Source organism: Culex pipiens, chromosome 1 (assembly GCF_016801865.2).
Source record: "Culex pipiens pallens isolate TS chromosome 1, TS_CPP_V2, whole genome shotgun sequence".
NCBI lineage: Eukaryota > Metazoa > Arthropoda > Insecta > Diptera > Culicidae > Culex > Culex pipiens.
This window is the reverse complement of record NC_068937.1, coordinates 82,028,432-82,100,520: the sequence shown is the minus strand read 5'-3', so window position 1 is coordinate 82,100,520 and position 72,089 is coordinate 82,028,432. Positions and strand designations below refer to the sequence as shown.

Sequence of the window (72,089 nt, the reverse complement as noted above, 5' to 3'; positions counted from 1 at the left end):
ATAACCGTCATATGAAGTTGGAAAATTTGCTAGAATTTTTAGAAAATGAACGAATTGACAGAGAGTCTTTAAGAACTCTCGAACAAAGGTTACTTGCTAGTACTGAAAATTCAAACCATAACAAATTCAGAAATTTCAGGTACAATAAAAATACAAATTTTTATCAAAGAAATAATTATCAAGCTAACAAAATTTATGAATGTTATAAAACGAATACTGCAAAGAGCACTTTAAAACGAACTTATACAAATAGTCGACACAATAAAAATCAAATTCCAAATAATTTTAAACTGCAATTTAACGAATACATTCCACCACATGAAACATTAAAAATCAATTTCAATAATGATTCAATATTTTATGCAAATATTGCTACCTTGGCAAGGCCAACAAAATTTCACAAATTTATAATTGACTCCGCATCATGTAACAATTTTGTAAGATGGGATGTGGTTAGTAATATGCGTTTAACTAACATTGATTTCAACGATAGAATTTCCATTAGAGGGGTTCATGGAATAGCAGAAGATACAGTAGGATCTGTAAATATGATTTTATTGATAGGAAATTCAAAATACGAGGAAAAATTCTACATTTTGAAGCATTTCGCTGATGATGCAATTCTTGGAGCACATTTTCTAAAGAAATACACCTTATATATTAGTCAAAGTTTCGACAACATAGTTTTACGAACGCCTGACACAAATAATATGCAGGATGTGGAAGTCACCAGACTTGTTGCCAAAGGCAAGGACGTCAACACGATGTCGTTCATCTCGTTCAAAATCGGGATGGACACCTCGCTGAAAGAGAAAGCTCTGGCAACCTCCACTTGGCCGCAAGGTCTGATTTTCCGCGAGTTTGAGGACAGATCAACGGAAATTTTTTGGGCGCCGACAGCAACAGCGTCTGCAAACCCGACTGCTTCAGGAGCAACAGGGACTACGACTACTCCGGAATCTACGCCACCGAATCTCCCTGCTGCGGGGGACGGATCGGAGAATCCGAATCTCGAGGTAGAGAGCATGGAAGAGTAACGCGACCACCTTTAGCTGCATCGCCAGGACGCGCCGTAGAAAGCCATGTGAGAGTCCCTCGCCTGCCCGACACCACCACGTCGTCACCCAGCCACCGCCTGATAAGACCAGCCTGTTGCAGCCTTCAGAGCCGTCCTGGTGCTGGTGTCGGTGCCGGGGGAGGGGTCTCTCAAACGGCAACCCTCGGCAAGTACCCCTCTATCTCGCAATATTCCTTGCCTGATGCTCGTCCAACTTCCAGCTCGTGCGCCACATCATCTACATCGCCTTCGGTCAGGACACCAAACGCTGTACGAGCTTTCCGGTCATCGCCAGGACGCGCCGTAGAAAGCCATGTGAGAGTCCCTCGCCTGCCCGACACCATCACGTCGTCACCCAGCCACCGCCTGATAAGTTCAGCCTGTTGCAGCCTTCAGAGCCGTCCTGGTGTTGGTGTCGGTGCCGGGGGAGGGGTCTCTCAAACGGCAACCCTCGGCAAGTACCCCTCTATCTCGCAATATTCCTTGCCTGATGCTCGTCCAACTTCCAGCTCGTGCGCCACATCATCTACATCGCCTTCGGTCAGGACACCAAACGCTGTACGAGCTTTCCGGTCATCGCCAGGACGCGCCGTAGAAAGCCATGTGAGAGTCCCTCGCCTGCCCGACACCATCACGTCGTCACCCAGCCACCGCCTGATAAGTTCAGCCTGTTGCAGCCTTCAGAGCCGTCCTGGTGTTGGTGTCGGTGCCGGGGGAGGGGTCTCTCAAACGGCAACCCTCGGCAAGTACCATTCTAGTTTGCAAAATCCATTGCCTGATGCTCGCCCAACTTCCAGTTCGTGCGCCACATCGCCTCCAGTCAGGACACCAAACGCTGTACGAGCTTTCCGGTCATCGCCAGGACGCGCCGTAGAAAGCCATGTGAGAGTCCCTCGCCTGCCCGACACCATCACGTCGTCACCCAGCCACCGCCTGATAAGTTCAGCCTGTTGCAGCCTTCAGAACCGTCCTGGTGTTGGTGTCGGTGCCGGGGGAGGGGTCTCTCAAACGGCAACCCTCGGCAAGTACCATTCTAGTTTGCAAAATCCATTGCCTGATGCTCGCCCAACTTCCAGTTCGTGCGCCACATCGCCTCCAGTCAGGACACCAAACGCTGTACGAGCTTTCCGGTCATCGCCAGGACGCGCCGTAGAAAGCCATGTGAGAGTCCCTCGCCTGCCCGACACCACCACGTCGTCACCCAGCCACCGCCTGATAAGTTCAGCCTGTTGCAGCCTTCAGAGCCGTCCTGGTGTTGGTGTCGGTGCCGGGGGAGGGGTCTCTCAAACGGCAACCCTCGGCAAGTACCCTTCTGGTTTGCAAAATCCCCTGTCTGATGCTCGCCCAACTTCCAGCTCGGTGGCCTTCCCTTCTACGATCAACGCTAAAGGCACTTCAACCCCCTGCAAACTCCGCATCTACTATCAGAATGTTCGCGGACTCCGAACAAAAATTGATGCCTTTTTCCTTGCCGTCACTGAGTGCGATTATGACGTCATCGTCCTGACTGAAACTTGGCTGGATATTGAGATCCTTTCCCCTCAACTGTTTGGATCGACGTATCGGGTTTTCAGGAATGACAGAAACGAGCGGAACAGCGACAAAAAGAGCGGAGGAGGTGTCCTGATAGCTATTTCGTCTCGCCTGGACTGTGTGCTTGACCCCACTCCTGTTTGTGACACGCTAGAACAACTATGGGTTAGGTTGACCGTAGGCGCATCACAGCGCGTTTGTATAGGGGCGTTCTACCTTCCACCGGGCTTAAATCGCAGCATAGATCTGATTAAGGATCATCTAGAATCCATCGGTAACGTCCTCTCCCACCTCAACTTAAACGATTCGTTCATTCAATTTGGTGACTACAATCAACCTGGGCTGAAATGGATTCCCTCGGAAGAAGGCGGACTTGAAATCGACCCAGTACAATCTCGTGTCCCGCTTGTTAGCAGTTACCTCATCGACGGCTTCAACCTACATGGACTTAGTCAGCTCAACCCCTGCGTCAATGTCTACAACAATTGCCTCGACCTTGTATTGGTGAATGAAGTTGCGCTGCCCAACTGCGCTGTTCTCGCAGCCGTGGACCCGTTGCTTCCGCAGGATATTGCGCATCCGGCGCTCGAAATGTTCGTCGATGTTCCCGCGCCCTCTGCAACTGCCGAACCACCGCTCAACTCTCAGCAATCGTTCAACTTCAGGAAGGCCAACTACGCAGCGATTCAGGAAGAGCTGAGCAGGATTGACTGGAGTTTCTTAGAGACTGCTCCGAGCATCGATGCTGCAGTGGATGCTTTTCAATCGATTTTGAACAACCTTTTTACCGAACATGTCCCGTTACGAAGGCCTCCCCAGAAACCCCCGTGGTCAAACCCAACCCTACGGAAACTAAACCGACTCAAAACAGCTGCTCTTCAAGAATTCAGCAATCACCGCTCGCCTTTCTTCAAATCCAAATTCAACCTTGCCAGCAAAAGATACCGGGGGTACAACCGCACCCTCTACAGGCGATACGTCATAAGGACGCAGCGTGATCTCCGGAGAAATCCTAAGAACTTTTGGTCATTCGTGAACTCAAAAAGAAAAGCGGACGGTCTGCCACCCACATTATACCTGGACGATGTTGCTGCTGCGACTTCAGAGGAGAAATGTGCCCTGTTTGCTGCCCACTTCAAGGACGCGTTCAATTCCAGGTTCGCTTCGGAGGCGGAAATTATCGAAGCCACAAGGAACACTCCCATCAATGCTATCGAGTGTTCCCTCACGGAAGTTGCGAATTGCCAAGTATCTGCTGCTATTAACAAGCTCAAACTCTCCTATTCGCCCGGTCCCGACGGAATTCCCTCTTCGGTTATCAAACGATGTTCTGGTGCACTCCTTTCCCCCTTGACCTGCCTGTTCAACCTATCTTTGCGGCAAAGCACCTTCCCGGATAAGTGGAAAGCCTCTTTTATGTTCCCGGTGCACAAGAAAGGTGACAAAAGCAGCGTCAAAAATTACCGTGGAATCACCTCTCTCTCGGCTTGTTCGAAGGTTTTCGAAATTCTGGTCAATAATGTACTGTTTGACTCTTGCAGAAACTACATTTCCACGGATCAGCATGGCTTCTACCCTAAACGCTCTGTTGTCACGAATCTTGCTCAATTCGTGTCACATTGTCTTCAAGAAATGGATGCTGGAGCTCAAGTCGACGCAGTGTACACAGACTTGAAGGCGGCGTTCGATCGGGTTGACCACGGAGTTTTGCTAAAACGACTGGAAAGACTCGGAGTCTCCGCCAGTCTCGTTCGTTGGCTGAAGTCTTACCTCACCAACCGAATTCTGCGAGTCAAGATTGGGAACTCTGAGTCAGACATGTTCATAAGTCTCTCTGGCGTTCCTCAAGGCAGTAATTTAGGTCCGTTACTGTTCATACTTTTCGCCAACGAACTGTCGATGCTGCTAAGCGAAGGGTGCCGGTTGTTTTACGCTGATGATGTCAAAATCTTCACCGTTGTTAGAAGCGTTTTGAACTGCTCAGCTCTGCAAAGACAGTTAAACCACTTTAACGAATGGTGCGTGCGTAACTTCCTGACGATCAGCATAGAAAAGTGTAGCACAATCTCTTTCCACCGTAAACTCAAACCCGTGGTCTTCGACTATGCCATCGCCGGAAACACTCTTGCTCGGGTAACCCAAGTACGTGACCTGGGCGTTACCCTTGATAGCAAATTGTGTTTCACTATCCACCTCCATGACATCGTGTCCAGAGCCAATCGACAGCTTGGATTCATCTTTAGGATCGCTGATGACTTCCGAGATGTCGCGTGCTTACGTTCATTATACTGCGCGCTGGTAAGATCCATCCTTGAGTTCTGCTCCGTAGTGTGGTGTCCGTACCAGAGCACCTGGACTGCTAAAATTGAATCAGTTCAGCGAAAATTCACCCGGCTTGCCCTTCGCCGTGCAAGGAATCCTGCCGGTTGGAACACGTACGAAGAACGTTGTCGTGTCTTGCAGCTAGAGACTCTCGAGCGGAGGCGGCACGTCTCACAAGCAACGTTTGTTGCCAAAGTACTGGCCGGTGAAGTTGACACTCCTTGGATTCGCGCTCAAATTCAAATCTACACACCTGCTCGGCCACTTCGTCAACGCCAATATCTACAACTTGCTCACCGCAACACCAACTATGGACAGCACGAACCAGTTCGTTTCATGTGTAGCCGATTCAACGTATTTTCCCACCTGTACGATCCCAACATCTCCACCCCGCAGTTTCAACAACGAGCCCGACTCTGGTACTCTCACCAGCTTTAATCTGTTTTTGTGTTTCATGTTGTTAGCATTTGTCTTTAGTTAAGTTAAGTTTTATCATTAAGACCACAAGTTGTCGGATGATTTTAATAAACAAATAAACAAATAAACAAATATAATAATCATGAAATGACCAATTTATTTAGAAACAATGACATTGAAAACATAAACAAAGTAAATATGACAGGTATTGGAGCAAATAGCTATGACAATTTTAATACAAATTATGATGAAAATAATGAAAATAATTATGATTATAACAATGGCTGCAATGGCAGAATTCAACCATGCATTGATGACGATCAAATTGAAATTGATGATGATAACCAAGATTACCCAAAAGAGATGAATTTAGAAAACGATCGGGATTATGATGTGATTGAAAACATGAAGCATGAGAAACTTACAGGCAACGAAAGAATGAGAAAAATTTATGAATTGGTTAAAACAGACCACTTGAAAGGTGATATCAATCAAGAAATTAATAATATTTTGAATGATTTTAATGAAATATTTTATTTAGAGGGTGACGAGTTGACTTATACCAATTTAACCATGCACGATATAGAGACAACAACTGAAATTCCAATTAATAAAAGACAATATAGATTTCCTGAAGCTACCAAGAAACACGTTGAAGAACAAGTGGAAGAAATGCTAAAATTAGGGATAATACGCCCAAGTAAAAGTCCGTGGAATGCACCGGTATTATGCATCCCAAAGAAAGACTTAGACGCCGAAGGCAACAAACGCTATAGAATTGTAGTGGATTTTCGAGACCTAAATACAATTACTAAACCATTTGTGTATCCTATACCGCTTATTAGCGAAATTTTGGACAGTATTGGAGAAGCTCGATATTTCTCAACCATTGACTTGAAATCAGGATTTTATCAAATCCCAATTAACCCAAAGGATGCTGCGAAAACCGCTTTTTCAACATTTTTAGGACATTATGAATTTTTAAGAATGCCAATGGGACTGAAAAATAGTCCATCAACATTTCAAAAATTTACATTCACACTTATTTACGAAATACAACCAGTTAATGCGTTTGTATATTTGGATGACATAATTGTGTTTGGTAGAACTATCGAAGAACACAATGAAAATTTATATAAAGTTTTGAATGCATTACATGAACATAATTTAAAAGTTGAACCATCAAAATGTAAAATTTTACACAAAGAAGTCAGATATTTGGGTCATATTATTAATGAAGAAGGTATTCGACCAACTAGTGAAAATATTGATACAATCAAAAACATGAAAAGGCCGCAGACGATTAAAAATGTGAGATCATTTTTGGGAACTGTTAATTTTTATGGAAAACAAGCCTTACCCGACAAACTTCGTTCTGCCTTTTTTTCGTTTGTTGACGTTTTTTGATTTTTTGCTTATTCAGCCTCCTGTGATCAAAATATGATTTTACGTAACTTCCTCCATACAATTTGCCGATGCTCCGCAATCGGTTCCAGAGTGACCAAAGTGTCAATTAGTTAGCGTAAGAACCTTCCTTGGGCTTATACGAACCAAACGCAACAAAAAGCACCTCGATCCGACGCTCCGTATTGAACTGATTCGCGTTCGAACAAAACCGTCGAAATTTTTTATATATATAGATTTATTCCAAACATTGCAGATAAACGTAAGCCACTTAATGCATTATTAAAGAAAAATGTGAAATTTATTTGGACAGAAGAATGTGAAAATGCTTTTGAAGAATTAAAAAACTATTTAATTTCAGAACCAGTTTTAGTTAGACCGAACTACAATGACAAATTTGTTTTGACAACTGATGCTAGCGATTATGCTATCGGAGCAGTTCTTACTAATGAGAAGTCAAATGATCACCCCATCGCTTACGCAAGTCGTGCGCTTATCGGGGCTGAAAGAAATTATTTCACCATTGAGAAGGAACTACTAGCTATTGTTTGGGCAGTAGACCACTTCAAACATTTTATTTATAACCAAGATTTTATCGTTTACACAGATCATAGACCATTGGTAGCTCTATGGCATTTGAAGGAAACTTCACCAACTTTGACAAAACTTCGTTTGAAAATCCAAGGCATTGGATGTGAAATTCGTTACAAGCAAGGAAAGGAAAATGTAGTGGCAGATTTTCTCTCACGTTCAAATAATGATGAAATTCATGCAGATGATAAACAGGCACCAAAATTAGTAGCAATTACAACTCGTCAACAAGCGAAACAAAATAGACAGTATGATTCAGATAATCAAAACTCAACAAATACTCCAAACATACAGAATTTATCTAGAAACAAAACAAATTGGAATAATAATATGAATGGACTTCAAAACATTGACATAAATTTAGATAATGACGATGATAGCAACGATAAAACATTTACCTACAAGGATTTCCAAGATACAGATATCGATTTTAACGTTTTAAAATTTTCTAAAAATATTATACCATTTGAACAAGCCGAAGCTACATTTATGATATTAAACAGTGTTACGGTACACAAAGAATTGAGTAAATACATTGACCTTCCACATGGTATTAAGGATTACACCAATGAAAATATATTTGTATTCCCGCAAAAGAAAATTTGGGGTTTAATTTTGAATGGAACATATCGTTCAGCAGTTAAGAATGAAGAATTTTTCGATGGTTTATTTAAAAGCTTTAAAGAGTATCCTGATTTTGCTAAAAAAGCATCAGTTATACAAATTATTTCTCATAGAATATTTAAAACAGAGTTGGAACTAAACTTATTACGATTTTTTGCAATGAAACTTTCAAAGTCATTTACACTATATGCAACAGAAAATGAACGAATTTATGTAAAGCCAGAAGATAGAGATCAAGTGCTTAAAGATTTTCACGACGCACCGTTGGGTGGTCATGTCGGAGGTAAACGAATGATTAAAAGAATGAGTCCTTTATTTACATGGGAAAATATGCGAAGAGATGTTTTGAATTATGTAAAGCAATGTGATTCTTGTCAAAAGAATAAAATATGGCCAGCAAATAAGATGCCAATGAAAATTACGACAACATCGTATGAACCCTTTGATAAAATTTATATGGATGTGGTTATGTTACCAATTTCTAATAACGGAAACAATTGTGGACTTGTGATACAAGATGATTTAACAAGATTTTTGATTGTAGCTCCCATGGAAAACCAAGAAAGTACTACTGTTGCTAAAACTTTTGTTGAAAACTTTGTTTGTAAATTTGGAGCTCCTAAAGAAGTTGTAACCGATCGAGGTACAAACTTTGTAAGCAAATTATTGCAACATACATGCAAAATATTACACATTAAAAAGATCGTTACAAGTGCATATCATCCTCAAGCTAATTTAGTTGAGAGATCAAATAGAGAGTTAAAAATTTATTTACGAAATTTTATTGGCAAAGATCCACAATGTTGGGATGAATTAATACCATATTTTATGTTTGAATACAACACTACAGAAAATTCATCAACTGGATATTCTCCCTATGAAGTTTTGTATGGAAGAAAAGCTACTATACCAAGCACAATTTATAAAATCAATGATTCAGATTTAAATTATGACGACTATATTTGTTCAATGAAAGATATATTCAAGAATGCTCATGAAACTGCAAGAAACAACTTAATATTGTCAAAAGAAAAGAGAAAGGAAATTTATGACAAAAAGACAAATGATTGGGTACCAATGTGGGGAGATAGAGTTTTGGTACAAATGGTACAGACAGGAATTGGTCAAAAGTTACAAAATAAGTGGCGAGGCCCTTATGATATCGTTAAATTTAACAGCGATCAAACAACCACTATTAAAAATGGCAACAAATTTGAAGATGTACATAATAATAGACTTAGAAAATATAATGATTAACATAACACTAAATTATAGTTCAGAATATACCCGTATGAAAATATATTTGACATTTTTTTTAAACAATACATATTGAAAATACATTAAAATTAAATGCTCCAATACAAGATAAAATATTTTAAAATTACAATTAAATGGAATATAGATAAAATGACGATGAATGAAATGAATGACATAGTATCATATAAACAATTATTAACAAAAGACTGTATGAATCAAAATATATGTTTTAACACACGGGATTATTCATGTATATTGAACAAAAAAAAAATATAATAGAAAACTTATTGAATTGATATGATTGATGAAAAAAAAACGATTGTTATTAAGAGAACTAAATGAATCAAACAAATGTGTTACAAATACCGATTTTTTTAATATAGAAAAATTAACATGAAAAAAGAATATATGATTGATTTTATATGATAAATGAATTAATGTTGAGTTAAACAAAATATGAATGATTATCATCAAAAAAAAAAAAAAAATGCGCAAACATGAATGTTATGAATTGGAGATGAAAAATATTTTTTATAAATGATTGAATTGATGAGGTTTAAACAAGAAACAGATTAACACTGGAACGCCCAACGCATGTCCAACTTACACGGACGCCCAAGCCTCCCAAAAAAGTTGGAACGGTAACTTCAACTCGCTGGTTCTCGGGCAGAACTCACCCAATCAAGACGATTCTTTCTTCCAGTGATTTGTTAGGATGTCTAGATGATCCTAGAACTTTGCAGAACTCAATTTGATCAAATCTGTAATTTTTGCGATCAAAAACATCGTTCCAACTTTTTCAAAAAGACTGCCTCCGCGGATTTCTTGGCGAATTTTTTTTTACACGCGAAAAAAAAAGTTGGAACGATGTTTTTGATCGCAAAAATTACAGATTTGATCAAATTGAGTTCTGCAAAGTTCTAGGATCATCTAGACATCCTAACAAATCACTGGAAAAAAGAATCATCTTGATTGGGTGAGTTATGCCCGAGAACCATTGAGTTGAAGTTACCGTTCCAACTTTTTTGGAGCCTTGGGCGTTGGAATGTTAAGAAAAATACCAGTACTGAGTTTATACATATTTTTTTTGAAAAACACGTGAAGCGATTATGATCAAATATAAACATAATAATGAAGCAGTGATGAAACACGTTAAAACAATTAAGAAGCTGTTGGGTTGCAATTTTGGGAATATACTTAATTGAGCTAAAATGGGTTAACAGGGTATTAGAAAAACAATGACGCAATTTTTAACTACAAATAAAAACAAATCAAACGGACTGAACAATAATGAAATTTGAACGACAGGCAAATGAAGATGGTGTGATTATTAAATGTTTCAAAACAACATGTATGCAAGTAAGAGTGTGTGTGAGAATAATTGGACAAGGGAGGTGCACCCCAGAACGAATGTTGAATGTAAACATGTGTTTTATAATTTACTTAACAAAGTATTAAGAATTTATTTTCAGAATGTTATATGCTTATACGAAGGATTTACAGGAAACCATTGGAAAACAATCAAGAAGACAACAATATCAGCAAGGACGCTTGCAAAGACGTATATGGACTACAGCTCAAGAAAGGGTAAAATTTGTGAGTCGAGATCGAAAAGGACGGTAAAAGTTCCGATCTAGGGATACATAAACTGATAAAGCAACGCCAAAGGGATTAAAAAGTAGACAATTGTACTCTATGGGGAGAGTTTTTATGTCGAATAAAGCTTCAAAACAGTTGTAACCCTTGGGGGGATTCAATATGTTAATAACATTTCAAAACATTTGCACTTTACGGGGATAGTCAAATGATAATTAAAGGGAATGGATAAATAATGCTTCAAGGGAAAATCAAGGGATAAATGATGCTTCAAGAGATTTTTAAGGGATAAAATAATGCTTCAAGGGAAAAACACCTTTAAACTGATAAAACTCAGAGAAAAAAAAACAGAACATTATCATTAGAATGATAATTGAACCAACTAATTATCTTGCAAATTCAGCATTTTATTGAGAATTGCTCAAATAAACAAATTTATTGAATGGGTTTGACAAATTTGAAAACACAATGTGATGTACAGATTTCATAAAAAGTTGGAAGAACAGAAAGGATATTTTAACATGCGCAGTATTGCAAGGACAAGATGATAGGATGTATAGATCAATGATAAACTTTATAGAGTAAATTTTTTTATTCAAGTATAAAAATAATAGTCCATTAGAACGGATTTTTTTTTAGTATTAAAAATAATAGAACTGATTTCATATAAAAATATCAACAAGATTTATAAGATAGTAAGTAAATTTTAATTTCAATTTTGCACAGAAGTTAAATGATAGAATTGAATCCTGAAAATTATAAAATATTGTTCATGCGAAGAAAACATGTAAGAAATTTTTGTGGGAGAAACAAAACTTAAAAAACTGAAGTAAAATATGGCAGAGACGAGAAACGAAACACTTGAGATGATCGACGCGTTCGTATGCTGAGAAGTTCTACGCGTTCGTATGCAGAAGTTTGTGATGGCAAGATGGTGAGTGGCAAAGTCAAGCGAGATGTTGGACAGGTAACGGTGTTGATGTTGTTGCAAAAGGTCATATCAATGAGGATCAAGTCGGATTAAAACGCAAGTTTAGTAACGAGACATTCACGTAAAACAAATTACTAAATCGAAATGTGGAATTAAGCGAAGTAAAGATGATTGAAATGCGAAACATCAATTATGGAACAAAAATGCAAGTTGAGATCATACTGCACGTCTGAAACTATGGAAAAGGAGAATTTCATGATAAACAAATGATAACATCATCCGATGTCATTAATTAACAAAAGCCAAAGTTGCAAATTACACGAAAAGACAATTTTGGACAAACGACATGTCCTAAACATTTGGAAAAAGAATTACATCAATCGATGTCAATAATTTGAGATTGTCAAAGATGCAAAGCAACTGGAAAAGTCAATTTTGGACAAAAATACTGGATTTACGAACAATTCACAATACTCAGCAAGTGAGAAGTCAATGCACTCTCAAAACTAACCATAGTCAACTCACAGCTGGGTTATGAAACATAATTCATGATGAAAACGACAATTGCACTAATCGACGAAATTCAACACCTTAGCCTCGAAAACTGACCAATTGACCAAGTCACTGTGGAATGAATAGCCTCACGATTAAGACGATTTTTGATGGAAGACGACAACGATAACAACCAGCCAATCAACACAGTTCTACAACAGATTTTGCTTACAGTGCGAAAAATGCAATGATTTTTTTTAGGAGAGATAATGAAAATTAATTTCAAATGCAAGATTATTAAAATCAGTTTCAACGAAAATATTTTTACAAGAGAAGCTCAAAACAGTAATTCAAGTAATTTAACAGGACAGAAGATCAAAAGAGTAATGAAAATAATTTTACAGTAGAAAAATCAAAAGAACAATTATAATTATAAAGCAATTTACAAGGAAGCACAAGAAGAACAAATTGTAAACAGCGCGATCACTACACCCGACAATATTCTTTCCATAGATGATCATTTCTTTCAGACGATCATCTAGCTGATAAGTGTGGGGGAGATTAACCGAACCAATTTTTTTTTAATCATTTTTTTATAGCCAGCCATTTATATTTTTTTATGATTTTTTGCAAAGTATTTTTTTCACAAATCAAATTATTAATTTTGGGAATATTCTTCCAACCTACAAATAACTTTCGATAGATGTTCTTAATGCTTTTCAAGAATACAAACATCTAGCTGGTAAGTGTGGGGGAATGCAGCGACCTCAAATTTAAATCATTAAATTTGTCCATTTTTCGAACCTCACCACAGTTCTGACCATGCGCGCTTACGCAAGCATAAATAATTTTACACGTCGATTCGCGTTGCGCGACAAATAATTAAGCTTATGTACAGGTGTGGATCATGAGTCATCCTCACCTGAAAAGCCCTTTATTAAATTTCGCCAATCGTTAGGCAATCAAAAAAATGGTTAAGCTTTCAATTATGAATGTGCGATGTTATTCTACAGGGGAAATTGAGGGTGTGGCTTAACCTAATTCATTGGCATGTTTGTTCAATGGAGAATTCGACCTTCTCATTATTGACCAACATTTTTGAGAATGTTTTAGGAACATAATTTTGATATTCCAATAACATAATTTAAAGTTTCACGACAATGGTTCGAACCCATGACTTCCGATTTTGAGGTGTACTCACTACACCATACGGAAAGTCATGAAGAATTGCAGAGGTCTGCATAATTTAATTCATGAGGTTCATCGATGCTTCTCATCGAAACGGACCACTTTTAGTAGAACAAAATTTAGTAGAGTTTTCGGGGACTGACTATAAAAACCCCAAAATTCTTGAGGAGGCCGGTTAGTTCCAGTTCTTGTTCCAGTCCAGTCCAGTTCCAGTAGACGCCCCAGACCAGCCAGACCCGCCAGCAGCCACCAGTAGCAGAGGCCCCAGTCCAGCCGGACTTAGCGGTGGAGGCCGCAGTCCACCGGGACTTAGCCGCTGTGAAGAGTCCGCCGGGACTTAGCCGCCGTGAAGCGTCCGTCGGGACATAGCCGCAGTGAAGAGTCCACCCGAGACTTAGGAGTTCGGGGTCTGGCATGGCTCGGCGAAGAGGTCTGGAGGACAAGTATGGCTTCAACGTAGGGAATTGGCTCGACGAAGGTCTTAATGAAATTAGCAACAAAAAAGGTGCAGGTGGTTATGTTCTACATGACCAATATGACAAAGAACTTTGTACAAAACTCTAAAAATCATGCTATTTTTATTTATATTTTTTAATTCTATGCCTATTTATTTAATCCTGAATAATTGATTCTAATTAAATTTATTCAATCAATGGCACCGGTAGAACCTTCCCTCAGGGCCATGGCCACTCCGGGTGTGGCCAATCCTGTCAAAATGGCCATTTTCATCACCAGTATCAAAAACCATGAATTTTGATACCCATATTACCTAAAGTCGAATGGTTCAATAAATGTCCCCCGGTAGAACCTTCCCTCAGGGCCATGGCCACTCCGGGTGTGGCCAATCCTGTCAAAATTACCATTTTCATCACCAGTATCGAAAACCATGAATTTTGATACCCATATTGCCTTAAGTCGTATGGTTCGATAAATGTCCCCCCGGTAAAACCTTCCCTCAGGGCCATTGCCACTCCGGGTGTGGCCTATCCTGTCAAAATGGCCATTTTCATCACCAGTATCAAAAACCATGAATTTTGATACCCATATTGCCCCAAGTCGTATGGTTCGATAAATGTCCCCCCGGAAGAACCTTCCCTCAGGGCCATGGCCACTCCGAGTGTGGCCAATCCTGTCAAAATGGCCATTTTCATCACCAGTATCAAAAACCATGAATTTTGATACCCATATTGCCCCATGTCGTATGGTTCGATAAATGTTCCCCCGGTAAAACCTTCCCTCAGGGCCATGGCCACTCCGGGTGTGGCCAATCCTGTCAAAATGGCCATTTTCATCACCAGTATCAAAAACCATGAATTTTGATACCCATATTGCCTTAAGTCGTATGGTTCGATAAATGTCCCCCCCGGAAGAACCTTCCCTCAGGGCCATGGCCAGTCCGAGTGTGGCCAATCCTGTCAAAATGGCCATTTTCATCACCAGTATCAAAAACCATGAATTTTGACACCCATATTGCCCCAAGTCGTATGGTTCGATAAATGTCCCCCCAGTAGAACCTTCCCTCAGGGCCATGGCCACTGCGGGTGTGGCCAATCCTGTCAAAATGGCCATTTTCATCACCAGTATCAAAAACCATGAATTTTGATACCCATATTACCTAAAGTCGAATGGTTCAATTAATGTCCCCCGGTAGAACCTTCCCTCAGGGCCATGGCCACTCCGGGTGTGGCCAATCCTGTCAAAATTGCCATTTTCATCACCAGTATCGAAAACCATGAATTTTGATACCCATATTGCCTTAAGTCGTATGGTTCGATAAATGTCCCCCCGGTAAAACCTTCCCTCAGGGCCATTGCCACTCCGGGTGTGGCCTATCCTGTCAAAATGGCCATTTTCATCACCAGTATCAAAAACCATGAATTTTGATACCCATATTGCCTTAAGTCGTATGGTTCGATAAATGTCCCCCCGGAAGAACCTTCCCTCAGGGCCATGGCCACTCCGAGTGTGGCCAATCCTGTCAAAATGGCCATTTTCATCACCAGTATCAAAAACCATGAATTTTGACACCCATATTGCCCCAAGTCGTATGGTTCGATAAATGTCCCCCCAGTAGAACCTTCCCTCAGGGCCATGGCCACTGCGGGTGTGGCCAATCCTGTCAAAATGGCCATTTTCATCACCAGTATCAAAAACCATGAATTTTGATGCCCATATTACCTAAAGTCGAATGGTTCAATTAATGTCCCCCCAGTAGAACCTTCCCTCAGGGCCATGGCCACTCCGGATGTGGCCAATCCTGTCAAAATGGCCATTTTCAGCACCAGTATCAAAAACCATGAATTTTGATACCCATATTGCCCAAAGTCGTATTGTTCGATAAATGCCCCCCGGTAGAACCTTCCCTCAGGGCCATGGCCAGTCCGAGTGTGGCCAATCCTGTCAAAATGGCCATTTTCATCACCAGTATCAAAAACCATGAATTTTGACACCCATATTGCCCCAAGTCGTATGGTTCGATAAATGTCCCCCCAGTAGAACCTTCCCTCAGGGCCATGGCCACTGCGGGTGTGGCCAATCCTGTCAAAATGGCCATTTTCATCACCAGTATCAAAAACCATGAATTTTGATGCCCATATTACCTAAAGTCGAATGGTTCAATTAATGTCCCCCCAGTAGAACCTTCCCTCAGGGCCATGGCCACTCCGGATGTGGCCAATCCTGTCAAAATGGCCATTTTCAGCACCAGTATCAAAAACCATGAATTTTGATACACATATTGCCCCAAGTCGTATGGTTCAATAAATGTCCCCCCGGTAGAACCTTCCCTCAGGGCCATGGCCACTCCGGGTGTGGCAAATCCTGTCAAAATGGCCATTTTCATCACCAGTATCGAAAACCATGAATTTTGATACCCATATTGCCTTAAGTCGTATGGTTCGATAAATGTCCCCCCGGTAAAACCTTCCCTCAGGGCCATTGCCACTCCGGGTGTGGCCTATCCTGTCAAAATGGCCATTTTCATCACCAGTATCAAAAACCATGAATTTTGATACCCATATTGCCCAAAGTCGTATTGTTCGATAAATGCCCCCCGGTAGAACCTTCCCTCAGGGCCATGGCCACTGCGGGTGTGGCCAATCCTGTCAAAATGGCCATTTTCATCACCAGTATCAAAAACCATGAATTTTGACACCCATATTGCCCCAAGTCGTATGGTTCGATAAATGTCCCCCCAGTAGAACCTTCCCTCAGGGCCATGGCCACTGCGGGTGTGGCCAATCCTGTCAAAATGGCCATTTTCATCACCAGTATCAAAAACCATGAATTTTGATACCCATATTGCCCCAAGTCGAATGGTTCAATAAATGTCCCCCGGTAGAACCTTCCCTCAGGGCCATGGCCACTCCGGGTGTGGCCAATCCTGTCAAAATGGCCATTTTCATCACCAGTATCAAAAACCACGAATTTTGATACCCATATTGCCCCAAGTCGTATGGTTCAATAAATGTGCCCCCGGTAGAACCTTCCCGCACGGCCATGGCCACTCCGGGTGTGGCCAATCCTATCAAAATGGCCATTTTCATCTCCAGTATCAAAAACCATGAATTTTGACACCCATATTGCCCCAAGTCGTATGGTTCGATAAATGTCCCCCCAGTAGAACCTTCCCTCAGGGCCATGGCCACTGCGGGTGTGGCCAATCCTGTCAAAATGGCCATTTTCATCACCAGTATCAAAAACCATGAATTTTGATACCCATATTGCCCCAAGTCGAATGGTTCAATAAATGTCCCCCGGTAGAACCTTCCCTCAGGGCCATGGCCACTCCGGGTGTGGCCAATCCTGTCAAAATGGCCATTTTCATTACCAGTATCAAAAACCACGAATTTTGATACCCATATTGCCCCAAGTCGTATGGTTCAATAAATGTCCCCCCGGTAGAACCTTCCCTCAGGGCCATGGCCACTCCGGGTGTGGCCAATATCCTACCAGTTTGGTCCCAACCCCATTGCCTTGAATCATTCTGGTTTCCGAGTGACCGTTCTAACAATGTTCTTTAGAACAGAATTCCTCCCAAGTTGGTGCACAACCTGTGTCTTTCAATGTGTGTATGTGTGTGTGAGCAATAAAATTACCACCGTCGATCCGTCTCTGACGGATTTCAGTCAAAACTAAAATTGTTCAGAGGCTATCTGTTAGCTTATATAGTCCGCATGAAATGTGGCAACAATGGTGCAACATTCTCACGTGACAGTTCCAAGAAAGCAGGAGACGAGGCAAAATTTGCACCATGTTGCCACATTTCATGCGGACTATATAAGCTAACAGATAGCCTCTGAACAATTTTAGTTTTGACTGAAATCCGTCAGAGACGGATCGACGGTGGTAATTTTATTGCTCACACACACATACACACATTGAAAGACACAGGTTGTGCACCAACTTGGGAGGAATTCTGTTCTAAAGAACATTGTTAGAACGGTCACTCGGAAACCAGAATGATTCAAGGCAATGGGGTTGGGACCAAACTGGTAGGATATTGGCCACACCCGGAGTGGCCATGGCCCTGAGGGAAGGTTCTACCGGGGGGACATTTATTGAACCATACGACTTGGGGCAATATGGGTATCAAAATTCATGGTTTTTGATACTGGTGATGAAAATGGCCATTTTGACAGGATTGGCCACACCCGGAGTGGCCATGGCCGTGCGGGAAGGTTCTACCGGGGGGACATTTATTGAACCATACGACTTGGGGCAATATGGGTATCAAAATTCGTGGTTTTTGATACTGGTGATGAAAATGGCCATTTTGACAGGATTGGCCACACCCGGAGTGGCCATGGCCCTGAGGGAAGGTTCTTCCGGGGGGACATTTATCGAACCATACGACATGGGGCAATATGGGTATCAAAATTCATGGTTTTTGATACTGGTGATGAAAATGGCCATTTTGACAGGATTGGCCACACCCGGAGTGGCCATGGCCCTGAGGGAAGGTTCTACCGGGGGGACATTTATTGAACCATACGACTTAAGGCAATATGGGTATCAAAATTCATGGTTTTTGATACTGGTGATGAAAATGGCCATTTTGACAGGATTGGCCACACCCGGAGTGGCCATTTCACAGTGTTCGGAATGGCAAAATTAAGTGGAATAAATTGATAACTCTTTTATTTGACGTCCTAGCCAAATGGTGTCTTCGGAAGAGTTGTTGTACTTGATAAGGGCTATCTTTTGAAGTTATTGACATACAGGGTGACGACCTTCCAGGGTGTCAACCATAATTAACTTTGTTGGATGACGTTGTAGGGCTTTGGTGTTTTGGGCAAAGTTGTAGAGGAGAAAAAATCATGAAGGTTGGTCGAAGGCGTCAAATTTGTAGCTCTTAATCTACTCGAGATATACGCCAGTTTTGCAAAAATGGTCCAAAAAGCACTTTTTTGTGATAACTTAAAATGTTAGCGTTTTAGCGGCCTACTATGTTCTGAAGAGTTGTTTATGATATAAAATTACATATCTTTGCCGAAAACAGCAAAATGTTTTGAGCCTTTATTGAGGAGTTATAACCATTTTTAAGTGATTTTGAGCCTATTTTCAAGTTGCAATGTTTTCAAAATGGCGCATTTTGGCGCAAAACCGAACAATGCACCTGAAAGTACACACTTTCAACTACATTTCCTGAAAATATCTCCGTGTATATATTTTTAGATATCTCAATTTGAATTTGCCGATTTTTAATCAATTTATTTATAAATGTTATTCGAAATCATAATGAATACAAGGTGAAAATCGGTAAATTGAAGGGTAAATTGATCGATTTTTATGGAAATTACATTGTCTATGAAAAAATACGACAACCTTTCCAGAGTGACCACATATGAAAGGAAATACTTAATTTTAAATACGAACAATTATTTAAAATTTTCACTTACATTATTTTTGGGAAAAACATGTATTTATTCATAATTTTAAAATGTGTATCATAATTTTAAGCATGAACAATGTTCTACTGCGGGCGTCAATAATTAGAATTCACGCGCGGTGATACGACCGCAAGATAATGGTCGCATGACAGCCGCAAGACAACCGCAGAACAAATTTTTGGCTGTTGTCAAAGGTTGCCTTGAGTTTTGAGCTGACTTTTTGGAAAATATTCAAAACAAACCAAGTTGACAGCCAAATCAACCAGAATTTCAGTTCAAATTGCTGATTTTTACACTGCGGTAATAAGGCAGCAATAATCTCCGGTCACTCACAGCGAAGGAGAAACGTGATTCTATCTCGCAATAAGCAATATTAAAATCGATCAATTTACCCTTTCAATTTACCGATTATTACCACGTTTCAATAAGATTCCGCTTATAAATAAATTGATTAAAAACCGTCAAATTCAAATTGAGATACAGTGGACTCTCTCGTTGTCGATATTGAAGGGACCGTCGAGAGCAGGAGTTATGAAATTATAGAACAAAAAATCAAAGCAATCTATTTGAAGGGACTGAAAAATTTATTGACAGCTGGAGTAATATTGATATCGAGAAGATCGACAACGAGAGAGTCCAATGTATCTCTAAATCGACACCGATAGACACGGAGATATTTTCAGAAAATGTAGTTGAAAGTGTGTACTTTTATGTGCATTGTTCGGTTTTGCGCCAAAATTCGCCAATTCGAAAACATTGCAACTTGAAAATATGCTCAAAATCACTTACAAATGGTTATAACTCCTCAATAAAGGCTCATTTTGCTGTCTTGGGAAAAGATGTGTAATTTTATGTCATAAACAACTCTTCAGAACATAGTAGGCCGCTAAAATGCTAACATTTTAAGTTATCACAAAAAAAGTGCTTTTTTTACCATTTTTGCAAAAATGACGTAGTAGATAAAGAGCTACAAATTTGGCGCCTATGACAAACTTTCATGAAATTTTCTCCTTTACAACTTTGCGCAATACACCAAAGCCCTACAACGTTATCCAACAGAGTTAGTTTTTGGTTAACACCCTGTATGTCAATAACTTTAAAAGATAGCCCTTATCAAGTACAACAACTCTTCCGAAGACACCATTTGGCTAGGAGGTCAAATAAAGGAGTAATCAATTTATTCAATTGCCCTGAGGGCAGGTTCTACCGGGGGGGCATTTATCGAACCATACGACTTGGGGCAATATGGGTATCAAAATTCATGGTTTTTGATACTGGTAATGAAAATGGACATTTTGGCAGGATTGGCCTCAACCGAAGTGGCCATGGTCCTGGGGAAGGTTCTACCGGGGACATTTATCGAACCATACGACTTGGGACGGTACCAAAAATCATGAATTTTGATACCCATATTGCCCCAAGTCGTATGGTTCGATAAATGTCCCCCCCGGTAGAACCTTCCCTCAGGGCCATGGCCAGTCCGAGTGTGGCCAATCCTGTCAAAATGGCCATTTTCATCACCAGTATCAAAAACCATGAATTTTGATACCCATATTGCCCCAAGTCGTATGGTTCGATAAATGTCCCCCCGGTAGAACCTTCCCTCAGGGCCATGGCCACTCCGGGTGTGGCCAATCCTGTCAAAATGGCCATTTTTATCACCAGTATCAAAAACCATGAATTTTGATACGCATATTGTCCCAAGTCGTATGGTTCGATAAATGTTCCCCCGGTAGAACCTTCCCTCAGGGCCATGGCCACTCCGAGTGTGGCCAATCCTGTCAAAATGGCCATTTTCATTACCAGTATCAAAAACCACGAATTTTGATACCCATATTGCCCCAAGTCGTATGGTTCAATAAATGTCCCCCCGGTAGAACCTTCCCGCACGGCCATGGCCACTCCGGGTGTGGCCAATCCTGTCAAAATGGCCATTTTCATCACCAGTATCAAAAACCATGAATTTTGATACCCATATTGCCCCAAGTCGTATGGTTCGATAAATGTCCCTCGGTAGAACCTTCCCTCAGGGCCATGGCCACTCCGGGTGTGGCCAATCCTGTCAAAATGGCCATTTTCATTACCAGTATCAAAAACCATGAATTTTGATACCCATATTGCCCAAAGTCGTATGGTTCAATAAATGTCCCCCCGGTAGAACCTTCCCTCAGGGCCATGGCCACTCCGGGTGTGGCCAATCCTGTCAAAATGGCCATTTTCATTACCAGTATCAAAAACCATAAATTTTGATACCCATATTGCCCCAAGTCGTATGGTTCAATAAATGTCACCCCGGTAGAACCTTCCCTCAGGGCCATGGCCACTCCGGGTGTGGCCAATCCTATCAAAATGGCCATTTTCATCACCAGTATCAAAAACCATGAATTTTGATACCCATATTGCCCCAAGTCGTATGGTTCAATAAATGTCCCCCCGGTAGAACCTTCCCTCAGGGCCATGGCCACTCCGGGTGTGGCCAATCCTGTCAAAATGGCCATTTTCATCACCAGTATCAAAAACCATGAATTTTGATACCCATATTGCCCCAAGTCGTATGGTTCGATAAATGTCCCCCCGGTAGAACCTTCCCTCAGGGCCATGGCCACTCCGGGTGTGGCCAATCCTGTCAAAATGGCCATTTTTATCACCAGTATCAAAAACCATGAATTTTGATACGCATATTGTCCCAAGTCGTATGGTTCGATAAATGTTCCCCCGGTAGAACCTTCCCTCAGGGCCATGGCCACTCCGAGTGTGGCCAATCCTGTCAAAATGGCCATTTTCATTACCAGTATCAAAAACCACGAATTTTGATACCCATATTGCCCCAAGTCGTATGGTTCAATAAATGTCCCCCCGGTAGAACCTTCCCGCACGGCCATGGCCACTCCGGGTGTGGCCAATCCTGTCAAAATGGCCATTTTCATCACCAGTATCAAAAACCATGAATTTTGATACCCATATTGCCCCAAGTCGTATGGTTCAATAAATGTCCCCCCGGTAGAACCTTCCCTCAGGGCCATGGCCACTCCGGGTGTGGCCAATATCCTACCAGTTTGGTCCCAACCCCATTGCCTTGAATCATTCTGGTTTCCGAGTGACCGTTCTAACAATGTTCTTTAGAACAGAATTCCTCCCAAGTTGGTGCACAACCTGTGTCTTTCAATGTGTGTATGTGTGTGTGAGCAATAAAATTACCACCGTCGATCCGTCTCTGACGGATTTCAGTCAAAACTAAAATTGTTCAGAGGCTATCTGTTAGCTTATATAGTCCGCATGAAATGTGGCAACATGGTGCAAATTTTGCCTCGTCTCCTGCTTTCTTAGAACTGTCACGTGAGAATGTTGCACCATTGTTGCCACACTTCATTCGTTGCTGACCCCTTCCGCAGTACCAAGCATGCAACATTTTCGTAACGCGCGACATTTTTCGTTTTTCTGGATTGACACCTCACCAGAATAGAGCCCTTAGGACAAAGTTCTTTGTCAAAAGTTGAGTGATGTGATCGTGCGCGTAAAAGTTGAGAGGGTTACCGCGAAAATGTAATCTTTAAAAAGTGCAATATACAAATAAGTGAAGTTTACTGATCTGTTTTGACTCTACAAGTAAATATCACAAAAATCCTGAAAGCCTAAACCGCTCGGGCCGTTCACTGGGAACCCCTAGGTCTATCCACGACCGTTTCCAATGACCGTGAGAAGATGCCAGAAAATCCAGCTACGAGCTAAATACACAATATTTGGAAAATTGTAAATTTAATTTTTAAATACTGCAAGAATTTGATCATATTCTTGATAATGAATGGATTATTTGACAGATATTTCTTAAATTTCTCGACAAGTATTTGCTGTACACTAACAAAATAGAATATAACTTGGAACGACATTGTGAATTGAATAGAAAATAGTATTTATGTTTGTGCATTTGGGCGGTTTCGGCATAAACCAAATAGTATAAATTGACAGCAATGAAATAAACTTTTTTTTATTTTTATTTACATTGTTTTTAGCCGGTGTAGGAAAAAAAAAATTTTGTTCGGATTTTTTGTAGCCTCGTTACGGATAGCCGTTTCATAATAGTTTCATAATAGTTTCCGGGATTTTTCACGTCCTCCATAATTCAGACCAGATTCTCGGGATTTTTCGAGCCGTTGCCATCATGACGGTCGTCGCTGGCGCCAATTAGGTACGTCCCGCCACAACAACATTTCTGTCATCGTCGTAGTTGTTGTTGTTATCATAGTACAGTCATCCCACATATTCGGAACACCCACAAATTCGGAACACTTTTGTGATAATTTGTCAATAGCATGCCAAATGCATCTTTTCGCTCGACCAAACTATTTTTAGGACCATTATTTGGACATTATCTTACTATTTCACTAGTAAAATTTGTACTTTTAAAACAAAAAACTGCATTTCAAGACTATTTCAATCAGAGCAGCAAAACACTGCCATGAAATTGCATGTTCCATAAGTGTGGGATGTTATTGTGCCTCCCACAATTGTGGAACACCTGAATTTAACTGATATTTTCACAAAAAAAGTTATCAAACCATTCATAAAACAAAACTAAGCTTGAATTTAGTTGGTTTCAGTGCGTGAAGTCATTATTTTTTAAAAATTATGTACTCATGAAGAGAACCAAAGTTTGTTTACATCCGTAAGAAAAAAGTGTTCCGAATTTGTGGATTTCAAGGGTCAAAGTTTTACTTCAAAAACTTAATATAAAAGTTAAAATTTGCAGTTGTTCGATACAGTATTCGAAAGATCGCAAGAAAAGCTTTCAAATGAAGGTAAAAGCAAATCATTAATTTCAATTATCGATTAAACATGTTGTCATTGTCTAACTTACTATTCGACTAAATTAACTAATCCTCCTCCTCCTCCTCCTCCTCCTCCTCCTCCTCCTCCTCCTCCTCCTCCTCCTCCTCCTCCTCCTCCTCCTCCTCCTCCTCCTCCTCCTCCTCCTCCTCCTCCTCCTCCTCCTCCTCCTCCTCCTCCTCCTCCTCCTCCTCCTCCTCCTCCTCCTCCTCCTCCTCCTCCTCCTCCTCCTCCTCCTCCTCCTCCTCCTCCTCCTCCTCCTCCTCCTCCTCCCTCCTCCTCCTCCTCCTCCTCCTCCTCCTCCTCCTCCTCCTCCTCCTCCTCCTCCTCCTCCTCCTCCTCCTCCTCCTCCTCCTCCTCCTCCTCCTCCTCCTCCTCCTCCTCCTCCTCCTCCTCCTCCTCCTCCTCCTCCTCCTCCTCCTCCTCCTCCTCCTCCTCCTCCTCCTCCTCCTCCTCCTCCTCCTCCTCCTCCTCCTCCTCCTCCTCCTCCTCCTCCTCCTCCTCCTCCTCCTCCTCCTCCTCCTCCTCCTCCTCAACCGGAATTGACCTACTGCCAAGGCTCTTCCAACACATATTTACACCATGTTTAGCCCCCCGGAAGTAATTGCCACAAGTTAAAAAAAAAATAACCTCAAATCTCTTCGCTCCCTCACATAACGATTGATGTTCCGGAAATTCGGGAAGCTGTAGCAGAAACAAGTGGGTCATCATAAGCTATTTAGCCACATGGGCCATCTTCCGGATCATCCAAGAGTTACGTATGTCCGGAAGACCTTTGTAACCTGGCTTTGTATTGAAGCACCTACAAAATTATATTAATTTCTAAAATAAACATCAATCTATCAAGATTACTATAAATTCCACTTACTGCTAAAACTAGTGCAATAAATGTTCGACTCTTGGTTCGACTTTATTTTAAACATACCCAAAATAACTGCTGTTTAATGAAATAATATAAAAACAAGTTGCCACCAAAATTTTCACTAAGTCCACTTTGTAAACAATACCAAAACCGATTTAATCAGTCTATTCGTAGGCCGATTCTGTAGGGACCGATTTAGTCTGGAATTTCGTCGGTTTTGAGAACTGTCAAAGGAGAATGGGCAAATTGGTATGGGAGCTGGTCCAAGGATGTACACGAACGGGACCAACTTTTTTCGAAAGATCTCGCCGAGACATGAAAAAAAGTCTTCTGGACCAACTCTCTAGACCCTGGGGTTCAAAAGTTACAAGCTGTTGAAGTTTGAGCATTTTGGGTAAAAATGTATAAAAAATGGTATTTTTACTATTTCTAAAATCATTCATAAAATCTCTATTTTATTATGGATTTCGATAATCTTGACTTCATTCGACGCGTATCAGCAAAAACTATGAGTTCTGATATGTCTTAGTATGATTGAAACATGAATTCTCTTGTTTCTATCCGTTTGAACTGTTTGTGCAAAAGGCATACCATAGAAACAATTCGAAACTTCAAGATTTTGAAACCGGATCCTACCCAGAAGCAGATTCAGTGAGTATGGAAGGCTACAGTGCAATGTTGTAACAACTTATTGGGATGTTCTGAGTCATCCGAGAACTCCTGGGAGTTAAGACCGGGGAATCTACCGCCGTAACAAGCAAGAGGTCAGCGGTTTTTGACCGCTGATCATACCCGCATAGCTTCAGTGAGTGTGGTAGACTACTTTGCTAATGTTTCGGAATGACCTGGGTCATCCTAGGACTCCCTGGAGTTAAGATCTGTGGGTCTATTACCGTAACAAGCAATATGTCGTTCGGTTTTGATAACGGATCATATCCGCATAGCTTTAGTGAGTATGATAGAATACCTTAATAATGTTTTGAAATGTCCTGGGTTCATCTAGAACTTCCTGGAGTTAAGATCTGTAAGTCTACTATCGAAGCAAGCAAGATGTCGACCGGTTTTTGGTTTTTACCAACACATTAACAAAGCAGTCTACCATACTGACTGGAGCTTTGCGGGTTTGTTCCGGGGTCAAACACCGTCGACCTCTGGCTTGTTACGGCGGAAGATCCTAACTCCAGCGAGTCTTTGGATGTCCCAGGACATCCCAACACATCAGCAAAGTAGTCTTCACACTCACTATAGCTATGCGAGTATGTTCCGTTGTCAAAACCAGTCGACATTTTGCTTGTTACGGTAATAGACCTACAGATCTTAACTCCAGAGATAGGAGAACCCAGGACATTTCAAAACATCAATAAGGTATTCTACCTTACTCACTGAAGCTATGCGGGTATGATCCGTTATCAAAACCGATCGACATCTTGCTTGTTACGGTAATAGACTCACAGATCTTAACTCCAGGGAGTCCTAGGATGACCCAGGACATTCCAACACATTAGCAAAGTAGTCTGCCATACTCACTGAAGCTATGCGGGTATGATCAGCGGTCAAAAACCGCCGACCTCTTGCTCGTTACGGCGGTAGATTCACCGGTCTTAACTCCCAGGAGTTCTCGGATGACTCAGAACATCCCAATAAGTTGTTACAACATTGCACTGTAGCCTTCCATACTCACTGAATCTGCTTCTGGGTAGGATCCGGTTTCAAAATCTTGAAGTTTCGAATTGTTTCTATGGTATGCCTCTTGCACAAACAGTTCAAACGGATAGAAACAAGAGAATTCATGTTTCAATCATGCTAAGACATATCAGAACTCATAGTTTTTGCTGATACGCGTCGAATGAAGTCAAGATTATCGAAATCCATAATAAAATAGAGATTTTATGAATGATTTTAGAAATAGTAAAAATACCATTTTTTATACATTTTTACCCAAAATGCTCAAACTTCAACAGCTTGTAACTTTTGAACCCCGGGGTCTAGAGAGTTGGTCCAGAAGACTTTTTTTCATGTCTCGGCGAGATCTTTCGAAAAAACTTGGTCCCGTTCGTGTACATCCTTGGACCAAATTCGCCCATTCTCCTTTCTATGGGGAACCGTCAAAACAAAAAGCATGTCTAAGGAGATAAAAATAACAAATTTTGCTTGTAATTTTGTGTTGATTTCTTTGGAAACCCGGATGTTTCGCGAGTGGTTCCGACATCGCTAAACGGAAACGAATGTTGATCGAGCAACTTTACCGAAAGTTCGGGCACGGACGTCCGTGGTTCGGGTTCATCTCGCTGTAATTCAAAATTACCGTACAGTTCGGTAAAAAGTCCAACACCCCAACACCGAATTACTTATTTTGACCAATTTTATGAACATTTACCTTGAATCAAGCCGACTCGGTCCTAACCAGGTCCCAGTACCGAAAAGGACCTAATAAAAATAATTTTATGAAAAAAAATACCTTGAATCACCGATTTTCTGCGATTTTTCCTGCTCCAGGCGCATCTCAATTTTGAGATCGAGCTGCCCATCTCAATTTTGAGATCGAGTTGGTCATCTCAACGTTGAGTGGTTTCACTTTTAACCGGTTTGCGACATTCATCTCAAAATTGAGATCGCCTGGTTAGCGTGCATGAGGTTTGACGTTTCTGCTCGGATCAAAACTTGAATGTTTTGGTTTTTATATACACAAAAGTTCAACCACATTTTGCTTTTCGATTGAAATCTCGTTTTAAGTGCTCATTCAGGCCCAAATATAAACCAATTTGCCCCCCACCGGAACAAGGACACGTGAGTAATCTTTGAGGAGGAAAATGTTCCTAGAATAATGGTTTTTATTTTATTAGAAACGGTAAGACTGCCTCGACCGGTCCCAAGAAGCGGATCAAACCGGAATGTAACAAAGATGGCAAGGCGGGTGCCGGCCGGGACAAGAGTGCCTTCATTCAAACATCCGGCATCTTCTCGGAAGGGTTGGCAAAGCGATCGCGCTACGAAAAGATGAACAATTCATCGCGGGAACCGGGCGAAGCCATGCGGAGACCGGTGCTGCGCTCGGAGATCAAGGTCGACCCGGAGGAGGAAAGAAAACGGATTTGCGACTTGTTTGGTGAGCCGGATGAGGAGGAAGGACTGTTGTCCTCGGAGGGAGTGAAAAAGTACGACGCCAACATGCTGGTCAAGCTGGACAACTGTGAGTAGAGTTTGTGGTTGGATCTTTTATGTTGTTTAGTTTATAATTTGTATCGATTTCAGTGGACTACAAAATTAAACCAAATGCCGCCGGCCTTCTAAAGGTCGAGGTCAAGGTCGAACTGCTCAAACAGGAACCGGAACTGTCAACAGCTAGATGATCAGCTCGGACAAGAACAACTATTGCGTGGGGCACGTTCTGGACTCGGGTGAGATTCCGGATGCGCTCAAAGCAGCTCGTTCCCGTTCGGCATCTTTGGCCACTTTGACACATTCTACTCCACGATCGACCATGCTGGCCAACCGGCCAGCTGTCGGGTACGACCCTGTTGCGCGCGAAGAAGGTTTCGGATGAGCTGGTTCAGTCGGAACTACCGCAGGCGGACCGGGTGGTGGTGAGGTGGAGGACTGGGCCAACAAGCGGAACCGGTATATCATGTAGCTGTACGATCTGTTTCAACTGCCGCCTCGGCTTACTTGTTTGAGATCAAGGGAACCGAAAGTGGAATGCAGCAGAATGAGCACGCGGAACGCTGACGCGGAAGGACTTGGTGCAGCATTTACGCGGGTCACGTCAGGCAGGACTTGCCCAAAGAGAGAGAGTGAGTAATTTTTATAACGTTCTGGTTTTGATAAACTCACAGTTTGTATTTTACACCCAAAACATATATGTAGTGAAAGGCTATTCCACAAAGCTCTCTCTCTCTCTCTCTCTCTCTCTCTCTCTCTCTCTCTCTCTCTCTCTCTCTCTCTCTCTCTCTCTCTCTCTCTCTCTCTCTCTCTCTCTCTCTCACTTAGTAATTATATTTCTGTTTTCGCCCGTCACGCGCAGCGACAAACAAAAGAAGTCTGCGCTGAAAGTTGACACGTCAAAACTCCTCTTGTTTTGGTGGGTTTCGTCGTGGTCGTCGTGGATAGCACACAAGCGACGGTTCGTGTGTTGTTTTCAGAAGTGAGTGTAAAAAGAATTGCTTTCCATCCTCATAGCAAGTATTGGTGGCGTTTGTTTACATCCGTGCGCAGCTAGAAAAAAAAAAGGATTGAAGCCGCAGAGGAGCGAAACAAGGGAACAACACAAGAAGGCAATTGAGTGGTTTTCCGGATCGTTTGTTTTCAGAAGAATCTGCTCTTCTGTTACTTCCCGTTCTTCTACAGTTCTGTTTACTTCCCGGAACTGACCGTTCGAATCAACCAAAACAAATCAACCGGAAAACCAATTTTAATGCAAGCAAACTTGTTGTTTCACATTTCGACGAAAAGTACCTTTCCAGATTTTTGATTCCAATTGCGGCTGCCACCAACAAGGATGAGTTTTTAGCGACAGATTCTCTCGGTGAATCCCGAATTGTGTGGACCTGATCCAATTTTAATGCAAGCAAACTTGTTGTTTCACATTTCGACGAAAAGTACCTTTCCAGATTTTTGATTCCAATTCCGGCTGCCACCAACAAGGATGAGTTTTTAGCGACAGATTCTCTCGGTGAATCCCGAATTGTGTGGACCTGATCTTGTGCATTCTAGTCGACACTGTCGAGGACGGTCGTGGGCAAAGTTTGACGCGGTCAATTAGACAGGTATATTTAGCTTATCTTCCCTCCTCCTCCTCGTCCTCCTCTTCAGTAACATTTGAAAGGGTTAATACTCTTACGACCTTTCATTTCATGTGTTTTAGTGGAATTAAGGCCTTAAGAGCATGTCGTTAAATCTACCTCTCGGAATTGATACTTTGTGATTTCTTTTTTTATTCCACAGGACTGAAATCCGGATATCAATCTAGGTTTCTATGTAGGAGAAGAAACATAATTGTTCTTACAAAGGTGGGACGAGGAGATTTATTTGTTATTTCCATTTGCTTTTTTATGTCAAGCCCATTCTTTGCCCATCAAACATAATTCGGATAAATCAGAAGTAGGGGAACAGCACCTAATTCCAGCGTGCCTCTAATGTTGACAGGTCAGAACATTGACATTAAATTAAAGCTAATTAAAAGCGTTTTCAACTGAAATCGAGTGATGAATAGCTCAATAAGGAGTGAACAAGCAAGTTTCTATCAAAAGTTTTGCAAAATAAGTTGCTTAAATAGTGAAAATCAGCAAACTGGATGGAGTTAGGAGCGAGTGCTTAACCTGCCAAACATACGAGAATTTCCCCTACTCTGTTTGATTTGCGCTTTCAAATTATGTTCTCTAAATTCTCTCATTTCTAATAATAATCTAATAAATTCTAATGTGAAACTCGATTAATTTGCAGGTTTTGTATCAAGGATGTAATTTATTCAACGTAGAGTGGAATATCACCATTGGACTTGAATATTTTATTGTAAATAAGTACATTTTGGTTTATTTTTTTTTGTTTTTTCAAGGTTTGTACCTGAAGCCTGCTTTGATCTGAACCTGAATTTCGTTAAGTGCAAGACCATCAGGGACAGAGCTTCCGAACTACTAATAACCGGCATGGTACAGCTGCGCCGTTTCCTATCGCAAGCGATTTCAAGTCAAGGATGGAGCTGGCATCGAAAATGCAACCGTTGCGCTGGATGGGGCGTACGACATTGATCAACCTCCTGCTGTAGGGAAATTTCCTTGAGAAAGCTTAGAGTCGAGCTTAGATTTTTTTTTGTTTTTGGACAAGACAAACCTCTAGACACTGACTAATTCGATCATTGTACTACTAAAATGACAAAATATATTAAAATATTTGGACAAAGTAAAACTGCACTGTTTTTTTGCTCAAAATTCCGAAAATCCTTGAAAAAATTGATGTTAATTCGAATTGTTACAACTATTTCCCAAAATGTATCGCGTCATGAAAAATCCCGGATGAACGAGGATGATTTAGTGACCATAAAGAAACATTAAATTACTTTTTGGGAAATGTTGACGATTTGTCAAATTGTTGGTTCGAAAATATGGTGGTGATGTTTTCACAAATAGTTAGTATTTGCAAAATTGTTAATTTAAATTTTAAATGGTGCTAGAATTTGATCATATTCTTGAACATAAATTTATTATTTGACAGATTCTCTTAATTTTTTTTTCGAAAAGAATAAGTTGATGTGTTTTTAAGGGAATTTGAAAAAAAAAAACTAGGAATTACATCCCGCATAAACGAAAACCTTAAAAAAACTTTTTGTTAAATGGTTTACTCACCATTTCAGAGATCGTAACCACTATTTGAAAAATGGTAGGAAAACCTTTAAAATACCATATCGGAAATGGTACCCTACCATTTTTCATAAAGTTCGACCATCTGAGATGAGGGTGGTTAGCAACGCCCGGATGAACGAGGATGATTTAGTGACCATATAGAAACATTAAATTACCTTTTAGGAAATGGTGACGATTTGTCAAATTGTTGGTTCAAAAATATGGAGTTATGTTTTCACAAATAGTCAGTATTTGAAAAATTGTTAATTTAAATTTTAAATGCTGCAAGAATTTGATCATATTCCTGATTATGAATTAAATATTTGACAGATCTTATGATTTTAGAGAACAACATGTAAAATTTTAGTGTTACACCTCGTTTAACACGTTGTTTGTGTACATAGGACCTTTTCAGATAAACTATATTGATGCATAAATATTTTTTTGATTTTAATCAAAATTCTTTTTAAAGAAGCTGTTTGTACAAAATTATAAATTGATATATTATACCATGTTTTTTTTATTTAATCTACATGAAGTATAAACATGATTTTAGTTGAAAAAACATAGTTTCATAGCATCCTACTCTGGCCAAAATTTGTTGGTGACATCAACATTCAACTACATGGCCTTATTTTTTAGTTTAATTATTTTTAACAAAACCAATTCTCAACAATTGGGTCCTAAAATTAAGCTTAAATTTGTGATATTATTGTTCACTACGATAAAGCTTATTTTTCTGAGTACAATGACCTTTTGAACGACCTCAAAGGATTTAAAATGGATTTTTAATTCAATTTTTTAAAATTAACTTCACGGCCCTTCTTGACAGAAAAGGTCCTACTTGACAGCTCGTTCCAAGGGGACCAATTTTTTTTTTGCATTAAAATGAAAAAAAGTGATCAGAAATGGTTTTTAATCGTGTTTTTTACCGTTGTACATAAAAATGGACATAGGGCTTTAGTACCCAATTTGCTTGGGCTGCATTTTCAAAAAAAAGTTTCATGCGTTTCAATGGTTTCAATGTCGTTGGTTGCATCCAAGTTTTAATGCATTCCACTTGTATCCAACATTGCATAATATAGATCGACTTAATTAATCAATCGACATGATCGACATAAATGGCCGAACCCCCCTTTGAACATCTGTCAAAACCGTCAAAACAAAAAGTTGTCGCTGCTGCAAATGGAGGTGCAAAATAATTGTGGTGGCCGATTCCGGACCCTGTTTCGCGCGTGCAATCTGCTGTTTATTGAGATTTTCCGGTTCGGGACGAATGTTTTGGATGAGCTGGTTCAGTCGGAACTGCCGCGGGCGGACCGGGTGCCGGCGCTGAAGGACAACGAAAGATGAGGTGCTGTACAATCTGTTTCAACTGCCGTTGGAGAAGCTCCGCCGGTTTTGCGAGGAATCGTTTGTTGAGTAAGTTGGAACATGTTTCGTTTAATTATTTTGAGATCATCACACATCTTTCGTTTTCAGCGTAATCCGGTGCGAATCTTGCAGATTATGGAGCACCATTGCGCCGATCGCTGGCGGCGTGATGCTGCTGTACGAAGAGTTTGCATCGCTTCGATCTACCTGGTGTTGATCAAGGAACTGGTCGAGCGGCTCAACGTGGGCACGACCGACAGCCAAACGGCAAAGCACATGAGCCAGTTGCTGGAACTGGGAATGCTCGATGCGAAGCTTATCATTCCACATTTGTCCACGATGAGCGACGAACTGAGGAACCTGGAATCTTACGTGGTGCACAACTGTGTCCTGCAGATCATGGGCAAAGCCATCGTGACTGAGCTTACCTAGGAGGAACTGGCCGATGAGCTGAAGGAAACGCGCGATGACTTCCTGCATGATTTGTTCAACCACACGATGGACGTTTCGGCCCATGTTCGCTCGAAGGTGCTTCAGATTAGGCACTACATCCAGGGCCAGAACGCGGTTCCACTTAGCTGGCAGCACCAGGTGCTAGAAGGTACCGTCGAACGGCTCGAGGACAAGTCACTGCTGGTGCGCAAGAACTCGATCGCGTTGATCAAAACCTCCCTCGAGCATAATCCGTTCTCCGCTAAGCTCTCCCTGGCGGAACTTTGCAGGCAGTATGGGACGGAAGACTGCCAGCCGCAGGAAATTCGCAACAAGATGGTATAGCAGGACGCGGCGCTCAAGAAAACCGAACAGCAGTGCGTGTTCTACATGATGTTCTTGAAAGTGTACTACGTCAAGACCCGGCACGGCCCGAAGCTGAACGAGGAGTTCCAGAAGAAGGAAACGAGGTCAATTTCCTGGAGGATTCGATCCGTTTCGCAGAAATCATTTCGGACGCGGTGCCTATGCTGCAAGACATGGTGATGTCCAAGTCCCAAACGGCTGTGTACGAAGCGCCTCAGCTTACCTGTTTGGGATCAAGGGAATCGAAAGTGGAGTACAGCATAATGAGCAGTTCCGATGCCGGGCGGACGAACTGTACGACGCGCTGACGCGACAGGACATGGTGCAGCATTTACGCAGGGTCATGTTAAGAGAGAGAGAGTGAGTAATTTTTTTTATAACGTTCCGTTTTTGATAAACTCACAGCTTGAAATTGAAAAAGATCATTAAAGTAGCTAAATTTATTTGAAAACGATGTTTTTCAACTTTTCAAAATGGTATTAAATTAAAAATACGGAATTTAGCATTTTGTTTTGTATTTTACAGCAAAAACTTGTGTGTTGTGAAAGGCTAGTCCACAAAGCGCGCGCTCTCTCTCTTGTATTTATATTTCTGTTTTCTCCCGTCACGCGCGGCGACAAACAAAAGAAGTCTGCGCTGGAAATTGACAAGTCAAAACTCCTCTTGTTTTGGTGCGTTTCGTCGTGGTCGTCGCGGTTCGCGATTGTTTATTAGCATCTTCACTATTTTCGCGTTCGTGTGTTGTGTTTTCAAAAGTGAGTGTAAAAAGAACTGCCTTCCATCCTCACAGCAAGTATTGGCTGCGTTTGTTTACATCCGTGAGCAGCTAGAAAAAAAAGTTCCATCCTTCCGTCCAGCGGGATCGAAGCCGCCGAGGAGGAAAAACAACACAAAGGAGACAATTGGGTACTAAAGCCCTATGTCAATTTTTATGTACAACGGTAAAAAACACGATTAAAAACCATTTCTGATCACTTTTTTTCATTTTAATGCAAATTTTTTTTTTGACAGGACAACATTTTTCCGATGGATTAACTATGGTCCCCTTGGAACGAGCTGTCAAGTAGGAGCTTTTCTGTCAAGAAGGACCGCGAGGTTAATTTTTCAAAATTGATTTAAAAATCCATTTTAAACTCTTTGTGGTCGTACAAAGGGTCATTGTACTCAGAAAAATAAGCTTTATCGCTGTAAACAATAATATCAGCAATCTAAGCTTCATTTTAGGACCCAATTGAGTGGTTTTCCGGATCGTTTGTTTTCAGAAGTGTCTGCTTCTAGGGTGCTACATGAAACTCCAGCAGGTTTGTTTACTTTCAAGAACTGACCTTTGAATCAACCAAAACAAATCAACCGGAAAATCACGCAAACTTTTAATAAATTTTAATGCAAACAAACATGTTTTTTTCAGATTTCGACGAAAAGTACCTTTCCAGATTTGCGATTCCGACCCCAGCTGCCCCTTTTCATATGTTGCTCCTGATTTGTAAAATTTACCTCTCGGAATCGATACTTGTGATTTCTTTTTCTATTTCACAGGACTGAAATCCGGATATCAATCTAGGTTTCTATGTAGGAGAAGAATCCTAATTCTCCCTACAAAGGTAAAGTTTGGGACGGATTTTTTTTTCTATAGCAAAATTCAAATCTTTTCGAGCGGCCAAGCCGCAGTTGATATTCTGTTGACGGAGCTGGCAATAAAACCAATGCTGCCCGAGAGTCTTCGGCCTAAGTGGAAACATTACAAAGAATGTACTGGTATGTATGACGAGAAGTTTTATTTTTTATTCCTACAGTGGACTCTCTCGTTGTCGATTTTGAAGGGACCGTCGAGAGCGGGAGTTATCAAATTATAGAACGAAAAATCAAAGCAAGCTTCTTGAAGGGACTGAAAAATTTATTGACAGCAGGAGCAATATTGATATCGAGAAGATCGATAGCCAGAGAGTCGACTGTATTTGCTTTTTTATGTCAAGCTCGTTCTTTGTCCATCGGATAAATCAGAAGTACTCTGTTTGATTTGCGCTTTCAAATTATGTTCTCAAAATTCTCCCATTTCAAATGTGAAACTCGATTTATTTACAGATTTTGTATCGAGGATGTAATTTATTCAACGTAGAGTGGAATATCACCAAGGGACTTGAATATTATATTGTAAATAAATACATTGTGGTTTATTTTGTTTTGTTTTTTCAAGGTTTGTACCAGAAGCCTGCTTTGAACTGAACTTGAATTTCGTCAAGTGCGACAAGATCATCAGGGTACGACACGCTCTCATCAACCAGCGGTCCCACAAACTACAGATAACCGGCGTGATACAGCTGCGCCGTTTCCTTTCGCAAGCAATTTCAAGTCAAGCAGAGTACCTGATCGACGACGTCCACAGGATGGCGAAGATGGAGCTGGCATCGCAAATGCTACCGTTGTGCTGGATGGGGCGTACGACTTTGATCAACCTCCTGCTGTAGCGAAAGTTTCCTTGAGATTTATTGAGTTTAGAATTAGAAATGCCTTATTTTTTTAACAAGCCAAACCTGAATTTAGACACACGCAATACCTCTTCTTCCCTGAATTAAACACCTGTTAAAAGGAACTCCCTTTTTTAGCTTAGGATTATTCGATCATTGTACTACTAAAATGACAAAATAAATTTAAAAAAACTGTACTGTTTTTTTGCTAAAAAAAAAACCCGAAAACCCTTGAAAAATTGATGTTAATTCGAGTTGTTACAACTATTTCCCAAAATGTAACGCGCCATGAAAAATCACTCAAATAACTATTTAAAACCATAAAAATAATATTTGAGAAATGGTGAAATCCCTAAAATTTATACGCAAAAATGACCCGCATAAACGAGAACCTTAAAAAAACTTTGTGTTAAATGGTTTTCTCACCATTTCAGAGATCGTAACCACTATTTGAAAAATGGTAGGAAAACCTTAAAAATACCATATCGGAAATGGTACCAAACCATTTTTCATAAAGTTCGACCATCTGAATTGAGGGTGGTTAGCAACGGTAACTTTAAAAATCTCCGAACAACGTTTCGTAAGATTACCATTTGTGTAATGGTAAAAATAAAGTTAATTTTCGCGTAGAAGCGACCTTTTTCCTCCGGTTTTTTCTGATTCAGAAATGGTTTTTAAATGGTATTTTAAGATTATTCTTACAATTTTTAACCTTGCTGCTATTATTTTAGAAATGGTTCGTAAATGGTTTTTCTTGCTATTTTTATTAAGCACTACTTTTATAGAAATAGTTTTTATATGGTTATTTAAGGTTAATTCTTTTTGATTACTTTTTGATAAATGGTAAATTAAAGTTATCTTACAAATTTACTACTATTTGAAAAAAAGTTTTGGAATGGTTTTTTAAAAGTTTTTTTTTTACTTTTTTTAGCTACCTAATTTTAACACAATTGTTCACTTTTTGACTAATGGTTCACAACAATAATATTTTTACTTTACCGGCTTAAATTGTAGTTGACTGTCGATTCTGTTTAGTTGATCATACTGCCAAAATCGTCAAAACCTGAAAAAGTAAGAAGAAAAAAACACAAAGTATCAAGTTGAATATAATATTCAAATATCAAAGGTACTTATCTGATGATTCAGATTGATTGATGCCAATCGTTTGTTCGCTTGGTCGCATCCTCAACGGAACAATATTGTCGAACGGCTGCCGGCAAGATCTCTTTTGATTACCGATCGAATGCACCAGCTGTTGCGTTTTTACCAAGTTCTCCACGGCGCTGAAATGATTAACAAGAAAAATATAAACAAAGTATCTGGTAAATCAAATGATTTGTTTGAAAATTATACCTGCGCACAAAACGTAAACAACAACCAGCCGCACAAACGATTCACTTCAGACTGTTTGTTTTTTGCCTGCGCTTGCCTGCGCGAGAGCAGGTAACGGAGCGTAGCGAGAGAAGAGAAAAGAGAGAGCGCGCAAGGCAAATTTAATTTTGCGTTGAATCCAAAATGTTGTTAACTACCTATTGTAAATTGATTTAGAAATACAAATATTGCTTAAAAAATTGAAATTAATAAACAATAATTGAAGACATGAGATTCTGCAATCTGCATTTAACGGAAAGCGAGCCCTAACGATTTCAAGGGGGTTTGTCCGTGTGCTCTTCCGTTCACTCCGTGTGTTCCCAAAGAATCCAAACGATTCCAATCAGGGACCATTACCAGAAAGTGCAACATACCCTTAGTTTAAAGATATCGAGCGTGATCGCAAACAAGATTAGTGCGTTTTCTTTGATGTTGGAGTAGATTCTACGAAACGAAAAATACCTTTTGCAGAGGTTCAGAAACTCTTTTCGAGTAAACATCTTTCCACCTTCGTACTCGTCAACGGCGCTCACATAACCAGGCCAGATTGCCAGCCGGTGCTGCGGAATGAGCTTCGGCGCAGACGGATCAAAGATTTTCCGCAACATCTCTATTATCTTCAACACCTTCATTATTATAGAACTGGATATTTTCCGACATCTGCTTCCGTTTTTACATCAAACGGATTGTGAACGTGTGTCCGTCGATTTCATTTTCCGACTGCAGAATAGTTTCCGTGTTGGGCATCTTCTCTGGCAGCACACAACAGCACACCGTCGAACATCTTGGCGTTTCCGATTACCTCTTGATGCTGGTTGATTTACTTCGATCTCGCCACCTTCGAGTCCACTAACGGATGGAAGCGCAGAGCTGAACCGGTTTACCAATTATTCCCATCCACTTGACCGGATCCCACTCCATCGTTTGAACCGTTTCGGTGATCGTGATCTGCGATATCTGTTCCGTCAGCTGAGTCTTGCTTTTGTCGCTCCCACTCTGTTCGTCCGCTCGAGTGTTCATCAGCTGCTGCTACTAGCACCCAGAACCGACACGGCCGGTGCCGAAGAAATCGTACTCACCGAATCATCTGCCATCGGAACCGTTCAGCCGGATCTCAGCGGCTGCTCCAGCGATCTCCGAATAAACTGCGCCCGGCCATGACCGGAAAGTGGCGGGCCAACGATCGACGACACGTCGACCTGCCGTCCACTCGGGTCGACCGTTGGATCGCTGCGCGTCTGGAAGCTGGTGGACGCCGATGCTTCCGCATTGGTTCCACCGAAACCTTGGTCCTTCGACGAGCTGGACTGGCTCAGTGGCGTTCGCACCAGATTCAACCGGGAAGACACACTGCGCCGGTTAGTGGCACTGGGGGAGGAGGACACAAAAGAGGAGGTGCATTTTTTTTCTAGATCAACGCCTCCAGCCGTTCCTACATCTGCTGGTTCTCGAACACCCGGCGACGTTTACGGAATCGCTCTGGAACAAACAAAAAAAACTATTTAATCTGACACCACGGCCACCGAAAACTCTATTCGTAACGAGGTTAAACTTACCACCGTAAAAATCGCCGTCATCATCGTATTCGCGGCGACGATTTATGGTTTCTTTTCGCGCCACTTTCCGGACGCGTAAAAACAAATTGCACGACGGAAAGAACCGGATTACGGAATGTGCTGAAAAATGAAAGCTTTCGAGACTTGTGTTTTCACCGGATGACAGATGTGCCCGATGCCTGATGCGGTGTCAAAGTGCACTGTTAATGGAAGATGTTCACTTTGGCATTTTGGTACTTATTTTTGGGTAACTTTTGTTTAATGCAAAATAGCCAGCCATAAAAAAAATAATTTTTATTATTTATAAGAGTAAGGGTTATTCTCAAGGTTATTCTTCTATTATTACATGTTAATCATGGGAACATCATGTTACTCCATCGAACACCTTATGTTGGCATATCAGGGCTTTGAACTACAGCTTCTAAAAAGCGGTCGTGCACGGTTCAACCGATTGAACCGATTGATTTTTTTTTGCCGGATAGCTAGCAGAAAATTTGCCCGATTTTCACCAAATTCATCTGACGTTACGCAACACTTGGCTAGAATAAGTCTGCCAAGTGTGTCTGAACTGCACGACATAAGTCCGTCGGCGCCAGACACTCAAATTGGGTCCTAAAATGAAGCTTAGATTGCTGATATTATTGTTTACAGCGATAAAGTTTATTTTTCTGAGTACAATGACCCTTTGTACGACCACAAAGAGTTTAAAATTGATTTTTAAATCAATTTTAAAAAATTAACCTCGCGGTCCTTCTTGACAGAAAAGCTCCTACTTGACAGCTAGTTCCAAGGGGACCATAGTTGATCCATCGAAAAAATGTTGTCTTGTCAAAATTTTATTTTACATTAAAATGAAAAAAAGTGATCAGAAATGGTTTTTAATCGTGTTTTTTACCGTTGTACATAAAAATTTACATAGGGCTTTAGCACCCCATTTACCAGATTATTTTCCGAGTGGAAAAAACATAACATGGTTGTGTCGCTGCCCATCATGACAGAAAATGTCCTACTAGACAGCACGTGCCGAGGGGACCATAGTTGATCCATCGAAAAAATGTTGTCTTGTCAATTTATCTTTTTTTTGCATTAAAATGAAAAAAAAAACGATCAGAAATGTGTTAAGATCGTGTTTTTTACCGATGTTTACAAAAAAATACCTAGGACTTTAGGACCCCATTTAATGGGACATTTTGATTTGACACTTCGCTAATGAGTGCCTTGTTCACCTGATGATGATTTGCCTTGATCCTTGTTTTGAGAGTGCCTGTCAAAAATGAGTGTCATTGTTTTTGTTTTGCGTCAGTTGGTTCGCTGATTTTTTTCCACCTTGTTTTGCAGCGTCCACAGCTCGCGGTCAAGTTTTTGAGTTTTTTTTTTAACTCGGCTTGAATGGTTGGCATCGAGTCACACATTTCTCCAAAGCGCGTTAGTTCCACCGACGGCCCTGCTAAGCATCCTTCACAAGGTGTTGGTGGCCATCCAGAAGATGCCTAATCAGCAGAGGCAGACGGTTGAAACGGAGGCGGAAGTGGTGTCGGCAATGGGGCGAATGGGGGAACTTCGATGGCACAGACGACCACGACGACGTTCGCCCGGCAGACAGCATGGACGTGAACTTGAACATTGAAATTTCGGCCTCGAAGGCCACCATGCTGCGGGAACACGAAAGTGAGAGCACGGCGGCTGGCGATTGGCTCCAGTGACGTGAGGGCACGTCCCGCATCCTGGACATGTCGGACAATACTACGCACCGAGCCAGGACGTCACGTCGCTTAACTTTAACTGCGACGGAACACTGCTGGCCACCGGATCGTCCGACAGATGCGTACGAATCTGGCGCACACTAATCTGGATTGCCAAGACGACGGTGGACTACGCGGTCGTCCGGAGCAAGTCACTCGAGGGCGGCGAGGCTTCGCTGGTCAATGGCCACGAGGAGGCGTGAGCGTTTGAGTATCTGACGCTGTTGCATCTGTTTGTGGCGAACCGCGGACTGTTGATGTGCATGTCCACCAAGGAGGCGCACGGCATTGCCGGGTGCGAGCGAGTTTTCCCCGTACCTGCTGAACGTGTGCAACGGGTTGCTCTTCTTGATGTGAGTTGAACTTGCTAGAATATTTTAAAACACGAATAACGATTGTTTCCTTCAGCTGGCCCGTGGTTGGAAGGCGCTCGATCTGCTCCACAGTCGGCCAAGGAACCGTACCTTATCAACTACACCAAGCCGTCGGACGGGTAGTCGGTTCCACCGGGAAATATACTAAATTACCTACCTAAAAGCCCGGAAAGTTATCCAAAAGTTTGAGCACTACGGCACGTACGGTTGCACTAAAGCTTTGGTATCGACTTCTGCAGCTGATGATTTCCCCGACAGCAAGGTGTTCCTGTCGTACTACTTGATGCACTGGAATGCCAAGCCGACGGTTGACTAAGCGGTCATCCGGACAAAGCCGTTAATTAAGATTTCCATGCTATCTTACGACATTCATAGATTAAACCGACGATTAAACTGTGTACAAAATAAGGATCTGAGATCATATAATACAGCATTGTTGTGTGTACCCATTTTTCGCTTATTTATTTGGTTCAAATCAGAAATGTTATTTAATTTTTAACGCAGGTATATTTTTCAAAGTTAATCGTAATATTACCAACACGTAGTTTCATTTTTTACTTAAACTCGCTCATTATGAATGATGAACACTGAAAGTACATCATCCGCTGGCTGCGCTTGCTCTGCCCCGCTACCAGGCCCAAATCCCCCGTCGTCTGTGCATTAACACAGTTTGCACGGACTCAGCAGAATCACCGACCGGAAGTAGTTGGCCAGTATTTCGATCATCCGCAGCCGCCCGCTCGTCTCCACGATGATCTGAATCGTCTGCACCTTTTCGCCCTTCCGCCAGAACGCGTCCTCCAGCGGGTGGTAACCCTTTCTACCCGGGTTTTACTCCCTTCGTTCTTGGAGGCGGCGGAACTAGCCGCCACCGCCTCTTTCTTTGCGCTCATAAAAAAAAAACTCATCCCTTTGGCGGCCTTGTCCTTGGGTGTGCGTTTGACCCTGCATCAGCCACTGGCCGAAGGTAAAGACTCCGGCCACGGGCCAACTGAAAGAAACAATCGTCATTCGTCCCTTAAAATAGTCCAGCAACTTCAACTCATACAACCGGAGCAACCCGTTGCAAACGTCCAGCAAGCGCCTCCTCGATGGACATGCACGTCCGCAGCCCGCGGATCGCCAAAAATAGATGAGCGGCTATCTCCGGACGACCATTTAGTCCACCGTCGTCTCGGCAATCCAGTTCATCAAGTAGTACGACTGCAGAAACACCTCGCTGTCGGGGATTAACTTGGAGTGGATGATTTCCATCGCGTTGCAGTTTAGTGTAAAGTTGTTCAGCAGAAGGTGCTGCAGGATGATCCGGTTGAGTACGAATCATGGATCTGCTTCCGGAACGTTCCCGCGAGCAGCTGGGTGCCTTCGAAGGGGAGGCTATTTGGGATGGCGTAGACTAGAGAGAAAGATTGTTTGAGTTTGAGAGATAAGTATTTCCTGATAAAATACTCACAGCTCGCCTTATCGGAAGGCTAGCAGTCCAGCTCAGCTTATACAACAGAACCGTCTCGCCTTCGGTAGATCCTCGATCGCTTGAATGACCGCCAGTCTCGAATCTCATTTCACTTTCATTTTCACTCCATAATTCCCGCGGTCGTCGTTGTCATTCACCATCCATACAATCGTCCGGGAGGTCATTTTACTCGACCAGTGGAACCAGTCCATGTCGAACTGATTCCGATGAGCGAGCGCTAGTGAGTACCGTAGGCAAACTGGTCACTTGCAGGGGTTTTTACAACCGGGAACAAAACATTCCGAGGAAGATGACCTTCCGGTAACACACGGAACGATGACCGACGACGAACGCGACGGGCAGCGCAAGAAAGTTTACCGCGGGCTGTGGAATCTGCTGCAAACCGTGAAGGAAAAAAATCGCCGATCTGACTGACGCAAAACACAAACAAAAACAACGACACTCAATTTTGACAGGCATCTCTCAAACCTAGGATCAAGGCAAAGCAACATTCACCTGCAGGTGAACAACAATGTATATTTACCTTGAATGTTGTTTGCACATTGAAATTATACAAAAAAATACAATATTTTTAGACGAGATAAAAAAACAAATATATGCTCTCTGATTTTTTCGGGTTGATTTGTAGAAGGAAATTTGGTCAAAATTTTCTCTTTATAAAACAAACTAGTCCAATTTGCTTAATTTGAGTTATGTAGGGAAACGTTTTTGCAAATTTTTGTAACTTTTTTTCAAATGCTTATTGAACGGTTCCATATGGTACTCAAGAATCGAGGTTAACAATTCAAACTTTAAAATAACCTAATGATATATGATAACCATTACACTAAACATCCACAAATAGTTTTTTGAAGTCATCTAGAAAAAAAATCACCATTGCCAACTTTAAAATAACATTATGATATATGATAACCATTTCAGAAAACATCCACAAATAGTTGTTCAAAATTATCAAGAAAATTGTTGACCATTATGAACATTAAAATAACTCTATTACGTATGGTAACCATTTAACAAATAGTTATCGAGGTCCGCCAAATAACATTATTACAAATGGTGACCATATCTCATAACGTTTTTTTAAGTTCCTCATCACAATCGATATAGTTTTCGTTTATCCGGGGAACTTTCAAAAAACATTTGACATAGTGTCGCTAGAGGAAAAAATCAAATAGTGAATATTGCTAACAACATATATGGGGAATAGTTCACTATTTGAGAGACGGTGAGGAATTAAAAAAATGATTTACCAAATAGTGGGTATACAATTTGGTAAAATGTTGATTGAATATTTAACAAATGATTTTCAAACGGTTTTTTTCTATGCGGGTCGCTTCCCGGATGAACGAGGATCCCGGATGAACGAGGATGATTTAGTGACCTTATAGAATTATTAAATAAATATTTTGAAAATAATCATTATTTGTCAAATCATTCTTCCTAAAACATTTTCACAAATGTTTACCATTTTGGATATGTTTTTAAAATCTTTTTAATAGTTGTAGATTTTTTTCAAAATTTCAAGGATATCAAACTATTAAGATACTATTCATCAAATGATCTCCTTTTTTTCATATTTTATATGAAAAGAAATAAATCGTTACTGACATTATTTTGGATTTCAAGAGTTAATTTAGATTAAAAAAATAACAACAAAAAGGTATGAACTTACATAAAACTTCATGTAAATTTGCCAAATATTGTCTTATAAAAAAACTAAGGGCTTTTCTATAGACCAGATTTTTTATTGTCATAATGTTTGCTTTAACTATAAGGGAGCGTTCTTTTATTACGTAACGCAAAAAAATCGGATTTTTAGATCCCCCCCCCCTCTCGTAACAAAATTTCCATACAAATTTTTAAAAAAATTGTATGAAGCGTAACACGACCTCGGTTTCTTCCGAAGTGCGTACACCGCTTCTGAAGGCACTTTTGTAAAACATATTTCAAAACATAGATGGCAGCACCATGCCGAAAAAGGGTAACGGTATGTTAACCTAATACCGGTATGATAGGAATTTTATTGAAACATTATTTTTTTTTAATTTTAACAAGTTCAACTATTGAAACTAATGAAAACAATATTATTATAAACTTGAAAAATAAAATCAGTAATTTTTTTCATTTTCATATTTGTTTATTTGTTTATTTGAATCATCCGACAACTTGTGGTCTTAATGATAAAACTTAACTTAACTAAAGACAAATGCTAACAACATGAAACACAAAAACAGATTAAAGCTGGTGAGAGTAACAGAGTCGGGCTCGTTGTTGAAACTGCGGGGTGGAGGTACAGGTACAGGTACAGGTCGTACAGGTGAGAAAATACGTTGAATCGGCTACACATGAAACGAACTGGTTCGTGCTGTCCATAGTTGGTGTTGCGGTGAGCAAGTTGTAGATATTGGCGTTGACGAAGTGGCCGAGCAGGTGTGTAGATTTGAATTTGAGCGCGAATCCAAGGAGTGTCAACTTCACCGGCTAGTACTTTGGCAACAAACGTTGCTTGTGAGACGTGCCGCCTCCGCTCGAGAGTCTCTAGCTGCAAGACACGACAACGTTCTTCGTACGTGTTCCAACCGGCAGGATTCCTTGCACGGCGAAGGGCAAGCCGGGTGAATTTTCGCTGAACTGATTCGATTTTAGCAGTCCAAGTGCTCTGGTACGGACACCACACTACGGAGCAGAACTCGAGGATGGATCTTACCAGCGCGCAGTATAATGAACGTAAGCACGCGACATCTCGGAAGTCATCAGCGATCCTAAAGATGAATCCAAGCTGTCGATTGGCTCTGGACACGATTTCATGGAGGTGGATAGTGAAACACAATTTGCTATCAAGGGTAACGCCCAGGTCACGTACTTGGGTTACCCGAGCAAGAGTGTTTCCGGCGATGGCATAGTCGAAGACCACGGGTTTGAGTTTACGGTGGAAAGAGATTGTGCTACACTTTTCTATGCTGATCGTCAGGAAGTTACGCACGCACCATTCGTTAAAGTGGTTTAACTGTCTTTGCAGAGCTGAGCAGTTCAAAACGCTTCTAACAACGGTGAAGATTTTGACATCATCAGCGTAAAACAACCGGCACCCTTCGCTTAGCAGCATCGACAGTTCGTTGGCGAAAAGTATGAACAGTAACGGACCTAAATTACTGCCTTGAGGAACGCCAGAGAGACTTATGAACATGTCTGACTCAGAGTTCCCAATCTTGACTCGCAGAATCCGGTTGGTGAGGTAAGACTTCAGCCAACGAACGAGACTGGCGGAGACTCCGAGTCTTTCCAGTCGTTTTAGCAAAACTCCGTGGTCAACCCGATCGAACGCCGCCTTCAAGTCTGTGTACACTGCGTCGACTTGAGCTCCAGCATCCATTTCTTGAAGACAATGTGACACGAATTGTCTACCGCGTAGATCGCGACCAGAATCTTCCGGCGAGGCAGCGAAATCCCGTTCGAATCAAACAGGAACAGCCAGATTCGGGCGAGTGTCCTCCGAGGAAATCGGATAAGCGCCGTGACTTGGAGCAATCTCCTTCTCGTCAGATCAAAAGGGATGCTTGGGCAGTCAGAAGCTGGGACCATCCGGCCAGAACATGATCCTTACGTTTGATGGAAATCGGGCGAGGGTACGGACGGAAATGCGAGGACGTCGAGGAGGAGCTGCGGAAAGAGTTAAAGCAGCTGAAGTAGGCCGCCTACGACATGGCGAAGTCGTTGGCGCGGTATGCCGATGACTAAGGCCAAGACGAGCATATGAAGCCGCTGGCATCCATCAGAAATACGGTATGCCCTTATCCACATGCTCGGACCAACCGACAACGTCATCGAATCGCTGCCGCAACGCAACGCTGCAGCTGCGTTTCGGCAAGCTGAAGCTGCTGTTCAAATTGTGCCTGCACCGTCCTGCTCGCCCAGATGAAGGCGAATCGTACCTCGAGCTCAACTGAAATCAGTGGTGCAATCTACTCGCGATGGTCAAGCGTCTGAAAGCCGGAGATCACCTGGATGCCTGGATGCAGGAGAACCATCGACGAGACGACGCGATGTGGAAAATCTCCTTTAGCACGGTTTGCATGGTGGAGGAGACGAATCTGATGATTGTCACGATCGAGAGTCGAAGGAACATTTCACGAACAAGTTCAGAATTTGATTTCAACAAGAGTAAATAATCGATGGTTCCTAAAATAAGAAGTCGCTAACAACCCGTTTCTTTATCAGAACATCCCGCGCCATCTTGTCCCACTGGCACTGGCTTGACCTTCAGCGATTCCCTAGCACACCCCGTGGCTACTGGAACCTGGAGCAGAATACTGTTCAGTACCTGTCCGATTTCAACGCGAGTTTCCTCAACGTTTGTTTTGAATAATCGTGTAGATTATTCAAAACAAACGTCGAGGAAAAATAGTGTAGTTAAAGGAAAAATATCAATCTTGAAACAAAAAAAAGTTCAAAGGTATTTTTGTAACCGTGCATTTTTGGACATTTTTAACCAAATTATGTTTGATTTTCTCGCGCAGTGTAAATACAGTTTGTTTTGTTTTGTGTCGCTTGCTGTGATGACAGCTGGTGAATCAAAGTTTCGTTTTTCGATAGATGCAATCGTTCTCGTCGCTGATTACATTTAGTGTTTCATGCCCACCATGGCCGCAACGGACGTGGACCAAGAAAAGGACACCGGATAGGCGGATTAAGCGGAAAGAAATCCCCAGCAACAAGGTAACACACAGAAATCTCAGATGGAGTTTGAGACGGAATCGTCCAAGGCAGCGACGGTCATGACGTTGAGAACGGCTGGACTACCCTGGAAGAATCCATCGGTGTGTGTTATTGATTGTGGAACGGCCAACGAGTTCGTTGAAACCGAGTTTAGCGGAGAACAATTCGTCGTTGCTGGATCGATTTGGTTTCCGGAAGATCCGGCGCCAGCGGGATGACGGTGGAACGGTGTTGTCGGAATCTGAGCTGGAACCGCAACAGGCTGTCTTGTTGGCTAAACGAACAGAAGATGTACGGATGACGACCAGGTAAATTCTTCGCAATTCAAAAAGATATTTTTTTTTTCTAATTCTAGAATTCCGTTTCTAACGCAACAACCGGTACGTACACGGAATCGGTTGCTGCGATTGAGGCGGAATTCGTAAACGATCCAAATTGAATTCCGTTTAAGAATTCCGATTGATTTGACTGCGATGGACTTTTTGTTGACACTTTGAGTTGACCCATTTACATTGTTAAAAATAATGTTTATTTTGTTCTGTCAAACAGTTCATCATGCTCACCCTCAAGTAAAAATCAACTAGGGGAAATATACCCATTTTAATCACCTCAAGCCGTTCGACTAATTCTCATCACTTTTGAAGTTTTCCGCTATTAAATCAACTTTTTTAGATACATCAACAATGGAGAGTTGCTTGCTCACTTTTATTTGAGCTATTTGTTACTTTGGATTGTCTGTGCTTTGGAACAGCCAAAAACAATTTATGAAAGCTGGAATTCATGACCAAAGTGTAGATAGGCCGATAATAGAAATAGGCTGAGAAAGAGTATATTTCCCCTAATAGGTCACGATGGCTCTTTTGAAACTTGATACGAGATTTTAGTTTCTCTGCTTTGCTGAAAAATTTAACTGTCAATGTTGATTATGATTATAATTATTATTATTTAAATTTTCTTTATTTATTTTCAGAAAACAGCAACATAAGATCAACATAACTCAAGAATGTACTTTATTCAACGTAGTGAGGAATATCACCAGCCACGTATTGGACAAAAAAGATAAGTGAACATTTTTATCATGGTGTAAACTAGAGATTTGGCGAATTGTTTTTATTTACAGGTGTGTCCCTCAGTTACGCTTCGGACCTGAACCTGATTTTTGAAGCAGCGGTGTTACCGTAGAAGACGGTGTAGCACGACAGCGCAACTTCCCATCGGCAGAACTCCAATTTAAGCAAAATCGGCAGCTGAAGGTTATGTCAAACCTGGACCCATTTCACTAGACCGACAACTTTCACAGAATGGCAGAGATGGAGCTGTTCGAGGATTGGCTTCTGCGATTGCTACTAAAATTCTGGACGAGGTTTACTGCCACTCGAAGCCAATCTGTTCCATATGTAATTTTGTCAAATTTGAGTTAATGATATTAGTCCTAAATCATGTGAACTATCAGAAAACTAATAATATTGAGTACTTTATTCCAGAAAACGAAGATAGTCACACTTTTTCGTGAAATCCTAACACTTAGCCTTAAGGGCGGGACACATTTGCATTACGTTTTTCTCAGCTTGTTGTTTTTACAAATGGAATGGACTAGATTCGAGCGGCAGTTTACAACCTAGTTCAACCCTGTGCTGCATGAGATGTCTCATTGAGCTATGATGTTAGAATTATATAAAAAAAAAAAACACTTTTTCTAAGATCATATTGTATTTTTTTCCCTTATGTTGAATAAGTCACTTCTTTAGGCACTCGCGCCCTCTGAAATAAACAGCTACAGCAAGGTATTAGGATAATTTATGAACCAATATAACGAATCGAATAAAGAAATTATTTGGCCAAAGTAAAACAAATGAGATTTTTGCTCAATATTCCGAAAAATCCTTCCTAAAATGATGTTATTTCAAACTGTTATAATAATTTCCCAAATTGTAATGTGCCAGAAAAATCACTCGAATAATTATTTAATACCATAAAAATACCATTTGAGAAATGGTTGAATCCCTAAAATATATACGCAAAAATGAATTTTCAAGAAGCATTTGACAAAGTGTCGCTAGAAGAAAAAATCAAATAGTGAATATTGCTAACAACATATATGGGGAATAGTTCACTATTTGAGAGACGGTGAGGAATTAAAAAAATGATTTACCAAATAGTGGCTATACAGTTTGGTAAAATGTTGATTGAATATTTAACAAATGATTTTCAAACGGTTTTTTTCTATGCGGGATGATTTAGTGACCATATAGAAACATTAAATTACCTTTTAGGAAATGGTGACGATTTGTCAAATTGTTGGTTAAAAAATATGGAGTTATGTTTTCACAAATAGTCAGTATTTGAAAAATTGTTAATTTAAATTTTAAATGCTGCAAGAATTTGATCATATTCCTGATTATGAATTAAATATTTGACAGATCTTATGATTTTAGAGAACAACATGTAAAATTTTAGTGTTACACCTCGTTTAACACGTTGTTTGTGTACATAGGACCTTTTCAGATAAACTATATTGATGCATAAATATTTTTTTGATTTTAATCAAAATTCTTTTTAAAGAAGCTATTTGTACAAAATTAGAAATTGATATATTATACCATGTTTTTTTATTTAATCTACATGAAGTATAAACATGATTTTAGTTGAAAAAACATAGTTTCATAGCATCCTACTCTGGCCAAAATTTGTTGGTGACATCAACATTCAACTACATGGCCTTATTTTTTAGTTTAATTATTTTTAACAAAACCAATTCTCAACAATTGGGTCCTGAAATTAAGCTTAAATTTGTGATATTATTGTTCACTACGATAAAGCTTATTTTTCTGAGTACAATGACCTTTTGAACGACCTCAAAGGATTTAAAATGGATTTTTAATTCAATTTTTTTAAATTAACTTCACGGCCCTTCTTGACAGAAAAGGTCCTACTCGACAGCTCGTTCCAAGGGGACCAATATTTTTTTTTTGCATTAAAATGAAAAAAAAGTGATCAGAAATGGTTTTTAATCGTGTTTTTTACCGTTGTACATAAAAATGGACATAGGGCTTTAGTACCCAATTTGCTTGGGCTGCATTTTCAAAAAAAAGTTTCATGCGTTTCAATGGTTTCAATGTCGTTGGTTGCATCCAAGTTTTAATGCATTCCACTTGTATCTAACATTGCATAATATAGATCGACTTAATTAATCAATCGACATGATCGACATAAATGGCCGAACCCCCCTTTGAACATCTGTCAAAACCGTCAAAACAAAAAGTTGTCGCTGCTGCAAATGGAGGTGCAAAATAATTGTGGTGGCCGATTCCGGACCCTGTTTCGCGCGTGCAATCTGCTGTTTATTGAGATTTTCCGGTTCGGGACGAATGTTTTGGATGAGCTGGTTCAGTCGGAACTGCCGCGGGCGGACCGGGTGCCGGCGCTGAAGGACAACGAAAGATGAGGTGCTGTACAATCTGTTTCAACTGCCGTTGGAGAAGCTCCGCCGGTTTTGCGAGGAATCGTTTGTTGAGTAAATTGGAACATGTTTCGTTTAATTATTTTGAGATCATCACAAATCTTTCGTTTTCAGCGTAATCCGGTGCGAATCTTGCAGATTATGGAGCACCATTGCGCCGATCGCTGGCGGCGTGATGCTGCTGTACGAAGAGTTTGCATCGCTTCGATCTACCTGGTGTTGATCAAGGAACTGGTCGAGCGGCTCAACGTGGACACGACCGACAGCCAAACGGCAAAGCACATGAGCCAGTTGCTGGGGCTGGGAATGCTCGATGCGAAGCTTATCATTCCACATTTGTCCACGATGAGCGACGAACTGAGGAACCTGGAATCTTACGTGGTGCACAACTGTGTCCTGCAGATCATGGGCAAAGCCATCGTGACTGAGCTTACCTAGGAGGAACTGGCCGATGAGCTGAAGGAAACGCGCGATGACTTCCTGCATGATTTGTTCAACCACACGATGGACGTTTCGGCCCATGTTCGCTCGAAGGTGCTTCAGATTAGGCACTACATCCAGGGCCAGAACGCGGTTCCACTTAGCTGGCAGCACCAGGTGCTAGAAGGTACCGTCGAACGGCTCGAGGACAAGTCACTGCTGGTGCGCAAGAACTCGATCGCGTTGATCAAAACCTGCCTCGAGCATAATCCGTTCTCCGCTAAGCTCTCCCTGGCGGAACTTTGCAGGCAGTATGGGACGGAAGACTGCCAGCCGCAGGAAATTCGCAACAAGATGGTATAGCAGGACGCGGCGCTCAAGAAAACCGAACAGCAGTGCGTGTTCTACATGATGTTCTTGAAAGTGTACTACGTCAAGACCCGGCTCGGCCCGAAGCTGAACGAGGAGTTCCAGAAGAAGGAAACGAGGTCAATTTCCTGGAGGATTCGATCCGTTTCGCAGAAATCATTTCGGACGCGGTGCCTATGCTGCAAGACATGGTGATGTCCAAGTCCCAAACGGCTGTGTACGAAGCGCCTCAGCTTACCTGTTTGGGATCAAGGGAATCGAAAGTGGAGTACAGCATAATGAGCAGTTCCGATGCCGGGCGGACGAACTGTACGACGCGCTGACGCGACAGGACATGGTGCAGCATTTACGCAGGGTCATGTTAAGAGAGAGAGAGTGAGTAATTTTTTTTATAACGTTCCGTTTTTGATAAACTCACAGCTTGAAATTGAAAAAGATCATTAAAGTAGCTAAATTTATTTGAAAACGATGTTTTTCAACTTTTCAAAATGGTATTAAATTAAAAATACGGAATTTAGCATTTTGTTTTGTATTTTACAGCAAAAACTTGTGTGTTGTGAAAGGCTAGTCCACAAAGCGCGCGCTCTCTCTCTTGTATTTATATTTCTGTTTTCTCCCGTCGCGCGCGGCGACAAACAAAAGAAGTCAGCGCTGGAAATTGACAAGTCAAAACTCCTCTTGTTTTGGTGCGTTTCGTCGTGGTCGTCGCGGTTCGCGATTGTTTATTAGCATCTTCACTATTTTCGCGTTCGTGTGTTGTGTTTTCAAAAGTGAGTGTAAAAAGAACTGCCTTCCATCCTCACAGCAAGTATTGGCTGCGTTTGTTTACATCCGTGAGCAGCTAGAAAAAAAAGTTCCATCCTTCCGTCCAGCGGGATCGAAGCCGCCGAGGAGGAAAAACAACACAAAGAAGACAATTGAGTGGTTTTCCGGATCGTTTGTTTTCAGAAGTGTCTGCTTCTAGGGTGCTACGTGAAACTCCAGCAGGTTTGTTTACTTTCAAGAACTGACCTTTGAATCAACCAAAACAAATCAACCGGAAAATCACGCAAACTTTTAATAAATTTTAATGCAAACAAACATGTTTTTTTCAGATTTCGACAAAAAGTACTTTCCAGATTTGCGATTCCGACCCCAGCTGCCCCTTTTCATATGTTGCTCCTGATTTGTAAAATTTACCTCTCGGAATCGATACTTGTGATTTCTTTTTCTATTTCACAGGACTGAAATCCGGATATCAATCTAGGTTTCTATGTAGGAGAAGAATCCTAATTCTCCCTACAAAGGTAAAGTTTGGGACGGATTTTTTTTCTATAGCAAAATTCAAATCTTTTCGAGCGGCCAAGCCGCAGTTGATATTCTGTTGACGGAGCTGGCATTAAAACCAATGCTGCCCGAGAGTCTTCGGCCTAAGTGGAAACATTACAAAGAATGTACTGGTATGTATGTCGAGAAGTTTTATTTTTGTTGTCGATTTTGAAGGGACCGTCGAGAGCGGGAGTTATCAAATTATAGAACGAAAAATCAAAGCAAGCTTCTTGAAGGGACTGAAAAATTTATTGACAGCAGGAGCAATATTGATATCGAGAAGATCGATAGCCAGAGAGTCGACTGTATTTGCTTTTTTATGTCAAGCTCGTTCTTTGTCCATCGGATAAATCAGAAGTACTGTTTGATTTGCGCTTTCAAATTATGTTCTCAAAATTCTCCCATTTCAAATGTGAAACTCGATTTATTTACAGATTTTGTATCGAGGATGTAATTTATTCAACGTAGAGTGGAATATCACCAAGGGACTTGAATATTATATTGTAAATAAATACATTGTGGTTTATTTTGTTTTGTTTTTTCAAGGTTTGTACCTGAAGCCTGCTTTGAACTGAACTTGAATTTCGTCAAGTGCGACAAGATCATCAGGGTACGACACGCTCTCATCAACCAGCGGTCTCACAAACTACAGATAACCGGCGTGATACAGCTGCGCCGTTTCCTTTCGCAAGCAATTTGAAGTCAAGCAGAGTACCTGATCGACGACGTCCACAGGATGGCGAAGATGGAGCTGGCATCGCAAATGCTACCGTTGTGCTGGATGGGGCGTACGACTTTGATCAACCTCCTGCTGTAGCGAAAGTTTCCTTGAGATTTATTGAGTTTAGAATTAGAAATGCCTTATTTTTTTAACAAGCCAAACCTGAATTTAGACACACGCAATACCTCTTCTTCCCTGAATTAAACACCTGTTAAAAGGAACTCCCTTTTTTAGCTTAGGATTATTCGATCATTGTACTACTAAAATGACAAAATAAATTTAAAAAAAAAACTGTACTGTTTTTTTGCTAAAAAAAAAAACCCGAAAACCCTTGAAAAATTGATGTTAATTCGAGTTGTTACAACTATTTCCCAAAATGTAACGCGCCATGAAAAATCACTCAAATAACTATTTAAAACCATAAAAATAATATTTGAGAAATGGTGAAATCCCTAAAATTTATACGCAAAAATGAACTTTCAAAAAACATTTGACATAGTGTCGCTAGAGGAAAAAATCAAATAGTGAATATTGCTAACAACATATATGGGGAATAGTTCACTATTTGAGAGACGGTGAGGAATTAAAAAAATGATTTACCAAATAGTGGCTATACAATTTGGTAAAATGTTGATTGAATATTTAACAAATGATTTTCAAACGGTTTTTTTCTATGCGGGATCCTCCCGCATAAACGAGAACCTTAAAAAAACTTTTTGTTAAATGGTTTTCTCACCATTTCAGAGATCGGATTTCCACGGATCGTGGAAAAGATCCGTAATGTTTCCAGTGTTTAAGAAAGGTGCAAAACGGTCGGTCGAGAACTACAGAGGAATTACGTCGCTGTGCTCTGGTTCAAAACTTCTCGAGATCGTGGTCGGGGAAGTCATCATGTTTAACTGCCGACCATTCATCAGTTCTGAGCAGCATGGATTTACACCTGGTCGCTCCGTCACTACTAATTTGATGGAATTTACCAATTTCTGCATTGAAAATCTGGCAGCTGGGCGTCAAGTGGATGCTGTCTACACCGACTTGAAAGCCGCATTCGATCGAATTGACCACGACATTGCCCTTCAAAAATTTGCAAAACTCGGTTTCTCTGCACGTCTTTGTCGCTGGCTTGAGTCTTATCTCAAAAATCGGATCATTCAGGTGAAAATTGGAACATCGCTGTCGATGGAGTTCTCCAACGGTTCAGGAGTGGCACAGGGTAGCAACCTCGGCCCGATTGTTTTCAACACTTTCTTCAACGACTCCAACTCTCTCTTCAACGACAACTGCAATCTCTCGTATGCTGATGACTTCAAGATCTTCCTCGCTATTGACAACTTACCTGATTGCTACAGACTGCAGTCCCGCCTAGACAAATTTGCCAACTGGTGTGCGTTGAATCGTTTGGAGCTGAGCGTCTCTAAATGCACTACGATATCGTTTCATCGCAAGACCAGCCGGGAGGTTTTTACATTTGAATACACACTGGATGGACACGCGCTCGAACGTCTGAAAGTAGTGAAAGATCTAGGAGCTCTACTAGACGAACCCTTATCTTTTCGCCCACAACAAGCAGCAGTCGTGGACAAGGCCAACAGACAGCTCGGTTTTCTGTTTAGAATGACCCGCGAATTCGACGACCCCCTCTGTTTACGCTCGTTGTACTGTGCGCTAGTCCGCTCACACCTGGAATCATCGGCAGTTATATGGGCTCCCTACCACCAGAACTGGATCGATCGTATCGAAAGGATCCAGAAAAAGTTTGTCTGGTTTGCCTGTAGGAGAATGCCATGGACGGACCCAACTAGACTACCACGTTACGAGGCACGCTGTAACCTGATTGGACTCGAGACCCTGGAAAATCGTCGGACAATATCGAAATCTATCTTCGCTGCTAAAATACTGACTGCGCAAATCGACTCCCCCAATCTGTTAAACTTACTTAATACCCAAATTTCTTCTAGGGACCTGCGAAATCGTCCAAACTTCCTCGCACGACCGCGTGTCAGGACCGAGTTCCACAACAACTCACCAGTTCGATCGATGTCGGCGGCGTTCAACGAAATGTACTTCCTGTTTGAATTTCACGAGCCCATTCCAAGATTTCGCGAAAAACTACGCATCGAGTTCCAGGAGCGTACAAGAACTTTGCTTGGTGCGCCTCGCCAGGATCCCGTCGTTGGCCGGTTACGCATAGGACGACAATGACTTGACTTATTTTTAAAATGTATTGTAATTTACCACGTATGTTGTCATGTTATCAATCTCGATGTAATTTATTTTAAAAGAAGTGAGGTTTTGTGCCTTTGTGAGAATGATTCTAATGTTTCAACTCACATCGGCTTTTGCCCTCGCCAACCAAAACATCCATGTAGACCCTTGGTTCGATGGATTAATAATAAATAATAATAATAATAATAATCGTAACCACTATTTGAAAAATGGTAGGAAAACCTTAAAAATACCATATCGGAAATGGTACCCTACCATTTTTCATAAAGTTCGACCATCTGAATTGAGGGTGGTTAGCAACCCGCATAGAAAAAAACCGTTTGAAAATCATTTGTTAAATATTCAATCAACATTTTACCAAACTGTATAGCCACTATTTGGTAAATCATTTTTTTAATTCCTCACCGTCTCTCAAATAGTGAACTATTCCCCATATATGTTGTTAGCAATATTCACTATTTGATTTTTTCTTCTAGCGACACTTTGTCAAATGCTTCTTGAAAATTCATTTTTGCGTATATATTTTAGGGATTCAACCATTTCTCAAATGGTATTTTTATGGTATTAAATAATTATTCGAGTGATTTTTCTGGCACATTACAATTTGGGAAATTATTATAACAGTTTGAAATAACATCATTTTAGGAAGGATTTTTCGGAATATTGAGCAAAAATCTCATTTGTTTTACTTTGGCCAAATAATTTCTTTATTCGATTCGTTATATTGGTTCATAAATTATCCTAATACCTTGCTGTAGCTGTTTATTTCAGAGGGCGCGAGTGCCTAAAGAAGTGACTTCCCGCATAAACGAGAACCTTAAAATAACTTTGTGTTAAATGGTTTTCTCACCATTTCAAAGATCGTAACCACTATTTGAAAAATGGTAGGAAAACCTTAAAAATACCATATCGGAAATGGTACCCTACCATTTATCATAAAGTTCGACCATCTGAATTGAGGGTGGTTAGCAACGGTAACCTTAAAAATTCCCGAACAACGTTTCGTCAAATTACCATTTGTGTAATGGTAAAAATAAAGTAAATTTTCGCGAAAAAGCGACGTTTTTCCACCGGTTTTTACTGTTTCAGAAATGGTTTTTAAATGGTATTTTAAGGTTTTTCTTACAATTTTTAACCTTGCTGCTACTATTTTAGAAATGGTTCGTAAATGGTTTTTAAGGGTTTTTCTTTCTATTTTTATTGAGCACTACTATTTTGGAAATAGTTTTCATATGGTATTTTTATGGTTAATCCTACATTTTTTCCCAGTTTCATTATTTCAGAAATAGTTTTTAAATGGTTATTTAAGGTTTATCCAACAATTCTCGACCAGTTTTTACTATTTGATTAATGGTTTACAAATGGTAAGTTAAAATTTATCTTAAATTTGTACCTACCAAATTTGTACAGAATTGTTCACTTTTTGACGGATGGTTCACAACAATAATATTAGAACTTTTTCGGCTTTAATTCTAGTTGATTGCCGATTCTGTTCGGTTGATCATACTGCCAAAGTCGTCCAAACCTGAAAAAATATGAAGAAAAATTCACAAAGTATCGAGTAGAATTAAACATTCTAATATGTGTACTTATCTGATGATTCAAATGATTTCCTTGATTAATGCCAATTGTGCGTTCGCTTCGATTTAGCTTTGTCGGTTGGCTGCCGCCAAGATCTCTTTTGATTGCCGATCGAATCCTCCAGCACCAGCTGTTCCGTTGTTTCAAGATCTCCACAGCGCTGAAATGATCAACAAGAAAAATGTAAACAAAGTATCTGGTAAATCGAATGATTTATTTGAAAATTATACCTGCGCACAAAACGTAAACAACGACCAGCCGCACAAACGTTTCACTTCAGACTGTTTTTGCCTGCGCTAGCGCTTGCCTGCACTAGCGCAGGTAACGAGCGTAGCGAGAGAAGAGAAACGAGAGAGCGCGCAAGGCAGATTATTAATACTCTGGCTTGCGCTCTCTCTCATTTTTTTCTCTTGCTACGCTCGATACTTGCTCTCGCAATTATGCGTTAAATCCAAAATTATTATTATTATAATTATCTATTGAAAAATGATTCGCTCAAACAATTGAAATAAAGTAACAAACATCAGAAACATGAGTGTTTAAAATTATTTATGAATTTCGAGCCTTTTTGTTCTTGTGCTCCTCAATTTGTTTTCTTTTTTGGTTGATATAGATTTTGTCAATAAAAATTGGTAAACTCTGGATTGGCTTTCTTTGGCAGCTCGAAATGTGGGTAAAATCAACATATTTCTCACCTACAAGGACGGCTTCCTGTCCGAGTTATTCCAGCCACACTTTGTCAAATTGCTCGACCCGAAAATGAATAAGGGGATTGAAAGAGGGATCTTTTATTTCATGAATCAAGAATTTTTAGATACCTAAACCGACGACACGACAAGACACTCGGAGAAATAATCTGATTAAAAATTGGTCTCGCCGTGAATCCCGTGAAATCACCGTGAGCCACCAAAGTCACGGTAAATCGACAGACCCCTCGGTTTTCCTATAAAATAAAATCGACTTGCAACACTGATCGAACCACCGGACCGAGGTGTCAAAACTTTTAGTCCCTTGTTTGGTTCGCCGCGTGTGTTTGGTTTGAAGTGTGAGTTTTTTTCCACGTCCAGACGCCTCCGTCCTTCGTCAAGACCGGCCATCGGCCCTCCCACTGATCTCGGGTTCACGATGGAAGTGGCCGTTAATTGTCAGTGTGCATCGTCCCGGTTCGTTTGCCTGCTACCCGGCCTGTCCAGCTCGCCACAATCCGGAATGCGTTCTATCTGCTGAAGCAGGGAAGTTGAGGTGGAATCGGAAAAGCCGCAGCGATCATCCCGTGGGACCACTTTTTTAATTCGCTGTTCCGGTACTATCAAAATCTGCGCCAGGAGCAGAATCCCGGTTCCGAGACGGTTAACCGCAGTCGAGCTTTAATTAGAAATACCAACCCGCAGGAGATCGCAGGATTGCAAGCGGAGTTTCAGAACGCGTACGCCTTACTCTAATCGCTCTGCTACAACAGCCGAACCTCGGAAGTCCTGCGCTTTATTGTACCACCATCACAATACGACGTTGGCCCTGATGGCCAGCTGATTCCCATCGAACGCCAACCCGAACTTACATTCACCGTTCCGGTGCTACCGCCAAGCTACACAGCATTCCCCAGCCTGTCGGCCTCGGACGAGTGTACCCGAGCTTGCCGCGGAGGAAAACAGCCGAGAATCTGCTACTACCGCTTAACGAACGAGTACTCTCACTCCCATAACCCCCTTTTTCCTAGACTAACCACCTTCTTCCCTTCTCTAGTACTTGCTCACGCCATCGCTGGCCAGCTTCAGATTGGACTGATTGAGACCGCCGCCACGAGGTTGGTCGCGGGGGTTTCCGCCAAGTCAGAGGAACGCATCTGGGAGTTGTTGAAGTAGGCAGCGTACTCTTCATCGACGAGATTAACGCCATCTTAGCGAACCGCGTCAACGCAAAGGACATGGAAAGACGAGTCGTCGCGCAGCTGCTCTCGCGGATCGAAGGCGGTGACGAAATTCCGGACCGCGAAACGTGCGCACAGATTCTGAAAATTATCTGCAAAAACTTCAAACTTGAGCAGACCAAAAACTACGAAAGACTCGCCAAATGAACCCCCAGTTACGTCGGAGCAGATCTGCTGGCGCTGGTCATCCGCACGGCCACGACCGCCATCAAGCGAATGCTCACCAAACGCGAACGCCAACTGGTCGCTGGTCGAGGCCATTCGCGAGCGTGATCTCGATGACGAAGTCATATCTGCCAAGAGTAAGATCAATCGAAATACCTCCGTCGATGACGTGGTTGCGCAGGATAACGAGCTCGTGTACATGTCAACGATGTCAACTGAGCGGGTTGACGAGGCCGCCCGGAAGCAAATGGTGAGTCTGTTTGATTGAGATAGTTTTTGGAAGATATCAACGTTTTTCTTCTTACAGAAACAAAGCGTCCACGCAAACTTCCGCCGAAGATTTCCAAAGAACCGCCCGGAATCCAAAGAACGTCACCTCATCAACCCGGTACCTCAACGAACAACTGCATCAAGAAAATGCGACTCGCCGGGGCCGGACGCCGTCGAGTGGTGGTTACAACAATGTTTGGCATTTTGCTCTTGATACAGAACGCCGAAATCCGGTGTGAGCTCAGAATACAGTGTACGTTGGAATCTGCTCTTGTCGCCATTTTTTCTAATTTCAACTATTTGCAGTGCTAATCAATCCGACCGGAAGTGGCAGGTCGTCAACGACGCTCAGACGTTGCTCGTCCGTTTCTGATCACGCCGCGCACTATTTGGCACAACCACGCTCAACCGCAGCCACCGAATCCATTTGTTGCGCAACACAACCCTCCTACTCGATGAGCAATGGCTATTAAGGAAGATCACTAGGCACGCTAAATGTGCTGCAAACCAACCAGGATGAAAAGCAATCGCCGTTCATCATGCTGTTGTCGACAAGTTGGACGAGGATAACTGGCTGATCCTCGTGGAGACGCAATGAAGAGGTCGTAAGAAGCGGTCGTCAAATCCAGTCGTCACGGAAGCGCCGGAAAAGTTGCAGTAGAGTTTTGTCTCCAGTGGAACAGTGACTACAAAGGAAAGAACACCCGCTTACAATCCGGTAGGTTTTGATTTGATGTAATTTTTTAGTATTCCTTTCTAATCAATTTTTCTACAGACTTACTACTTACTATCGGGTTTGAAACCTTCCCGTAAATACAACTCGGCCATCGGAACGCCATACCTGCGCCTTCACCTTCGAAACGACCGCTGCTCGGACAACCGCCGATAATTCCGCCGCACTCGCAGAATAAATAACCGTCAAACCTTGTCGCAAGTCGCGCTAGGTGAAGCTCGGTCAAGTGAGCAAACAAAAGCGAGACACGGTTTAGCGAGCAAGTCTGAAGGCAACCTGCTCAGCAGCATCCAGAATCTCAATAAGCTGGTAGAGTTGTTCCCGCTGGGATCTAGCCCGGGCGGAATCGAACCTCAAGGAGCGCCTCCGAAACATTGCAAATCCACGCAGAAGTCACGACTTGGGGTGCAAAGCCAATCGCTGGGACGAGAAACACATGACGCAGTTCAAGGTGCATAAGGATAAAATCACCGAGGAGCTGACGGAGGTCATGAAGAAGACGCGCTCCCAGGGCGAAGTGACCACGGTGGAGAGCCAGATCCGGAGCTTGGAGAACTTACTTAAGTACAACTAGAACGATTTGGAGGCGTCGAAGAAGAACTTAAAGGACGACAGAAGGAGAAGTTGCAGTGCGAGCTCCTGATTGGCCGAAAGTCAGCAAGATTGAGTGGCGTATCGGCGTATGCAGCAGCGCAAGGAAAGCATGCCAAGCGAGCCAAGAGCGATCAGCAAATTAACCGAATCAACAACTATCTTAAGTTCGAGCGGTCGAAGGATACGTAGAGTCAGTTTGAGATAATTAATGGTCGTTAGTCTAAAAGCTAAATTGTCCTAACTTTTCAGAGAACATGACCCACTGAGAGCGTTCCATCCAGGAGCGGCAGGTGATCGAAAAGGAGCGGAGCGCATAGAGAAGATGAAATCGGACAAGATGGATGGACGCAGAAACGGCCAATGCGCGACGTTACGGGCAACAGCACCCGAAGGAGGTCGGTCAACCTGCTGATGTAGAGCGATGGCGATCGAGATTCCGATGCAACGCGGCAACATGGAGGGCATTGTACAGCAAGGCGCGGACAATCAGTCGGAGACGACGCCACTGAATACGATCTACGAACGGGAGGCTCGCTTTGAGATCGACTGCAGCTCGCTGCCGAAGAACCTGACCAACTCGTCCGAATAATGTCAAGAAGGTTGGCGATGGCCTAGCCCGGGAACTCCAAACCAAGCTAAATTTTAAACAATTCATTAAAAACAATCTTTTGGAAAAGTTCAGTAAACATCCTCAAAAAGTTTTTCATTGTCATCGAGAAGGAAAATCACCATAGCAAACTTTAACATAACATTATGATATATGATAACCATTTGAGTAAACATCCTCAAATAGTTCTTCAAAGTCATCAAGAAAAAAAATCACCATAACAAACTGTAAAATAACCTTATGACATATGATAACCATTTCAGTTAACATCCACAAATAGTTTTTTAGAGTCATCAAGAAAAAAAATCACCATTACCAACTTTAAAATAACTCTTTAAGTTATGGTAACCCTTTGACAAATAATCTTCTAGGTCCGCCAAATAACTTCATTACAAATGGTGACCATATCTCATATGGTTTTTTTAAATTCTTCACCACAATCGATATAGTTTTCGTTTATCCGGGTTATTCAACATAAGGGAAAAAAATACAATATGATCTTAGAAAAAGTGTTTTTTTTTTATATAATTCTAACATCATAGCTCAATGAGACATCTCATGCAGCACAGGGTTGAACTAGGTTGTAAACTGCCGCTCGAATCTAGTCCATTCCATTTGTAAAAACAACAAGCTGAGAAAAACGTAATGCAAATGTGTCCCGCCCTTAAGGCTAAGTGTTAGGATTTCACGAAAAAGTGTGACTATCTTCGTTTTCTGGAATAAAGTACTCAATATTATTAGTTTTCTGATAGTTCACATGATTTAGGACTAATATCATTAACTCAAATTTGACAAAATTACATATGGAACAGATTGGCTTCGAGTGGCAGTAAACCTCGTCCAGAATTTTAGTAGCAATCGCAGAAGCCAATCCTCGAACAGCTCCATCTCTGCCATTCTGTGAAAGTTGTCGGTCTAGTGAAATGGGTCCAGGTTTGACATAACCTTCAGCTGCCGATTTTGCTTAAATTGGAGTTCTGCCGATGGGAAGTTGCGCTGTCGTGCTACACCGTCTTCTACGGTAACACCGCTGCTTCAAAAATCAGGTTCAGGTCCGAAGCGTAACTGAGGGACACACCTGTAAATAAAAACAATTCGCCAAATCTCTAGTTTACACCATGATAAAAATGTTCACTTATCTTTTTTGTCCAATACGTGGCTGGTGATATTCCTCACTACGTTGAATAAAGTACATTCTTGAGTTATGTTGATCTTATGTTGCTGTTTTCTGAAAATAAATAAAGAAAATTTAAATAATAATAATTATAATCATAATCAACATTGACAGTTAAATTTTTCAGCAAAGCAGAGAAACTAAAATCTCGTATCAAGTTTCAAAAGAGCCATCGTGACCTATTAGGGGAAATATACTCTTTCTCAGCCTATTTCTATTATCGGCCTATCTACACTTTGGTCATGAATTCCAGCTTTCATAAATTGTTTTTGGCTGTTCCAAAGCACAGACAATCCAAAGTAACAAATAGCTCAAATAAAAGTGAGCAAGCAACTCTCCATTGTTGATGTATCTAAAAACGTTGATTTAATAGCGGAAAACTTCAAAAGTGATGAGAATTAGTCGAACGGCTTGAGGTGATTAAAATGGGTATATTTCCCCTAGTTGATTTTTACTTGAGGGTGAGCATGATGAACTGTTTGACAGAACAAAATAAACATTATTTTTAACAATGTAAATGGGTCAACTCAAAGTGTCAACAAAAAGTCCATCGCAGTCAAATCAATCGGAATTCTTAAACGGAATTCAATTTGGATCGTTTACGAATTCCGCCTCAATCGCAGCAACCGATTCCGTGTACGTACCGGTTGTTGCGTTAGAAACGGAATTCTAGAATTAGAAAAAAAAAATATCTTTTTGAATTGCGAAGAATTTACCTGGTCGTCATCCGTACATCTTCTGTTCGTTTAGCCAACAAGACAGCCTGTTGCGGTTCCAGCTCAGATTCCGACAACACCGTTCCACCGTCATCCCGCTGGCGCCGGATCTTCCGGAAACCAAATCGATCCAGCAACGACGAATTGTTCTCCGCTAAACTCGGTTTCAACGAACTCGTTGGCCGTTCCACAATCAATAACACACACCGATGGATTCTTCCAGGGTAGTCCAGCCGTTCTCAACGTCATGACCGTCGCTGCCTTGGACGATTCCGTCTCAAACTCCATCTGAGATTTCTGTGTGTTACCTTGTTGCTGGGGATTTCTTTCCGCTTAATCCGCCTATCCGGTGTCCTTTTCTTGGTCCACGTCCGTTGCGGCCATGGTGGGCATGAAACACTAAATGTAATCAGCGACGAGAACGATTGCATCTATCGAAAAACGAAACTTTGATTCACCAGCTGTCATCACAGCAAGCGACACAAAACAAAACAAACTGTATTTACACTGCGCGAGAAAATCAAACATAATTTGGTTAAAAATGTCCAAAAATGCACGGTTACAAAAATACCTTTGAACTTTTTTTTGTTTCAAGATTGATATTTTTCCTTTAACTACACTATTTTTCCTCGACGTTTGTTTTGAATAATCTACACGATTATTCAAAACAAACGTTGAGGAAACTCGCGTTGAAATCGGACAGGTACTGAACAGTATTCTGCTCCAGGTTCCAGTAGCCACGGGGTGTGCTAGGGAATCGCTGAAGGTCAAGCCAGTGCCAGTGGGACAAGATGGCGCGGGATGTTCTGATAAAGAAACGGGTTGTTAGCGACTTCTTATTTTAGGAACCATCGATTATTTACTCTTGTTGAAATCAAATTCTGAACTTGTTCGTGAAATGTTCCTTCGACTCTCGATCGTGACAATCATCAGATTCGTCTCCTCCACCATGCAAACCGTGCTAAAGGAGATTTTCCACATCGCGTCGTCTCGTCGATGGTTCTCCTGCATCCAGGCATCCAGGTGATCTCCGGCTTTCAGACGCTTGACCATCGCGAGTAGATTGCACCACTGATTTCAGTTGAGCTCGAGGTACGATTCGCCTTCATCTGGGCGAGCAGGACGGTGCAGGCACAATTTGAACAGCAGCTTCAGCTTGCCGAAACGCAGCTGCAGCGTTGCGTTGCGGCAGCGATTCGATGACGTTGTCGGTTGGTCCGAGCATGTGGATAAGGGCATACCGTATTTCTGATGGATGCCAGCGGCTTCATATGCTCGTCTTGGCCTTAGTCATCGGCATACCGCGCCAACGACTTCGCCATGTCGTAGGCGGCCTACTTCAGCTGCTTTAACTCTTTCCGCAGCTCCTCCTCGACGTCCTCGCATTTCCGTCCGTACCCTCGCCCGATTTCCATCAAACGTAAGGATCATGTTCTGGCCGGATGGTCCCAGCTTCTGACTGCCCAAGCATCCCTTTTGATCTGACGAGAAGGAGATTGCTCCAAGTCACGGCGCTTATCCGATTTCCTCGGAGGACACTCGCCCGAATCTGGCTGTTCCTGTTTGATTCGAACGGGATTTCGCTGCCTCGCCGGAAGATTCTGGTCGCGATCTACGCGGTAGACAATTCGTGTCACATTGTCTTCAAGAAATGGATGCTGGAGCTCAAGTCGACGCAGTGTACACAGACTTGAAGGCGGCGTTCGATCGGGTTGACCACGGAGTTTTGCTAAAACGACTGGAAAGACTCGGAGTCTCCGCCAGTCTCGTTCGTTGGCTGAAGTCTTACCTCACCAACCGGATTCTGCGAGTCAAGATTGGGAACTCTGAGTCAGACATGTTCATAAGTCTCTCTGGCGTTCCTCAAGGCAGTAATTTAGGTCCGTTACTGTTCATACTTTTCGCCAACGAACTGTCGATGCTGCTAAGCGAAGGGTGCCGGTTGTTTTACGCTGATGATGTCAAAATCTTCACCGTTGTTAGAAGCGTTTTGAACTGCTCAGCTCTGCAAAGACAGTTAAACCACTTTAACGAATGGTGCGTGCGTAACTTCCTGACGATCAGCATAGAAAAGTGTAGCACAATCTCTTTCCACCGTAAACTCAAACCCGTGGTCTTCGACTATGCCATCGCCGGAAACACTCTTGCTCGGGTAACCCAAGTACGTGACCTGGGCGTTACCCTTGATAGCAAATTGTGTTTCACTATCCACCTCCATGAAATCGTGTCCAGAGCCAATCGACAGCTTGGATTCATCTTTAGGATCGCTGATGACTTCCGAGATGTCGCGTGCTTACGTTCATTATACTGCGCGCTGGTAAGATCCATCCTCGAGTTCTGCTCCGTAGTGTGGTGTCCGTACCAGAGCACTTGGACTGCTAAAATCGAATCAGTTCAGCGAAAATTCACCCGGCTTGCCCTTCGCCGTGCAAGGAATCCTGCCGGTTGGAACACGTACGAAGAACGTTGTCGTGTCTTGCAGCTAGAGACTCTCGAGCGGAGGCGGCACGTCTCACAAGCAACGTTTGTTGCCAAAGTACTAGCCGGTGAAGTTGACACTCCTTGGATTCGCGCTCAAATTCAAATCTACACACCTGCTCGGCCACTTCGTCAACGCCAATATCTACAACTTGCTCACCGCAACACCAACTATGGACAGCACGAACCAGTTCGTTTCATGTGTAGCCGATTCAACGTATTTTCTCACCTGTACGATCCCAACATCTCCACCCCGCAGTTTCAACAACGAGCCCGACTCTGTTACTCTCACCAGCTTTAATCTGTTTTTGTGTTTCATGTTGTTAGCATTTGTCTTTAGTTAAGTTAAGTTTTATCATTAAGACCACAAGTTGTCGGATGATTCAAATAAACAAATAAACAAATATGAAAATGAAAAAAATTACTGATTTTATTTTTCAAGTTTATAATAATATTGTTTTCATTAGTTTCAATAGTTGAACTTGTTAAAATTAAAAAAAAATAATGTTTCAATAAAATTCCTATCATACCGGTATTAGGTTAACATACCGTTACCCTTTTTCGGCATGGTGCTGCCATCTATGTTTTGAAATATGTTTTACAAAAGTGCCTTCAGAAGCGGTGTACGCACTTCGGAAGAAACCGAGGTCGTGTTACGCTTCATACAATTTTTTTAAAAATTTGTATGGAAATTTTGTTACGAGAGGGGGGGGGGGGATCTAAAAATCCGATTTTTTTGCGTTACGTAATAAAAGAACGCTCCCTTATAGTTAAAGCAAACATTATGACAATAAAAAATCTGGTCTATAGAAAAGCCCTTAGTTTTTTTATAAGACAACATTTGGCAAATTTACATGAAGTTTTATGTAAGTTCATACCTTTTTGTTGTTATTTTTTTAATCTAAATTAACTCTTGAAATCCAAAATAATGTCAGTAACGATTTATTTCTTTTCATATAAAATATGAAAAAAAGGAGATCATTTGATGAATAGTATCTTAATAGTTTGATATCCTTGAAATTTTGAAAAAAATCTACAACTATTAAAAAGATTTTAAAAACATATCCAAAATGGTAAACATTTGTGAAAATGTTTTAGGAAGAATGATTTTACAAATAATGATTATTTTCAAAATATTTATTTAATAATTCTATAAGGTCACTAAATCATCCTCGTTCATCCGGGATATTTCCCCTATTATTGAATTTTTGGTGACTGCAGTCCAGTTTCATTTTAATAAAATTTAAATTAATCGATCTCATAAAATTATTTTTATTAGGTCCTTTTCGGTACTGGGACCTGGTTAGGACCAAGTCGGCTTTTGTAATTACATTTGACTTAAAGCTAAGAGTAATTACAGAGGATCTTATTTGTAATTGTTAGTGGGAGGGGAGCCGATTACCCGCGGCCTACTCGGGGTAAGTAAAAATAAAGCAAAGCAATCCACTTTAACGACCCCCGGGTCTTTTGTGGTCTCTGTTGCAAGTTTCTGCTCATTTCTAGGCGTTCGAAGGTTGTGTGGTGAGTCACTCAAAACCTCTTTTACGCAAATGGACCGACGTTTTACTTAACCATCCGATAGAAGGCCAGAAGGATAATTTAAATTAATCGATCTCATAAAATTATTTTTATTAGGTCCTTTTCGGTACTGGGACTTGGTTAGGACCAAGTCGGCTTTTGTAATTACATTTGACTTAAAGCTAAGAGTAATTACAGAGGATCTTATTTGTAATTGTTAGTGGGAGGGGAGCCGATTACCCGCGGCCTACTCGGGGTAAGTAAAAATAAAGCAAAGCAATCCACTTTAACGACCCCCGGGTCTTTTGTGGTCTCTGTTGCAAGTTTCTGCTCATTTCTAGGCGTTCGAAGGTTATGTGTGGTGAGTCACTCAAAACCTCTTTTACGCAAATGGACCGACGTTTTACTTAACCATCCGATAGAAGGCCAGAAGGATAAGGCGGGAATCGAACCCGCGTCCCATAGCAACTTAGGGATCGACAGCCGAAGCCGCTAACCACCGCGCCACGAGGCCCTCGGGGTAAGTAGGGAAGAGATTGATGTTAAAAGACAAGGCGTGGGAAGGGAAGTGGGATTGTGTAGGGGTCTTGGTTGGCTCTGCTGGCCTTTGCTTTTGTCCTCAGCCGTAAATTAATCGATGTGGCGAAGAATATCACTGAGAACAACATGGAATCATCAGGTGAGTAGATTTGGCTGTTGCATATGGAGCATTGTGATATCTTTTCGTTTTTCCACTAATTGCAACTGCTGCAAAAATAGCATGAAAATACCAAATTTTGGCATTACTTTTGCGAATTACAGCGACCGCCCTTGGTTGCCCAGTATAATAGATGGTAAAATACCATGAAATCATATCAGAATCATGTGTATGGAAGACCACAAGAATAACAAAATCTGATGTTCCAAGTGGGTGGGAATACCAAAAAATAAAACCATGGCAATACCAAGTTTTGGTATTCAAGCAATGTTCCAAAATCCAGAATAGCTGAACTTGGAATTGAAATGGTTTTATTTTGTGATATTATTGTACCCTTGGTATAACATGTGGTATTGTTGTGGTCTTCCACAAACAAGATGTTGGTATGATTTTATGGTATTTTACCATCTATTACTGGGCAACCAAGGGCACATTTTGGCCTCTGTTATTTGCCTAAGTGATACCAAAATTTGGTATTCCTGTGTTATTTACTCCTGCTCGGGTACACTCTCGAAACTCGCAGGGCCATGCTTATGGTACGTTCGTTTGAACAGCCAGTGCGGCACTCAGTGCCGCACTCGTCGGTGCCAGTTTTGGTTCAATCGAACGTCATCTGTCAGTGTGCGTGGAACTCGCATGAAACTGAAAAAATATCGAGTGCGGCACTAGAGTTTCAGTTCCAAGATGGCGGCGAAACTCGTGCGGAACTAGCGCGAGTTTCTTCAAAAAAACACTTTGACAGCTCTGAGTGCGGCACTCAGTGTGGAACTTGCCATCAAACGAACGTACCATTAGAGATGAAAGCTCATTCATGCGATTCCTCCTTTTTGGGTGAGTTTTACCTTCTTCTTAAAAACACTTATAATGCACGTCAAATGACTATTTACCTGTAAAAAAATCCAAATGGTTTCGCCACCCATTGTCGATTCCTTTTCTCAATGCCACAGAGGCGAGCGAACGCGCCTGCTTGTAGGATCCTCCATTACCCGGTATAAAAAGTACAGGAGCACCCGTGAAGTCCATGTTTCTCGCTCTATCAGTCAGTTTACCTTCGGAGTATCCATATAAACCATACGCAGGAAATTTTTCATTGTGAGGAATATCAATTCTCTAGAAAAAATAAAATAAAAAAATTTAAGGCATTCGTTACAAAAAACATAATACATGTGTGATTCTAAATACAGTCAAACCTCGCATAGTGCGCAGGCGTTACGCTTTCGTCGATTTCTTAAACACGGTATAACATTTTTGCAACCTTTTTGAAGCGATTTGTTCGTCTTGTTCCAATCTAAAACTACCGTAAACTGGGGTCAATCGGGACACATGGGGCGAATTGGGACAGCAGTTTTAACCATGTTGGAGCACAATATTTTGATTTTTCTGGTTGGTTTCGGTTAGAACAGACTCAGGCCAATAAAATGTGTACATCCATTTCCAAATTTAAAAGCTTTAAGTGCTCTAAAAACTGCTGTCCCTATTCAGACTGTAGTCCCGATTCACCCCAGATTACGGTACCCAAGTAACCAAACAGCACTAAAACAAGTCAGTGTTCAGCACTACAAGCGCTTTACCAGCTGCGGATTATTGCTAACAAGTTTAGACATCTGCACTAAAAGCGCTTTTACAGCTGATTTGCGGTCGGTTGTGGACTTCATATTTCTGATTTCCAGCTAGCCTCTACTGTTGTTGATCCAACCCTGCACAAAACGTCAAAAAAAATTGAGAGAAGTCAAAACAAAATGTGGCTCTCTCGGCTCTCTCTATTTCCTCCTCCCCCTCTTCTGATCTATTTTTGGTTTGTTTACTACCACGTTATCGACTCAGCTGTCCGAGTGAGGAAGAGCCAATTTTTTTTTGCGTGAAATGTAGATTAGCGTGGTTCACGTTTCTATGAAAAAGACAAAAGTTGTTATTTTGTCTTGCATCAACCGGAATTTCGTTCTTTTATGTCCCCAGAAGCACTCCTGAAAATTTGAGCCCATTTGGTAAGGTCTAGGAGCTCCAGTTTTAATTTGAAATTTATATGGGATTTTGATTTATTTTCCATGGGAAACTATCTTTTTTTACATTGTATTAGGATTTTTTTTATAAATCGATGAAATGACTTGATTCTTATAGTAGGAGATAGGTTTTGAACTGGGGAACAACTTTGTAGAACATACCAACATGCTAGGAAGTGACCCTTTAAAGATACAGATACTAGCCCGTTTCACCCCACACAGTAAAGCCCCTTCAAAAGCCACCATCTAAAAGTATCTGTATCTTTAAAGGGTCACTTCCTAGCATGTTGGTATGTTCTACAAAGTTGTTCCCCAGTTCAAAACCTATCTCCTACTATAAGAATCAAGTCATTTCATCGATTTATTAAAAAAAAATCCTAATACAATGTAAAATAAGATAGTTTCCCATGGAAAATAAATCAAAATCCCATATAAATTTCAAATTAAAACTGGAGCTCCTAGACCTTACCAAATGGGCTCAAATTTTCAGGAGTGCTTCTGGGGACATAAAAGAACGAAATTCCGGTTGATGCAAGACAAAATAACAACTTTTGTCTTTTTCATAGAAACGTGAACCACACTAATGTAGATGTTGGAGATCTGATGCCTTGATGCTTGAGTTTGCGCCGATGTGATTGAATTTTCTGCGCCTTTATCCATTCGCCCAATTTGGAGATGGCTTACCGCAGCTGTTTTTAAACCCACCAATGCTTGTACTTTGCATGATACCTAAAATAACTCTGTGGTATATGCTCCGTCAGACTCTGCTGGGGCAGGTTCCTCCTTTATGACCCCAGTACCCACAGCGAATACTGAAGATTCTTTAGGCACCGAAGAGGCCCGAAAAATGTCAACCTTTAGGCCAACCTACATTTCTCAAAAGAAGCGATTCTCTTTTATAATAACGCAACATTAGTCCTCATTTTTTTATTCAGCTCTTTCGAAAAATTTCGATGAGGACTGAAAAAATCGACAGCACCTGCTAAAGCATGGAATCACGATGAATCTCAGCCACCAACTGACAGCGGAAATTTTCTCCGCAGGTTTGTGATTGTGATGGTTGTTCTAGTTGAAGGGATGAGCGAGTAAGAAATATGTTTATTTTCGTTTGCTTCATTCCATCTCTTTCATACCTCTACTGTGTTGCCAGTTAATGGGAAAAAATCCAGCAGTGTTGCTAGGAGCAGCATTAATTCAGCTACATTTCAGCAAAGCCTAAAGCAATTGTTTTAGAGCTGATTTGTTCTGATCTTAGCTGTTTTATGACTAACTAGCTGGTGAATGCTGATGAACAGCTAATTTATGATTTATATTAATGCTGGATGGTTACTTGGGTAACTTTAAAAAAGAATCAGTGTCTTGCGAACCGTCGAGGTGAACGGACACTAGAGCTGCGGTATTTTTTACTACCTATGCTCAGGATTATTTCAAACAAAATTCACAGTCTTTTAAAAGACTACCTGAGTTATTTTCCAAAATTCTAAACAGTCTTTTCAAGACTACCACCTGAAATTTTGTTGTATTTTTTTTTTATCTTTTCAAGAGAACTCGGCTTGCAAAATGCGCAAACAAAGGTCTTCTGAAGATTTGGTCGTTACGTCGGTGAAGCGTTTAAACGCTAAATCGGCTAACGGAAACAGAAAAAGAAAACAGCCTCATCCGACGTCTGATTCTGAATGTGAGGTTGTTCGAGCCTGACAGCGCCAGCTCGAAGAAAATTTGGTTTGGTTTTGGCAGCACTGCGCTTGCTGTGATGACAACTGCCACGAAGGTGGCAACCCAGCCTGCGTCGTTGCCAACAGCGGAAAAGACGCGCGCAACGACGTGTGCTCGGCAGCAAGCGAGACAGAGCTGGCAACAGCGCGTCGACGACGACGCCGTAAAGAGAGGAAGGGATCGCGCGAAACGACGTGCGCGGCAACAACGCGCCG

At 41.5% G+C, this 72,089-nt stretch overlaps 3 pseudogenes; all 3 read left to right on the top strand.

Moving 5' to 3' along the window:
- The first annotated feature begins 28,185 nt into the window (after nt 1-28,185).
- On the top strand, nt 28,186-43,822 carry LOC128092524 (uncharacterized; annotated as a pseudogene).
- A 6,879-nt stretch (nt 43,823-50,701) lies between these two features.
- On the top strand, nt 50,702-53,451 carry LOC120427590 (condensin complex subunit 1-like; annotated as a pseudogene).
- A 16,925-nt stretch (nt 53,452-70,376) lies between these two features.
- LOC120427583 (uncharacterized) overlaps nt 70,377-72,089 on the top strand; it is a 5,297-nt pseudogene continuing 3,584 nt past the window's right edge.